This window comes from Ixodes scapularis, unplaced genomic scaffold, assembly GCF_016920785.2.
Source record: "Ixodes scapularis isolate PalLabHiFi unplaced genomic scaffold, ASM1692078v2 ptg002725l_1__unscaffolded, whole genome shotgun sequence".
NCBI classification, from domain to species: domain Eukaryota; kingdom Metazoa; phylum Arthropoda; class Arachnida; order Ixodida; family Ixodidae; genus Ixodes; species Ixodes scapularis.
In genome coordinates, this window is record NW_024610265.1 from 556,212 (window position 1) to 628,300 (window position 72,089).

The window sequence follows — 72,089 nt, forward strand, 5'->3', positions numbered from 1 at the left end:
GGCGTAAGAGAAATGAAAAGTAGTGTTGCGGAACATTTTTTTAAAATATCAAAATTGTTTCTGTTGTTTCCTGGATAAGTGTACGGAAAAGGTAACGTGAAAGTAATTTGTGACGTAACGAGTAAAGTAATCCGTTACTTTTCAGCGAACGTAATTTGTAACGGTAATTCATTACATTTGAGGCTCGGTAATTTTTAATTGTAATCCATTACATTTTTCAAGTTCCGAGCACAGTTCTGGTTGCAGCGCGCTACGTCATTTCCTTTCTCGGCGCTGCGCCCGCGCGGCAGGCCCTGGAGTGGATCGCGCTGTTGTGCGAAATGGCGTCAATGGCGGGCCCAATTTGCGTGCGTCGATGCTCCTGTTGTGTGAAACCGAGGCTTCAGAGAGCTCAAAATAGTTCAAGTTCGAGCTCAAGCAGCAGTTCAAGTTCTAGCTCGGGCAGCAGCTCCGCCGAATCGCGTTCGCGGCTACTTTACGAACGAAAGTTCACACAGCTCTTCGGACCTCGTAACAAGAGACCCAACGTCGAGGATTACATCGAGCGAACGGTTCACGTCTACTGGGACGAGGAGGTAAGCGATACGTCTCGTACTTTGTCTTATATGTGTTCGGTTTAGCATGCTTAAACAAAGAAAGCCTTTACTTTCAGTTCCGTCGGAACTTTCGCATGTCGAGGCGAACAGCCTACAAGCTGATCGACGGGTTTGCGGCGTCTCCGATGTACCCCGCTGCCGATCACGGATGATCGCCAGCGAAGAGCGCAGAGGAGCATCTGCTGTCATTTCTCTGGTGAGTGCTTTACTGTGCTTCTCCGTGTTCATTCCCATTGATTTTTGTTTTCATTCTATGTACACAACTCAGGTACGCGGCTAACAAAGCATGCATCAGAGACGTTGCCGGACGTTTAACCTGGGTGAGAGCACGCTTCACGGCATGATGGACCGAGTTCTGGGTTTCATCCTGAGCATCGGACCGCGCCTCATCAAGTTCCCCTAGGATCTAATAATAATAATAATTGGGTTGTGTGTGTGTTTATACAGCCTAGAACTTGGTCTGCCTCACAGGGGCGACGAGTCTCCCAGCTGTAGATGAGAAATTTAGCCAGTGCGGTACAGCCGCTAGCCTGGGGTCTTTAACGTGCATCACGCAGTAGTGATACACGACCGCACGCCGGTACGATGCTCATCCAGATCGAAACGGGCAGGGGTGGGGCTTGAACCCAAGATCCCTGGGTTCTGCAGCGCCCCTAGGATCTGGAGCGCCAGTCAAGAGACTTTGAAGAGGTTTGTAGCATAATTCAATTATTCTAACTGTATCTCCTAAAAAGACTGCAGTGTGCACTACCTCACAAATTTTGTGAGGAAGTCGATGGGATATATGATATATTTGTAGCCCTGATCTACAAATATATCATATATTCAATATATCAATATATCAAATATGAGTTAGGCAAGGTGGCGCAAGCTGCCGCCCGTTACAAAGGGTATAGCCATTACCACCATCCATCCATCCATCCATCCATGAGATGTCTTGAAAGGTCCAACTACATCTAACCACGCCGTGCAAATTGAAGAGCGACCTTCATCGGTTGCAGCAGTCGAAGTGGCGCTGAAGATGACATCTTTATACGTTGGCGAATATCGCAATGCACGACACAGTTCTTTGCGTTTCGGCCAAAAGTACTTTGTGCAAGTCTCGTGAAAAAGAGCGCAGTTAACCCTAGGCATAGTAATATACGGATAAAACAACACCCCATAAACAGAGGACAAACAGGTAGTGCTGGTGATCATCGCACCTCAACAATAGGGAGCTCACAGGAACTTTTTATTGGATATACTAGCCCTGAAAACGGGCACGTGTCTCTGCGGTCGCCGCTTACTAAATGGTCGCTGCACCATTTCCATGACGTCACAACAAGAATATATTTCGTCCTTGCGAGAATTTGATCACACAGATTAACACGTAGGTGTGGTCTGCTACTCCTCCCTCCGAGCGGCGTCGCCGTCACCTCACGAGGGTCACGTGACCTTAAGGGGGTCATGTGACGTCACCGGGGTCACGTGACGTCACGGGGGTCATAGGGGTCACGTGACCTCATGGGGGTCACGTGACCCCTATGAGGTCACGTGACTATGACGATGACGTCATCACTAGTGACGTCATCAGTGACGATGACGATGCGAATGCCGATGATGTCATCAGTGACGTCACTGATGACGTCATCAGTGACGATAACGGTGCAGATGCCGATGACGTCATCAGTGACGATGCCGATGACGCCACTGATGACGTCATCAGTGACGTCACGCGTCCCATAATGCACCGCGTGGTTACGCCGACGCTGACGGCGACGCCGACGCCGCTCAAGTCGGACACGGCGCCTAAGAGCTGCGCTCTAAAACTTCTTTCCGTGACTTCACTCCAACAGGCCGCCAGAAGGCCGCCTGTGAGACTTATTGCTGCTAATAGGACTCTTACAGCTGAGATATGAGCATAGTGAATTTTGGGAAGGCGAGAGAGCAGGTCGGCAAGGAAATCATTAAATCATTCAGCATGTGAGCAATTGACAATTATGTTTCCGCACCATCGCTGTTCCTATGTAATTATGGAACTCCAAAGCAGGCATAGCTGCATGGCCGCCAATCAGCTTCCAGCTGAGTAAATAGTTTTTTTTGTCACAATTCTTTCTTTCTGATATTTATTTTTCTAGTTTGCACTTTCCTCGTCCCTTTCACACTTTTTTTTTTGTTTTTTTGTTTTAATTTTGGCCGCTAAGTTTGATTACAAAGGATGCTTGGGAATTCTTTCATCCAGGTGCTAGTTGAAAGACGTGCCGAGTTTGTTTAATTCTTTTGTTGCCAGTAACTTACTAGACACCGAGAATATAACAGTGGAACAATTTAAACCGAATTTGACGCTAACCGTCATTACGTTTCGTCTGATAAAACATCTCAGAACACCGAGTGAAACTTTTGTTTACCTTTCTTGCCGCAGGTATCCGGTGTGCTTGGCACAATCGGTTGCTTTGATGGGTCGTACATCGCCATTGAGTGCCCGGCCAAAAAGATCCGGTCAAATTATGTCAAATGGCATGGCTACCCGTTGTTGACACTGCAAGTAATCTGTGACTGCCACTTGCGGTTCCTGGTTGTGACTACAAGACACCCAAGCAAGGTTCATGATGCCAGGGTGTATCGAACATCAAACATCGCAGACAAGCTTCTAGAAATCTGCCGCTGGAGCCGGTACCATATCCTCGGCGATACGGCGTATCCCTTGAGATTGTATATGCTAACTCCCTTCTGGGATTATGGTCGTCTGACGACAAAGCAGAAGAATTTCAACCTGAAATTTTCAGGCACTCGTGTGCTGATAGAGAACTCTTTCGATGACCTGAAAAAGCGTTTTAGGCCAGCTAAAGCTCCTCGAATTTATTACTGTGCACCACCCAGCAAGGTTCATTGTTGCTTGTTGCATCCTCCACAACGTCTACGTTGAGGCTGGAGAGCATAGCGTTGTATAGGACCCCGAAAACGGGGACGATAGATGCCCAGACACTGATTCTCTGGAGGAGTTTGAACCCGTGAGAGCCACAGATTCCCTCCTCCGCAGACGGAGAGAGGAGAAGAGGGACAGGCTCATTGCCCGAATGGAGCTGAAATGAGTCAACATCCGGAGACGTAAACTCACAAGCTTCTTTTCCCAACCTCGTTGGAGGCCTGTAGAATGTAGGTTTTGGGGACATAGGGCTTCTGCCCGAGTTCTTGCTTTTAGAGCGCAGCTCTTAGGCGCCCGTTTCCGGCTTGAGCGGCTAAGCGGCGTCGCCGTCGCCGTCACCGTCGGCGTAACGGCGCGGTGCATTATGAGACGCTTGACGTCACTGGTGACGTCATCATTGATGACATCACTGATGACGTCATTGACGACGTCATCGTTGACGATGAAGAGGCTGATGACGTCAGCAATGACGATGACGATGCCGATGACGTCATCAGTGACAATCACAATGACGTCACACGTGACGTCACTGGTGACGGCACTGATGACGTCATCATCATCGTCACGTGACCTCACAGAGGTTATGTGACCCCGGTGACGCCACGTGATCCCCGCGAGGTCACGTGACCCTCGTGAGGCGACGGCGATGCTGCTCGGAGGGAGGAGTAGCAGACAGGGTGAGGAGGAGGGAGGAGGGGTATACCTTCCCCTCAGTACCCTTGCCCCCTCCCCATCAAGAGCTGCGCTTTAATTCGGCGTTACAGGGATTTGCAAAAGGCTAATTTTTTCCCATCCCCATCAACGTGGCATGACATTCCTTCCAATTCATTTTTTTTTATAGATTTTTCCGTTGGCAGTGCCCCATTTCGTGGACAGGCAGTGGCCTCGATAACAGGTAGTGGAGTTTTGTCACCCCCAACAAGCTTTTTTTGAAGTAGAGTTGGGCAGAATTGCGATAGTACTTTAAGGACAGATTTTGCTGGTGGCGTGTACTTCACAAGCGTATACATTGCCCTCCCTGTCCCATGTACAGCCATCCTCAATACGAGGGTGAACATGTCGCACTATTCGGTCGCCACTACCACGTTTCAAAGCCGCACCAACAGGAATAATGATGAGAAAATGCGCATGCACAGAAAACACAAACGTGCGGTGGTCTTTATTTCTGTTGGCACCGCTTTGATGGGCTGGTAATGGCGTTCAAATAATGCTTATGTGTTCACCCCCATGTTGAAGACAAATGTACAGACTTCGTCAAAAGTCCAGAGCTCATGACTCAGTGCTTGCTCCCATACTGTGGTACTGCCATCGTTGAGGGAGAGTGAAGAGATTCGTAGCATGACCCTCCTCCCCCCCCCCCCCCCCAACGCTAGCAGAACTACAGTGCGAGAGCAACCCTGCGCCGACCATCGAGCCATGGGATCTGGGCTTTTGATAAAGACTGTGGATAGGCAGGGTAAAGTTTGCATATTCATGTCCAACCTTAAAGTAGAGCACCGATTCACTGTACCATGACAATGCGAACAGTGATTCACAATGTATTCTAATATAAACATTTCTGCTTCCAGTAAATTTATTCCTGTATTTGTGTTTGCAAATGCTCTTTTCGTTTTATTCTCAGAATTTTAAGCTGTCCTTGCCATGATCACAGAATTTGTATGCTCAAATACTTTTTAAGGTAAGTTTACCTAACCATCTTTTGAAGTACCCACTTCAGACTTGAAGGAATGCCCACTTGTATGTTATGAATTTATTGCACTCAGTCAAGAATACAGCTATTGTAAAAAAGTTATTTCAATCATGTTTCGTCTCAGGCTCGGTCACAAGAATGGTGAGAGGCCGCATTTTCTCTCTATGTATTTCTTGTCGTTCCAGCTGCATCTCTTCCATTAGCTTCCGTTTGGCTGCATGCTTTTCTTCCTTCAACTCGTCCTGTCGTGCTTTTCGTACCGCTCTTGCTTCCTCAAGCTTTGCCATCTCAGTGAAGAACTCCTTCATATCCTCCGTGCGTGCAGAGTTCACCCTTCCTTAACGATGAGGCGTGCCTGCACTGCTGCCTGGTTGGGACGACCCCTTTGAGCTTGTGGAAGACATGCTGGCTATGGTACTGTCGGCTAGTGTTGATATTGCTTCTGCTGCAGCCGCTGCTGCTGCGGCCGCCCTTGCTTGACTGCCTGGCATAGCCTTCTTGTGCGTTGCCCCATGCACGTTCCTGACGACCTCCGGCTCGATGCTGTCGTCCTTAATGCCGATACACCCAGTTCTTCCTCGTAAAAAACGTCAACAGGTCCTACACTAGAACGGCCGCTATAGCTGACCGCTTGTCACTTCCGCTTTTGTATCGTCTTCAGCCTCGTATTGCACTGGTCTGGTGTTTTTTGTGACTTGAGTATGGTCCGCAGGTCTTCAGAGATTCTGATAAATACACATTTCTTGTTTTTAGGTTTTTTGAGTGGTCCAGTTTGGGGAAAGCAGCGTTCGTAATAATCAAGCAGAAGCTTAGTTTCGCCTGGTGTCCACTCGGCATCTAAAAGAGGGACATCGAGTAACTTACTGCAATGCTTAGGGCTTGTCATTGATGTTAGCTTTCTACGAAGCGAAACACTTTTAAGCACTACTTGCACACTCAATGATCGGGCTTGAATATAGAACGCTTGGTGCCGTTTTCTTATCTGGATCTGTCAATATGTACACACGCCGTGGCAACAGGAGCCGACAGCCAAATGCCACAAGCTTAACGCAGCTCAAGGTATCAACATGGCATTTTTATTGCTCCTGACTGAATTCTTCTGTGCCCAGCTCTTATTGCCACCCCTTCACATTCCTCATTCATGCAACATGCAAGCCCTGAATAAAAAGTTCAAATGAGGACATAATAGTGAGATCTGGCTTTCTTAGGGAAAAGTAGATTTCTGAATTGGAATCTGGACATAGCTTTTTATGCAAACCTGTCCCCGAAGAATCAATCTGCCCAATGTTCTGCCCCCTTTCTCTAGTCAAGCGGGGAAAAAAAGAAGCAGAATGACATTACTTACAACCAGCATTCTTTGTTTTCTTTGGAGCTACCTGGCCTTCACGGGAGAAGGCATTTGGCCTGTAAGGTTATGCACAACTTTGTCAAATCACCATTTTGACACAGGTTCTCAAGAACAAATTTCCACTGAATATTTTGAGCAAGCACTGCTTGTCACGAGCAACACCAGCCTGGCTCAGAAGATCGCCAAGGTTTGTCATGGCATTTTCATTGAGTGCAGCAGGTGTGGCAGCATCTGAGTGAGGGAGATGCATCAACTTATAAATTTGATCAAAGATTTTACCACTGAGTAACCGGAGCAGGGACGATAATAGCGAGTACAAGAAAGGAACACCCAGAGCATTTCCCTGAATTATCGACTGGATGCTGATTGGAGATTGATCACGCCAAATTATGTTTTGATATTCGCAGACCGATAATGCTGAATGGTTTCTCTTCCGTTGACCGACTCACTCTGGACCACGAGTTACTGTAGCTGTGCATGTGGGAATGTATACATATATGCGACCGCCCTTAGGATGTTATTGTAGCAAAGGCTCATGCATGGTCTAATGGGAGGTGAAGTTTTTCAAGGTGTCTTGAAGTGATGCATTTACTATGTGCCAATTTCATGAATGTACATTATGAAAATAAAATGTAATAACGGGGGAAAAAGTGGTTTACATGGTTACTTCTAGAGGGCGTAACCCTTCCGATCACATGCTTAGCTAAGCTTTCAGGTCTTTCGTGTTTGTATTCCCAATTTTGGTATGCTATTTGAAATGTTTATTTTAAGTATAGAATAGTAAAATAGGGATAACTAAAAAGTGGTGTCCTTAAGAACACGAAGTGCAGGAATCGTTGCTGAAGACAATGTATTGTATGGTCTGCTTTTTGAGCCCAAAGACATACTCTAAACTTTTACTGCTTTCCGCTCATTTGGTTTATTTTACGCGGAACATTTTACGACAGGAACATCCGCGGTCACCCTGTATAGACCTTTTCCGCAAGGGCGCCGCCATCTTCCGGTCGCGGCGTCCGGGGCGCCGTCTATCGGCTTCGCGCCGCTGATTGCGGCGACAGAGCGGTTATCTGGGTAGGCAACCGTGTGGGTATGGGCGGAACTTGGCTAGACTTGGCTGGGCACTTGATGGGACCCAACCGAGCTGGTTTGCAGGCTATCACCGGAACATCCGGCGAGCGTTTCCCGTTTCCAAGGGGACGCCACGCAGGGCCAGCCAGGCGCTCGCACATGTCGCCGAGTGCTAGTTAAATTGTTTCGTCTTTTGCCATTTTCTTAGTTGAATTTACCACGAGAAACATTTACGTCTTGTTTCCGGTAGAGTAGACAATCGTCATGTCGCCCGGCGCGACATCGGCGATGCTGAGCTCTTCAACACGGACAATCGACATCGGAGGTGAGACATGCCAACTTGTTACTAATCGCTTATCATCTGTGTGAATTTTGATGAGCTGTATGATTGAATGAGTGGTTGCTGCGAACGGAATGTCGCCAGCGATCAAGCCTGTCTCGGGTGGTGCGGCAATTAAAAATCGCAAGCAGTGCAGTCTGTCCGTGCTCGTCAACTCATTCACTCATAAAGTTGATAGTCAAGCCTCGAACGTAGTGTCTAGAGTACCCTCCGACGGCACTCTTGCAGAGCGTTCAAGTGGTGTCCGAAAGTCTCATATAAAACGAGTTCTCAAAACGAGTTTTTTCGAATCTGCAGTGTAGCTTAGTGGCAGGATCTGTGCCTGATAAACGAGCGGTGCCGGGTTTGACCCCCAGTGGCGGCTTACTCTTTTTTTTCTCGAGCATTTTGTCTTGTCGACGCATTTGGCGATATTTCCATTTCTTTTTTACGATTAACACTGGAAAAAAAAGACGAATGTTTTCGACGAAACTTCGCTGAACAAAATGGTATGGGATTTTGTTTCCGGAGGTGCATGAGGGACAGCGGGGATGGTTTGCCGGCTGGACGCCGCGAAGCGGCGTGTACGATGGGGCCAAATGGGTCCATATTTTTGTAATCTGCAGCCGCATACTGTCGCCGCGAAGAGGCGTGAACGCAGGAGGGGGGGATGTTAACGAGCTCCCCAGTGATGCACGCACCGTCGACCATCTTCCGGACGGCACTTGTAGGCGCGAGTGGAGAGCCGTCGGACGGCACTGTAATGTTAGCCAACGTCGAATGTCATCCCTAAGATTACGTGTGCTAATAAGCACACTCCAGAAGCACACCACCCGAGGTACGAAGAGACAGGCACGTAGCCAGGGGGGAGGGGGAGCGCCCCCCCACCCTCAAAATCTTCCATTTTGCTGGGGCCTCCTTTCTCCCCTCTCCCTCATACAGCATCTTGTCATGGGCGCCCCCCCCCCCCCCTCTCTCTCCAAAACAAAATCCTGGCTACGTGCCTGCGAAGAGAATACATTTAATGACACTGGGTATGGGTGAGGAGCTGCAGACAATGAAAATGGAGCAGATGGTCTGCTTGCAACATTAATTAGTCAATCGTGTTGTTTTTAAATCGCTGATGCAGCGGCATTCCGGTACCGCTGACATGCTTCCGGCAGCGATACTGTGACATCGCCGTGAACGCTCATGGGTTCTCATTTGGGCATCTTTCTACATATTTTTGACTTTGCTTCAAGTTGAGTTCGGAGATAATGTTTTGATAAAGCGCCATGCGGAAAAACAAAGAAAAATATCTCTTCCAATGCATGTTTGTTTTACACGCACGTCTCGGGAATTTCCATCATGATAAACACGCGCCAGCTCGTCTGCACCACGACTATTTTTTGTTGTTGTGTGTTGTGTGTATCTTTCTCTGCTAACTCTTGTACCTTCTGTTTGCAGATAACTGCCAGTATCCTCACCCTGAGCGCATCACAACATGGGAAGACAATATGTAAAAGTGGCCAGAGATACGTTCGGGCAATATAGTTTGCTACTTACTGGACACAGAAGCATGCGATCTCAGACAAGCGAAGGCAAACAAAAGTTTAGATGCCTACAACTATGTGATCAGTGGCTGGGTAGGACAGCTCCTCATCCACGAAATCGACGGAGACCTGATACTGTTGAAAGCCTGCGTACAAGGTTCGCAGTCAAAAAAGAAGCTGAACAATGCTTGGGTTTGTGCCAAGAAGGATGGTGAAGTGGTCACAGCAGGCTGCACCTGCATGGCTGGAGAGGCTAGGGTGTGTAGCCATGTTGGCGCATTGCTCTTTAAAGTTGATTTGGCAGCGATTTAGGCTACACCGGGCATGCCTGCACCGATGAAGCTGCCAGATGGAATCGGGGGACAAAGAAGAATGTGGTGCCCGCTGCCCTCTCCAACATTGACTTTAAGATGGAGACAGGGGCATCCACAGTCAACAGGAAAGCTCCCGAGGCAAAAAAGTTTCATGCCTTTCGTGACGACGAGGAGCTACACGAATTCCTGGCGACAGCTCCGTCCCAGGGTCTGTTCAGGGTGCCAGGCAAGTACACGCTGTTATTGCGGTGACATGCCTATGTGTCTGCACCTGCTCAGTTTACTGCGGCTAACTCCACATTGCAGTTTCATTTTAATTTTAACCAATGAGAACTCAAGAAACAAAATGCAAGTTTGGACATGGTACATTGCATTAGATAGTTCACAGAAAGGAACATTTTTTTCTTGGAGAACAGAAAAGAAATGCTTTAGGTATTTGATACGCAATTGTTCTGAATACGAAATGCTTTTGGTGTTTGATATGTGATTGTTCTGATTTCAATAACAAGTATGTGATCTAAGTATTAAAATTCACTGCATAATGGGGTAAATTAGTAATGGAACTCCACAAGGAGCTGAACTTTTTTTTGCTGTGGTCTTTGAGGGACATGTACTTTTTTTTTACACGAATTACAGTATTTCAAATTTAAAAAAAAACTCTATACTCCCAAGAAAGGATGCAAATATGTTGTAAATATTCATAGAGCAACGACACCAGGTCCAATAAACTGGATGCAGTGCTTTGTTATGATATTTGAGATTCAAAGGTTTTAAACAGGCCTAGTCATGAAATATTCAGGCAAAAATTTATAAGTGGTCTTGGTATAAGAAATCGCTTCCACCTGTTAATACAGTGATTCTGAATGTGGCGTGTGCACTCAGTCCCACTTGTGGATAAGTATGTAATGCCAGACTTGACTGGCTATGTTAACGCCACACATTCGCTCCGTCATACTTGTTCAGTAACCTGCCCGGCACATGGAAAAACATGAACATGCAGTGGAGCATTCAGGCCCCTGTGCACTGCATCCAGAAGATTAACATGTGAATGCTCGCAGCTGTCTCAGGTGAAGCCTCCAATGTGTGTTTATTTCCCCATCATTGCAGGAACGCTGTTCTATGAAACTCTCACTGCTCCTGTCCAGGTGCCAGCCTGCCCCTCTGCACCCGACCCGCTGCCAAGCCACCAGGGCCACACCGATGTAGACGGCCTGCCAGAGAGCTGCCCACGCTGTAATGTTTTTTACACAGACTTTGTGGTATTGAGTAGTGCTGCGGTGGTACAGCTCGAAAGCCAAACAAGAGGCACGACAAATGCCTTGTGGCACGAGTCAAGGTGGTTACGTGTCACAGCATCTAACATTAGAACAGTGCCAAAAATGCCACATACTCCCCATGAGAGGGTAGTACTGTCGCTTACAAGCAGTACATTTCGGGGGAACGCTGCAACCAGGCGTGGCCAGCATTTCGAGCCAGTTGCACGTGCGCAGTTTGTGAGAGAGACCGGATAAAGTGTTTCTCTATGTGGAACAGTTGTCTGTGCAGAGCTGCCTTTTCTCTCTGCTACTCCCGACGGTATTATTGAGTCTTGTAATGCCATTTTAGAAATTAAGTGTCCCGACACAAACGATTGCAAAGCGCTGATAGCACGAGGAGGCTACGAAGTGAAAGGTCAAGGCGACAATTTTTTCTTGGACCCCGAGCACGACAAGGGGTTTTACAGTCAAGTGCAGTTCACGATGCTATGTGCTAAGAAGACACTCTGTTTTTTTTACGTATGGTCACCCTGCTCTGTAGCATCATTCACAGTGAATTTCAATGAGATGTTCATCATGCAGAACATGGCTCGCCTGACGAAGTTTTTCTTTTCTTCAATGTTGCCATACCTCGAAGAGAAGTACAGGAATGGTTCGCACCAACTGTCCTCAGACTACAGGTGGTTGACACAAATGTAATGTAACAGCATATATGCATCCCAATGTGTACTACCATATTTTCGGTACTATAGTCCGCATACTATGCATGTTTGCCCCAGTTTGTGGTGAATGAAAAAATTGACTTATGAACTCGAATAGCATCTTTCTCATTTGGCAACCAAATCTGCGAGAGCTGCTTCACGCAAAGTATTAAGTAGGTATGTGCAAGTTCTTTTTTTTGTTGGGTCCAATTAATTTCTCGCTGCCTAAAAGTTGACTTTACTTGTAACACTGTGTTTTTTGTTGAATGCCGTATTATTCCGAGAGATGCCCTACCCCTTGTCTAAAACGCCGAAAGAAAGCCCATGTCTAGAAATTGCACTGTTCAGTATGGTGACCTGCACAGGAATGGGGTAAGCTGTGGGGAGAGGTAGGGAGTAATGTTGACTGGAAACTAGTTATTGGTGGTTAAGTTGGTCTTTGCTGCAATAAGAGGTTTCACAACCCATTGAGTGAACATAGCATCATGAAAGTCAGAAATAGCTAGGTTCACCAACCTGACCACAAATAAAAACTTGTTTAGAAGTCTGTAACTGGCCTTGCTCCCACAATGTTTTTCTTTTTCCGGTCGCACATAGAAGGTTAGCCCACCCCTTATTTGCCCCCAATTTGCTCTTGAATTTCGGTTTGGCTAAGTTAAGTTCTATACTATTTGTTCATATATATTGTACACCTTGTGGTGCTGTCAGCATGTAAGCCTCTATGCCTTAAAAGTATGTACGCCTTTCGTTTCTGCAACCCACATCATCAAGTGATGGCTTGTGAAAATAAATCAATTGCTTTGTGTGACCTTGCTGTTGAGTAGTTGAGTAGCCAGCAATATGGAAAACCAGTTTTGAGCATGCTCTAGAAAGGAACTACTAGGGAGACAGTATGTTATCGGCAATTCCTAGGAAAGAAGTGTTCTTTATCCATACAGGACATTCATGTTTTTACAAGTAATACACAGGAGAGACAAAAACTTTCATATAAAAGTGTGGCTCGTACTTCTCTTGTCCATCTGCACCACATTCCTAATCAGTTGTGCATGGTCATGCTCAGTCTATTGCACGGTACCAGACCGTACACGAATCTCAGGGTGTCTGCAGTGGCAGCCATGCCAGACAGCTCAGTCAATAAAAGCCATGCACACAGACGGGGAACGAGTACCAAGCCTCATTAGGCGACTTCCAACAATGCCTTCAGCACAAGGTCTATAACTGCATCACGAAAAATGTTGGGGTGTCCGAGACTGTGCTTCCTCTTCCATTCATTCACAACTGACAGTTCTCCTAGTTATGTGACATATTTAAAGACAACAGTCCAAATAAATATTTATTTTCCCCAGAAACATAATTTATTTGCTCTAGAACAAGTGGATAAAAATAATGGTACAGGACTGAAAACAACATATGTACACCAATGAGATGCTATGGCGCACTTGGGAATTACATTGGTGCAAAGTTGGAAATAAGTAAATATCGGTTCCACTCCTAAAACTCAAAATATGTTTGCATCTCAAATGTGGTAAAAAAGGACAAAAACAATCCTTTTCAACAATAATTCATTTTGTGCCGTACCTCTCCCGTCCCGTCAGTAAACAAATTATGTTTTTCACAAGTTCAGTGTCCCTTTGAAGGGTACGCTGCAGTGATTTCACAGCAGATAAGCTTCCAGGACAGTCATTAAGCTTCAGGCTGGAACAACCTGGTGTGCTAGAGAAGCCCATGCAACATTTGGCCGCGTTATCTTTGACAGAGGGAGAGAGCAATCATTTATTACAAAGAATGAGTCCGAAAAACTCAAGTTGCAAATATTGGGACAGGAGAGACTGATTGTCAGATTGTTTAGTGGACACCAATCAGAATGAGTGCTTAACAGGGTACTGGTGCTCCTAACGGCCCAAAACTATGATATGTACACATCGCGACACTGTTAGCGCGGAAACAACATCGGCGCATTTTTGCATTTTACTTCTAAATAGTATTTGCGATCACGAAATTTTATCGCTTACATTATAGAACTAAATTAGCTCTTTTCGTAGCAACCATAACTTGGATGACATCTCTTGGTTTCAAAGAGAAAAACTGGAAAAACCGGCGAAAGCTTGTTCGCGCTAACAGCATCGCGCTCTGTACCACCTCAAAGTACTGGAAACGGACCTGATCTCCGATCAGAAGATCCCGATCCTTGCTTCAAGAAATTCCTTGGTAAAATGAAGCTAGCCGACATGACTCAGTGATATCTGGCACTGTGCACAGAAGGGCACAACCGCGGTGGTAAATAAAAAGACAACAAAGATTATGCCTGACTAAGCCAGTCAGTGCGGTCTATGTCTTCAATTTGGAACATTGTCCCTGACAATGATTCAGGCGATGTGCCTGGCATGGATTATCACAACTGGCAACGAGCGATACAGAATGGACGCGCACGTCTTATCTGTTTGTCCCGCATCAACTCCAGCAGCCATGCCTGCCATTGGGAAGGTGGAACCGTTCAACTCTGCTACGTCGGACTGGACCGAGTATCACAAACACGTGGAATTATACTTTGCCGCGAACGACATCGCCGCAACGATGAGGACTGCCATGTTTCCGACGTGCTGCGGGTCAGAAACTTACTCGCTGCTGCAGAGCCTGCACGCCCCTACGAAGCCTGCCGATACAACATTGGCTGTGATGTTCGAAGCTTTGAACAAGCACTACTCGCCGAAGGTATCGTAGGTGGTGGCGAGCTCCAAGTTATTTTTTCTCGATATCGGCGGGACGAAGAGCCGGCCAACGATTACATCGTATCGCTTAAGAAGCTTGCCGGCGACTGCAAATTCACATCGTTTCGGTGGCGGATGCTACCGAAACGATGTGAAATTATGTGCTCGGCTGGCTGAAGCGACGCCTGTGCAGGTCTGGGAGTGTGCAAATGTTGTAGAGACTAAGCCGACCAGACAGCAGGCAAGTGGTTCTTGCTTCCGCTGCGGGGGTAATCATCTAGCACACCAGTGTCGTCACGTGGGCAGCATCTCTTTCAAGTGTGAGCAGAGAGGGCATTTAGCACAACTGTGCAGATCAAATACATCTCAAACGGAAAAGCAAGACAGAGGAGTGGATCGAGACCTGTCCACAATGTGGATGACGAGCTGGCAGCGTACGACCTTTGGGTGCTTCAAGCGACCAGACCAGAGCCAATGCGTGTCGAAGTTGCCGTCAACGGAGTGACATTAAGCATGCGAGTTGGATACCGGTGTCAGCGTGTCAGCCATCAGCAAGAGGAAGTATCCAATTCCTTCCGACGCTGGCGCTGTACACAAAAGGGCGCCACCATAGTAAATAAAAAGACGACAAAGACGACGCCTGACTGGGCCAGCCTGTGCGGTCTACGTCCTCAATTTAGAATGTTGCCCCTGACCTTGACTCGGGCGATGAACTTAGCGTGGATTATCACGCTTGCAACAAGACACGAAGCAACGTTCAGCTTCTTATCGGCTTGGAGCATCACTGGGACCTTGTGACAGGAAAATTCAAACCATTCGAGGAAAAGCTCGGAGCAGACAAGAACACCTTGGAACGGATTATCCCAGACCTTGGGAGAGGCAATGCTTCATGACGCACATTGCATGCAGACGACAGCCCTGAGAACATTGGTGGTGGAATCTGAAACTATGAACTGCTTGGAACGGATCTGGAGACTGGAGTCAATCGGAGTGACCGACAAGGAGGAGGCAACTCTGCAAAAACAATGAACGCTTGGGTCATTCAAAGAAAGCAGCAAACAAGTTGGTTTCAGAAACAAAGTTGATGTTCCCAGAAAACCAAACGTCAGTCTTGATGATAAAAGGGAACCAGTGGAAAATGTCAGACCTATCTCACAAATTGTCTTCAAGGAAACACCACACCTGCTTCTTTAGTATGGCACTGCAACGAGACAGTAATGCTGCTTGGCAGAAGCGATAACGATGATAGTCGACAAGAAGCCGTCCTACTACATGCTACATGAGGTGGTGCTCAGGAAGTTCTGCATTTGACTTTGAACTTATTGAATCAGCCTCTCATGTTAGCTGGCACTGTGGTAGACCGCATCATTTTGGTGTGCGATAAGTGGTGCTTTCAAGTTACACAGACCAGCACACACAAAAACCATGTCGTTAATAGTTTTGCGAGATGCTATGGGCAAAGCAGACTTAAAAATACGATACGTTTTGATGCGGTTAATGGCCCTTTCCACGTGGATCCGCACAGACGCAATACGTCGAGTCTTTGTCACCTCAGTCTCTGACAGTTGGGGCTTTCCTGAAAGAAAAAAGTAAATATTGATAGTTACAAAGTCTGGTAGGAGTACGCCACTGCATCTCTTCCCACTCTTCTCATACAAGCGAGGTACACCAAATGAGAAAACCACCAACTGAGCAGAACCCACCACCAATTTCGTCTATCCAACGAGTACCACACAAAACTGGAAGGGGGATAAAAAAACCTGTGCCGACTTAAACATAACTAAATATGTTGGCATAGTTTTATGCCAATGAGCTTTCCTGTCATTCTTGCTGCCTGCATACAGGCAACACTTTAATCCCAACAGATATGTTCCTCGGATGCCCAAAGGCCATTTATAGGAGGTTTGAATGTCTTCCGATGTCTGCAGGAATAAGTGCTTTACCTGTGTAGCTACTCATTAAACCCAGCATCTGTTGATCATGCAAGGAAATTGTGGCATGCTTTCTACAAAGCGTTCTCATGCAATGCTTATGCACCATTTTCAATTACAGTCTTTGAAGTATCCACTCGTAGAACAGCCAGACTGCACATGGGAAAAAAATGGGGTTAATGGTGAAATCTTCGAGGATGCACTGTTTTCCAAAAATATCTTGGCTGCATAAAGGTTATTGTTGCTAATTCCTTACAAATATTATACCCCATTACGCATGGTTATAACAGCAAAATTTAATTTAAAAGTTTAACTGGTCCATGCTACACATTTGTATGATTTATCAGCTTATTTGTACTTGTCTATTTTAAATGCCCAATAACGTCTGGAGCCGACGTATTGGTGCACTTGTAAGCTACAACACAGAATACATATAAATACAAACAAGAAATGTTACATCAATTCACATATAAGCAGGAATTGAACAGTTATGAAGCATAAATGCTCTTTCAGTACATGATGCAAGCACTCCTGAAATTGAGGTAAGTTAGTGTTGAAATAGCACATCCAAATTTAGATGATTGAAATTAGTTGTCATGTAGTATCCCCAGCATTTCACAACATAAAAGTAGCTTTTTCGAAACAGCCAATTTACCATACCCCTCGTGAATGCAGGCACATTCAACTTGATCCCCCTGGCCTCCAAGTGAGCTTCGAGTGCAAAGCCTCGATCAGCCATGATTTCGTCTCCTCTCTGTAGGAAGTCCTCAACCCCGCAGGTCCGAACGATGTGCTTATCAGAGGCTCTCCCTCCGTAAACATCAGAAACATACATGAGATGCTTATTAGGTGCAATCACAGTAAGAAATTTTAAAGTGTTCGCAGCCTTATATGCACTGTACGTTTGCGCACGGGCCATTAACTTCCGTGGCCTCTGCAAGGTGAGCTCTGCGCAATCGAAGATACACGTTGTCCTGCCATAGCCATTCTCTACAAAAGATGCTGGCATGGTGCTCTGATTGCGTACACGTGGCAGCCAGACCACGATAAACGTCATAATCTTTTTTAAGATTCCAAGTATCTTATCGAAGATAGCACAAATGCGAGTAACAGATATGGAAAATCGCCTGGCGAGATCACCATAAAGGAGGCCCAGACGTAGCCGCATTAGAGAGAGGAGTAGTTGATCCTCAAGAGGGATTCGTGAGTTGGCTGTTGTCATTAGGGATACCATTTCGACTAGAGACAAAAATGCATCCCTTGAAATGCCCGTGTAAAACTGAATGTCAGCGTTTGACATCGTTAGCGAAACTGCAGCTTTAGATGGCTCCTTCGTGCAGTAGTCGTGGTCAGCTGCTTGCTCGGCGTCTGGGCTCTTCGTTGTTACCTGAATGGACACAGTGAGACCACACATACTACTTACAAAGAATAGTAACTCATGCTGTTGCTTCAGTGCTCAGTACATTAAAACCTAGTTGGGCAATACATTACCTGCTCAAAACTTGAAGGCCAAACTACAATGGTAAGCTACACAAATTCCACTTGTTTCTGCTCAAACCCGGTGAACAGGGTACATCTCTCACATGCATAAATTTGTAGAGAAGACAGGAACTTCTGATGTCAAATATTTTCATCAACGTCTCACTTGTTTTTGAGAAGGGGTATTCATGCAAATCGCAGTGATGTGATTGCGCGCCAATTACGCCAAAAGGCTAACCCTGCTAAATTTTGCCAAGCCTGCGCCAAAGGACCAATTTTGGTCGCCTTTGAAAAACAAAACTAAACTTGAGCACACATGAGCTAGGTGGTGCAAGCAGCTGCCCGACTCAAAGTACCATCCATCAATCGCTCATCCAGTTCCCTTGCATGGCTTTTCCCGCCACCTCTTGTCTTGCGTTTTTTTGTTTTGTTTTTAATTTTTTCAATGATAGACTTGGGCGTGTGTGGACTCTCCGACGCTAGCGTGCTGGGAACCAGCCATGCAGTCATGCTGTTAAACGAAACCATGTTTTTGCGCGGTTGAAGTTAAGTTTACGGGCTGAAGCACTCGCTTCTAAAAGCAACGGCCGTGGCCAAAGCATATGTGGTCCCTGCTTGCCAGTCACCGTCGTCGCGCAACGTCGGGTGTTGCCGTCCCCACGTCGCTGCAAATATGCCGCTTTCTAAACTGAAACGTAAGGACTGCCGCATGTTCATCAACATTCCTGTTCTTCTTTAATACGGTACTACGGAAATCTCTCTAGCTCAAAGACTGCTGTGTCAAAGTATTGATTACCTAGGTTTCTCTCGGTAGGCTTTCTTTCAAGACGGATCCCGGTACGCGAAAAATCTGCCGCGAAAGAAAGTTAGTGAAGTGAGCTAAAGCAAAGAAGGCAATGTCTGCACGCTGAACCAGCACAGCGCGCTTGTTTGTTCCGAGTTCAGTTCAGCGCCCCAAGGACGTTTTGACCCTGGCTCACGGTGTCTTGCATCGATGCGCTGAGGTTGTTTTTTCGTGTGTTTAGATTGTATACCTCGCCTGCCGGCCTTGCAAGCACGTGCCGCTGGACTGTTTTTTGTCGTATGCTGGTCAGTTACATTTTGCATACAATTTTGGGAACCATGTTGGCGACGGAGTGGAGTGGCATGGTTTAGATCGAACAGCCATCTCCGCTCGCATGAGAATTTTGCATTGTACGGACGGCAGTAGTTACGTGTTTTATCAGTCCGAGTCTGCTTCCATTTATTATATTACTAGTCAAGCTAATGCTGTTATATTTACTACTAAGCTGGTCATTTTCGGATTTTAATATCTGGAGTTTGTTTCTTATTTACCTGTAGCGGGTACATATATATTGCTACGATAAGAAAGTGAAAGAGAAAGACGATGACGGGAACTGAGAATGGGAAGGCTGGACTGAGTGACTGAGGAGCGACGTCGTTCAAGACGTTCAGACATGCGAACACTGCCAGTTCCGGGAGACATCTACTACTAAGTTTGAGCTAATTGGAATTGACTTTCTCAGACCTTTTCCGAAGTCTCGGAGCAGAAATCGTTATGTCATAGTCGCAGTTGCCTACTTAACCAAATGGGTAGAGGCCCTAGCGGTGCCAAATGCTACTGCAAATTTCCTAGAAGAGTTTATTGATGTCTACATTGTTCTCAGACATGGCCCGCCACGCGCAATAATTTCAGACCATGGTACACCGTTGATGTCTCACCATTTTAGAAACTGTCCGGCGAGACATGGCATACGACCTTCTCCGACATCCGTGTACCATTCTCAAACGAACAATCTAGTTGAGAGGAACAACCGTACACTTACAGATATCTTGTCTGAATATGTAAACTCCACGCATATTAATTGGGATAACTTTGTCCCACACGCCATGTTCGCACTTAACACATCACAGCAAGAAACCACGAAGGAAGTACCGTTCAGATTCTTATATGGTCATGACGTGACGCTGCCTATTGAGACAAGGCTGGGGGTGAACGGGACACAATATTGCAGGGACACTCAACATGCTTCTCTTGATGAAATTCATAGACAGGCACGGGACGCCATTCGGCGAAGTCAGGAAGAGACTGGCAATATGTCAGAGGCCGGTATCCATAATGTGCACGAGTTTCAAACTGGAGATAAAGTTCTGGCGAAACGGACCTTGCGGTCTGTCTCTTGGTAGACCGCAAGGTCTGCCGAGAGACAGACCTTGGGTTCGATAAGGCCGAGGGCCTTATAGAATCTTGGAACGGGTTGGGCGTGCCACCTACCTCGAGAACCTCACTGATGGACGACCTCCCAGCACACGCCGCTGTTTTCCTGAGCATGTATCACATCTCAAGCTATACATCCCACGAGCGCGCCAAGTTCCGTAAAGAATGAGAACATATTTTGCAGACGGACTATGATCAAGATCACATTAACTGTATTTTTAAAAGAGATTACCACTTTTGTTTCTTTTTTTAGTGAAGGGGGGAGAGTGCTACGATAAGAAAGTGAAGGAGAAAGAAGACGGGAACTGAGATTGGGGCGGGTCGACTGAGTGACTAAGGAGAATTGGGCCACTTTCGCTGCTCCAAAACATGGTTTTGGCTGCTCCAAAACGCCTTAGGCCAATCACATCACTGAAATCGCCATATGAAGGAAAATTCTACATAAATTGAATTCAGTTGTGCTAACTGATTCAAACAGCTGATGAGGCTGAAGTTAATTGTCTGTCGCAGAAGTCCGTGCCAGGGACCGCTGTTTTAAGGGGGATGTGAACAGTCGCTGACACTGGACAACACAAGGTGAATCGACAAGCAATCGCGACTGTCTGCTTACTGTGCTGGATAGCGTGGAGGTTCCTTCCCCCACCGTGACTGTTGGCGTCCGTGGCCCATTTGCAGCAGCAGTGCTTGCTGGGGACTGTTGTGTCAAGAAAGAAGCAAAGTCACTGATACCGCACTGTACAGAACAAGCTGAGAGGCAAGTGCAAAAGTCTGCTTACTACTTTGGGTAGCGGAGCGACTCCTGCAACAGGTGGTGTCTGTTGCCCGATACTTGTTGCAGAAGGGCCTGCTGGGGACTGCTGGGCAGGGAGAAAAGCAGACAGTTATCAACACCGAACAATGCAGAGGGAGTCAATAAGTCAGCGCAACTGTTTCCTTACTGTGCTGGGTAGCCTACAATTTCCCCCCATAATCGTAGATACGGTCGATTGGGGTCCAACCCCTGTGGCAGGAGTGCGTACCGGGAACTGATGTGCAGAAAGAAAAGTGAACATTTATCAACACTGGACGGCATATTGGGAGCCAACAAGTCAGCACAACTGTCTTCTTACCGTGCCGGGTACCCTACCAGTTCCTCCCACAATCGTGAATGTCGTCACTTGAGGCCCACCGTTTGGGGCAGGGGTGCATTCCGTAGGCTGCCGTGGCAAAAGAAAAGCAGAGCCATTAACACTGCACAGCGCAGCGCATGCCGGCAAGCAATTGCAACTGTCTGTTTACCGTGCTGGACACTCCCCCTCCAGTCGTAAATGTTGGTGAGTGAGGCTTGTCTGTGGCAGGAGTGCATGCCAAGGACTGCTGTTTTGAGGGAGATACGGACAGTCGCAGACACTGGGCAACACAGGGCGAGCTGAGAAGTAATTGCGACTGTCTGCTTACTGTGCTGGATAGCGTAGGGGTTCTTCCCCCCACCGTGACTGTTGGCGTCCGTCGCCCATTTGCAGCAGCAGTGCTTGCTGGGGACTGTTGTGTCAAGAAGCGAAGTCATTGATACCGCACTATACAGGACAAGCTGAGAGGCAAATGCAAAAGTCTGCTTACCACCCTGCGTAGCTGAGTGAGCGCAACTGTTGGCGTCTGTGTCCTAGCAGTTGTTGCGCAAGGGCTTCGTGCTGGGGACTGATGTGCATTGAGAAAAACAAACAGTCACCAACAGTGCACCACACAAAGGGAGCCGACAGACAAGTGCAACTGTTTCCTTACCATGCTGGGAAGCCTACCAGTTTTGCCCCCAATCGTGACTGTAGGCGACTGAGGCCCAATGTTTGGGGGGGCACTACGAGCCAGGGATTGCTGTGCCGAGAGAAAAGTGAACAGTCAATAACACTCCACAACCAATACAGAGCAAACTGAGAGGCAAGTGCAAATGTCGGCTTACCGTGCTGGATAGCCAGGTAGTTCTGAAAGCAGTTGATGACTGAGGCCCAACATTTGTGGCGATGCTTGCCAGGGGCTTCTAACACAGTGTAACAACAATTTTGAATGTAATTTAGCACTTTTGAACGTTTATACTCGGGACAGAAATAATTCGAACTGTTTAAATAAATTGTCCTAGAAGGATGCCAACCAAAGTAAGAACTTGACTACATTGTGTTTGTTCAGAATATGTCTATGCAACTTACCTTGCCTCCTTGAAAGCATGAGGACGAAAGCTGTGGGGCGTTTTGGTTGAGTTTCTACAATGAAAGAAGAGACTTTAATGAAGCCTGTATAGACCCTTTTGCTGTTTACAAACATGAGCTGCCTCCTGCGTCCCAAGCGACTTCCGGTCGTTCCGTGCTCGCGAGCCTGTCGAGCCTGCTTATGTCACCAGTGCTAGAAAGCACAAATGCTACACGTACATCAAACTTGGAGATTTAATGAGGGCCCTCGGCTGGACAATCTAAAGTCTTAAACAAGAAAATTTGGTTTACAAGAATATTCGAAACCGTTCAACACATCTCGCGCTTCTGCGTTCTCTTGGCGTTCACCTGGAGAATTGGTGGTTAAACGTTTCATCTACATTTCAAGCAGCGGTATTAAGGTGGGCTTTGTTCATTCTTTTTATGAACCGGAAGTTCTCTGGGACGTCAAAGAATGGAGCACCGCCTGGTGGTGTTTGCCGCTCTTCACAACTGGTACCTGCATCTAGAGCGGTGGAACATAGACTCTGTCAAGCCGCCTTCGTCCTACGAGAACCTGCAGAAAATTTCACCGGTGTGATTAAAGACGAATCAGAATATGTGACAAAAAATATAATTAGGAAGTTCGCATAGCTTCACAGAGACACGCTTTATCGTCGCATGTTAATTTCGTCAACGTTTTGACGTTTCAGTGAAACTCGTTGGACGAACCGCACGCAGTAGACACGTTTCGCCGACACTTTCTTTTTCGCTGGGTGATTTTGATTTGGTGGTTACTCATGTCGCTGGACTGTAGTACGGCTAGCAACATCTTCTAGAGTGCAAAGCTGGGTGGGACGGCGAAGCAATCGCCGCAGAGAATGGGAAGCCAGCCGTAAGCGGTGCTGCGCTCGTGGCCCGTGGATCATACCGACAAGCCACGCTCCCAAACAGATGGTCTGCCCTGGCTTTGCTTCTCGCGGAAGAAATTAAATAAAACCTCAGGCTCGAGCGTGAGGCAAGCCTCATCGGAAACACTAAGGGTTCGGTTTCTGCGCGCCAGGCTAGCAATCAGGGGAAGGCGAAAACTAATGCCAGCGGTCGCCTCGGCCGTCGCTCCCGCTTGTCCCCCTACGCTCGCCTCACCCGCCGGTGGTCACCTCAACCACAAATTAACAATGACCTCTCAATTTGCTGTTGAAATGAATGCCCCCCCACAAGCAGAGACGCTCAGAATACATTTAAAAGAATTGCACATGCTATAAAACGATGACATACCTTGCGGTGGTAACCCAACCGAAGCATGGGCACTGGGTTGCATTCGGTTCGCTTGCCGTCGATGAAGTGGTCCAAGCACACTCTAGATGACGAGTTTGCCACAAAGCCCTCGCGATTGATGCTCGCAGTCCACTTGCGTCGCAGATCGGGTTCAGTCGGGAACGCGTGAAGTACAAATACATTGCATCCGCACTCGCGCTGCAGCTTCTCGTGCTCGTCGCACCACTTTCCGCGATTCTGTTTTCGCTTCGTGAAATTGTTAGAACACCCGAAGACAACGCAGTGGTATCCGGACGACCGTAGATTCTCTGACATGTTGATTTGGCACAGAATAAACCTTCGGAATCAACTCACTCCCGACATTGCAACTTCTGAACGTACCGTGATACACAGGTAAACACACCCACTAGGCCTACTCGCCCATACCCTCCGCTGTTGCAAACACTGTGCGCCCGTGAAAATCTGAATGGTGTCTGGGTCGAGGGTGCGGGCGCGCTGGGTTGAGGGTACGCGGAAAAGGTCTATACGTGCGAGCTCCTTGCTCAAGCAGCAGAGCCACGCACAGCACCATCCTGCAGGCGAACAAGTTTCAAAATTAAGCATGCACTATTGTTGGCCACTCGTGCTAAAATCGCGAGCTCATGAAGCGTTCGTTCGTGCAGAGAGGGCGCCGCTCAAGGCTACCGCCTCGCGCTAGCGCGGCCTCTACGGTTAATCCGCGCTAAGGTGACACGAAGTAGAGCTTCTGCTACAGTACATCCTAAGGTGAACTCGGGCATAATAACGTGAGCATGAGCATGTCGTTTAGTGGTCGCAAAACGCGCGCTCGCGCGCAGAAAGCACTTCGTGTTTTGCCCGAAAGTCATTCGCCGAAATTCGGAGCATGGACCTCTGCCAACTCACCAGTGCTGCATCCAGATGCCTCACGTGCTCCGAGGAGGGACAGCAGCAGTTGGCGCACGGCCGGATCTGACAGCTGCGCGGGATCAGCCATGCTGTCGTTTGCGGAAGGGAGAAACGTAGGAGTCGTGCACGGTAGACGGGAGGGATACTGCTAGAGGCTCACGGGAAGAGCGTTCTTCCGTTTCCGTTCACGTCGGTTGGGCGTTGGGCCGCTCCAAATCCGCGCTGGCATCTTCAGCTGGTAGATCCAGAGCGAGGCGAAAGGAGCAGGTTTTCTCCTCCCTTGAAGATTTTAGAAATCAATCCAGATCTACTAGCTGAATTCATTATGAGATGTGACATGGCATGATGCCACCTTCCCGTAATACTTCGTGTGCATTAACGTGAATGTCGGCGCACCGGCTAACTTCACCAAATGGAATCGATGCATGCCCTCAAGTCGCATTTATGTAAATGTGGCTGGTGGCTTTTGTCGTGGCCCTGAAGTACATAGTCTCGTAGTCCTGAACAAACCTTGACAAGATAATAGAGAATTGAAGATAGCAGTACTAGGCAGGTGAGCTGATTCCTATACGCCGAGAAATTTGAGGAGGGGATGAAACGAGAGCGCGCGGGGACTTCAGAACGCCGAGCTCTGGTTGGAGTGATTAGTGGGTAGACCTAAAGCTAGCTGCCTTTGTCTTCACTACACTCGTCGAACGAGTAAGAATGCGGAACGCCGGCATCCGGCACTTTGCTATCGCATCAGAATGTGTTCGACATATGCAGCGGTGACAAAGACACCTGACTTTAGGTCTACCCAATAATCATTCCAACAAGATCTCAGTATTCTGACGCCCTTACGCGCTCTTCTCTCCTCCTCTCTCTCGGTTACTCCGCACACTCGACGTCCTGAAACCCGAGACAGGCGAAAGGGACAAACAAAACGTTAAGTTGTGTTTGTTTTGGGGTTTTGTTTCCGTCTCGGGTTTTAGTATATCGAATAAAAGAGAAAAAAAAAATCCCCCGGTTATCAATAATAAAAAGCAGTCTTTTTTTAGTACTATTAACCTTGTTCTTCGACGTTTTTGGTAATTTTTGAATCGTTATCATGACCTGAAAATATAGTTTTCATGAAAAACAATTAATAGGAGAGTGTTTTTCGGATATATCCGAAAACACGGAACCATGCCGCTCTGCAGCCAAACCGTACGATTTTTCTCCGTCACAAAAGTCAATACCAACGACTTCGTAAAACGCTACCAACATTTTTTTTTTTTAATTTTTACTTAGTTAAACACGATTTCTTTTGTGCGATAACTTAGCACTCCACTGTGTAGGCCGACAAATGCAATTCATATCTTTTTTTTTTTCCAACCACTTCGAGTTTTTTTGGGGCGCAGAACCGGAATTTTAAGCTTAAAGACAGAAGGCATTCACGGCGGTCACTTAAGCAATGCGTCATCCATACGTAGATAAGAAATACCTTTCCATGTATGATCTATCAGAAAGAAATAAAAAAAACTTCTATCTGCAAATTAGCCAATTTCCCCAAGCAGCAGCATATAGCCCCTTCCCTTGGCAAATAGCACGCGCTCGCGGAGCGGCTCCAACCAGTCTGTGGGAAAGTGCCGGAGTGCGTCAAGCAAGCCAAAAAGAGTTTCTCTGCGTTGTCTTTTTTCGGAGGAGTTTGATATGTAGTCACTCGCAACTTTTAAGTTTCGATATTCATGTTGGGGATGTTGTTGGCAGTCACCTTAGCGATTGCGCCAGTGGCACTTTACGATAGAAAGTTCTGAGAATATCAGAGCGAGACGGTGCTGTTACAAGCTGCTTTCCGATCAAGATGTATAAAACGTCGCCCATACTTGGGACTACGCACTAATCCTTATGAACATTTGCCGGTTCGCGCCTCCCCGCTTGGTCGCTGCGCGAGTGCAGCCACCGGTCGTCCATTTTGCGTGTACCGAAGTCGACCCTTTGGAGCGTTGCGGAGGATGTGCAGCAGCATTCTGAAGACACGGAAGGTTTCTGCTGGTTCGCCGTTATTCGCCGAAAAGTGTTTTTATTTTTATAGCCTCGCGTAAACGGATGTGGTTGCATTAGGAAACATGTGAAAACTGTTCACGAAAGGAAAAATTTACAACTCGTCGAACGCCAGTCTCACCGATCTCGAGGTTTGATCAAAGCTTCATTGGCACACCGAAGTGCTGCTTCTCTGTGCCTTCAAGTTCACACGCTTCGATACCGATCGAGAATCAACGCCGTGTGAATGTGCTTTGAGAGCGCAACACGCGTGCGCACCTATGCGCCCCTGGATCAGCGTTCTAACTTACCCTGACGAATGTATTTGAAACTTGCGGCACTCGCGGTTCAGAAACGAGCCTGAACCAGTGGCGACGGAAGGGGGGGGGGGGGGGGGGGGGGGGGGGGGGAGTACAGTGGCGGCTTCGCGTTTTTTTGTTTACCAGACGTTTATGGCAATCAGTTCTTTAGATTGAGAATTTGTTTCTGTGAATCCTCCTCCCCCCCCCCCCCCCCCCCCCCCCCTTCTACGAAACACTTCCAACGATCCTGGTTACTGTTAAAACGTGTCGATGTGATTTGAGCCATTAAGGGAAGAAAGCTGCTCTCGCGAACTTTCTTCCATTTGGGGGGGGTGATAGATTTGCTATACTCCGTCTCATCCTATAATTAACTAAAGCCCGATGCTACGGGCCGCCACGTCCAGTCACGAGCATGTTAGAAACCACGTTGTATATTTGCTTTATCGTAAGTATCAGTGCTCCAAGACGCGCCACGCAGACAAGTTTTTCGTCTCCTTATCGAGCACTCGCGGCGGCTCGGTTTGCTTGCTACGGCTGAAGACTACTGAACGGATTAAATACCGTCTGGAAGCGATGGCGCGAGAGAACTCGGAATAAGACTCAGTGGCTATTAATAATTAAAGATGAGTCGGATAGAGTGTTCGGACAGCGTGCAAAATGGAGGTGCGGGTCCGGGTACATTTAGCGGAGACAATGGTCAAGTTAAGTTTGATTGGATTGAATTGGATTGGATTGGATTCGGTTGGATTGTTATGGCTAAGGCCAAACGACGTTATGTCAGTGTTGCCTGCGCGCCGTTCAACTTCTCCAAAGAGATGACATTTTTACCAAATATGGTGACAACGTTTTTAAAACTAAATACGATGCACCTCTGTTTTACCAATATAAAATAGCGAGCTATCATAACAGAGAAGCATATGCGTTAAATTAGTGCTCGTCGCACTCTGCGTATCAGAATTTCACTCCCACACTGTGTCGCAGTGCGGATGCAACTTTTTCTGAGGCAGTGCTCCACCCGCCAGTTTTCGGGCCATAGTCCATCGTAGGGTGAGACATCGGAGTGTAAGTGTTAAAAGGAGGTTTTTTGGGGGGGATATACGAAATAAATATTAAAGGTTGCGCAAAAGCGACAGGTTATTTAAATGCAATATGTGATACTGGACGATTATCCGACTTCTTTCGTCGTTAGACGAATTACGGAATACCCCGCAACACCCCTAATCACTGGTCACTGGTCTGGCTCATTATCAACCTAGTTTATTGCACTTTCCACCACATTTGAGCCGTCCCATCTAATTGTGATTGGTCAACAGATAGTGCACGAGCATATGGGCCGCGTTTAAAAAAAAAATTAACATCGCCGTTTTACACTTTCCGTTCGCAAACCTACCTTGCTACACAACGTTGCTCTATTTTTGCTGCCAATGGACCCACTCGAGTAGATTCGTAACATAGCCATGGTTAATAGTGCATAATAGCAACTACCGATTTTTGTTTTCTTTTATTGATCGCAACTCGCCAGAACAGCTGGACGATCAAGAACTCGGTGGGTGATAAATGACGCAAAAACAACTGCATGCGACGCACCTTTAAAACTTTGCCACAGCGTCGATTCTTGATAGGTATCGAAGCATGCGAAGGCACAAAGACGCAACACGTCGGCTTACCAAGAAAGCTTTGATCACTCCACGAGACCGGCGAAACTTGCGTTCGACGAGTTGTGTATTTGTCCTGCGGTGCTGCGCTTTTGTAAAAATTGCCATGCGATTTCAAAGGCAACTATGACCGTTTACAAAGAAGTTTTAGAAAACGTCTTCGTCGAATAACGGCGAATGATAAAATACGTGTCTTCAGCACGCTGCCGCCCAGCCTCTGCAACGCTCTGAAAGGTCGACTTCGATACGTGCAAGACGCCCGTCCGGTGGCCGTAATTGCGAAGCGGGGAAGCCCGATCCAAGGTTATGTCGGTCGGTTGCCTTACACGCTAAGGCATTAAATACGAACCACGCTCGATGACCACGACGACCTTTGTGCTCGCTATTTGCCAGGGAAAGGGGCTATAGATACAAGCCTATCTTAGCAAGCCCACTTCAACATAGAAGACTCCGCAGTGAACAAAGAAAATACTTCTACTTACCGGCCGTCGACGTTTCCGTGGCCATCCGCTGGAAACGTACTGTCGTTGACTAAGGAACACGCATAAAGAAAGTTGTTTAGAGTAGAAATTAACGCGAACGTCGTATCGTCAACGGCCTCCGCGACCACCAGGAGCAACCCCCTATGGAAGGCCATCAAAGGAAGCAGAGCAGTTTATAGAGAGAGTTTGGTCGCTGGGAAGAGCGGGCAGAGTCAGGGTGTGCACCAGACGCAGAAAAAGGGCTTGACATGCTCTCATGGCCAACCAGAAGCCGAAAAGATTCCTCTAGCGCTGGTAGCGAAGACGAGTTTTAATCGTAGATACGTGGTTCTTATAAGCCCATAAGAGTGAATTGTAGCAACCCTTCAATGGTGGAAAATAGGCTGCACGTGATATTTCGATATTGATCCTGCAGAGAGATGTAAGGAGCGAATGTGCCGCTCTAACTCTGTTTTGCTCAAACAGGGTATGACCGATCGGACAGCAGATTCCCGGCCCTCGGCGCCTGGCGTACGGATTATAACGGTCGTTCCGCTAGTCGCGCTCTTCCAGCATGACTTCGGACGTACGTGATTGAAACATCACGCGCGCCATCTTTTCAGTCGCCGAGAGTTACTCCGACGCACTTATTAACTTCGTTTCTCACGACCACCGCCAGGGTATTGTTTGTGACTTCTGATTGGCCATGTTTAAATTTGTGAAGACGCCCTGAAACACGCCTAGCACGCTCTCGGCCAATGGCGTCTCCTCATTTGAATTCTGACTTTTATACTTCCCAGTGAATGGCTAAACTCACAATATATAGGGCTCCGAAAGGAAACAATCGGCGTGTAGATTTTGGGCGGTAGCTGGCGCGACCTGCCCTGTGCACCCTATTTCTGTTTCGGTTCATTTTTAAAACCAGAAGAGGTGAAATAATCGCCTTATCGGCTACGAATATTACTTAAAAAAACTAAAATCAGCGCCACTATATTTAAAAAAGTAGATTGGATAGAATACTATTTCTTTCGTTTTGGCACAAATTCAGTCTTAATATAATGTTTTTGTTTCGTGAGTTTTCCTTTTCTTTTTTGTTGCAAAATTTGTCATATTTTTGAGCATATTTATTTTTGCACTGTCAGAATGAAATTAAGATTATTTAATTTCGATGATTGAACATAAAGGCGGGTTACTCTTGTTCACAGTATGCCGGAAGTTGTTTGTGAGCCCTTAAAGGTATTTCTAATGCATAGCATTTAGGGATCCTTATAGCATGTGCGTGGCATGTAGCCTCGATGACGGCATAGTGTCACGTCGCGTGACCCTGACATAGGTTGTTCAAAGGTTGTTATAGGTTGTTTATGACGTCACATCACACCTTGATATCATGTGACACATGACGTAACGTGACATCATGACGTAATATGACAAAATTATGTCACGTCATACCACAATGTCAGTTGACACTTTGACAACAAGTGACAGCATGTCACCTTGTGACTCCATGACGTCGCGTGACACCGTACTGCCATGTGACACAGTGATGTCTGGTGACACCATGTCGTCACGTGACACTGCAACTTCAGGAGTCATCATGACCTGACATCGTGACGTCACGCCTCGTGACACATGACGTCATCATGATAATTCCTTACCGGTTTGTGCAGGTGAGTTATACGGCCAGGGGGCATAGTACAGGGTGCTTATCGTAACGATCAGAGGGCTAATTAAGTAAAATGTGTTAACTTTTTAGTAGTAAAAATAGACGTAAGAATTAGAAACTTTTTGAGCGTCACGGAGAACCACTAAATCAATATTTCGGAATACTTTGGGCGCGTGGGACGTGTAGTAGTGCACCAAAGATACCACTTTGCAGCGGGTACAAGGCTGGGGCTATGATAGAAAAGAGACGGAAAAACGCGCGGTCTCCTTATCGCACCTGTAGAATTACTTCTGCTACAGGAGTGATAACTTTAGCGCACTACCGCGCTCAGCTTTTCTGACAGCTCCTGATTTTGTTGTTTTTAATGACGCTCATCAAGCTTCTACCTGGAACCATGTGCCAATGTTTACTAATTTAATAGTGAATTAGTAGTTTAAAACCTACAGCTAAACAGACGGGACGCGAGAAACGAGACAAACAATCGCTGAACTTAAAACTGAAGTTTTAATCGTCAAGGCGCAGCCAATATTCACGACCAAACAAAAGAAGCACACACAGCCAATGACTCCGGAAACCCGCACTATCATCGGGCATGCTGTCGTCGTGAAACGAAATCTATTTGGTTGAAAAAAAAAAACCGAGACTGTGGGTAAACGAGACAACACTACAAAGTCTCTAGAGACTTTGTAGTGTTGTGTCGTTTACCCGCAGTCTCGGGGTTTTTTCAACCATGTGCAATGTACACCAGCTCGTTTGCGCCCTTACCATTTTGTTCAGAAAGCTATTTTGTTAGCCGAAAAAAGTACCGATGGGTCTCTGACACACTCTTCCCCCAAGCGCGATATCGTCTCTGCCTCCATAATCTCTCTGCCCAGGTCATTGGCCCTTCTTCCAATGACAGTGCCTTCTTTTTTTAATTCCGCATCACACCCACAGTGGCCACAATGGATGCCCAAGTGTCCTGATACTACCCTGTTTACATCGTTACAATGTTCTCTTAACCGATCAATGAGGCATCTGCCCGTCTGGCCTATATATTGTTTACCACAAGGAAGCGGAATGAGATAAACAACTTTTTCTGTACAATGAACAAACCAATTTTGATGCTTCTTTGTACACTCCAGAGGCCTCTTGGTAGACTGATATTTCTGTAAGGCTTAGACAACTTGCTCGGGGCAGGGAAGTCCACAGTGACGTCTGCCCGCTTTCCGATTTCCGTTAAGCCATGGAAAACACTATGTAAATACGGGATCACAGAAACTTTGTTTCTTTCTTCTTTTCGAGCGTTTTCCATATTTGGGGCAGCCTTCTAATTTAATTTTCTTCAACAAAGCGCCTGCGACGGACGCCAATAAGTGTTCCGAATAATCCGCTGACCAAAGGCGGGAAGCTTGAGCGTCAAAGCTCACCTGTCTTAATGGAAGCAGGAGCTTGGTGGTAGCAAAGCAGGCGCTTTGTTGAAGAAAATTAAATTAGAAGCCGGTCCAAATGTGGAAAACGCTCCGAAGGAAAAAGAAACAAAGTTGCTGTGGTCCCGTATTTACATAGGGCTTTCCATGGCCTATAGAAAATAGGGAGCCGGGTAGACGTCACTGGGGTCCTCTCTGCCCCGAACAAGTTGTCTAAACTCTGCGAAAGTGTCAATTACTCTACTGGGAGGCCTCTGGGAGTAAAAAAAGAAACATAAAAATTGGTTTCTTCGTTGTACAGAAAAAGTAGTTTATTCCATTCCGCTATTTTGTGGTAAACAATACGTAGGCCGGAAGGGCGGATGCCTCGATGGTTGGTTACGAAAACATTGTTACAATGTAAACAGGCTAGTATTAGGACATTTGGCCGTTCATTGTCGTGACCGTGGGTGTAATGAGGAATTAAAAAAAAATGCACTGTCATTGGAAGAAGTGTCAATGCCCTGACCAGAAAGATTATGGAGGCAGAAAACATAGCGCCCTTGGGGGAAGAGTGTCTCAGCGCCTCATCGTTTATTTTCTTTGCTAAGAATTAGATTTTATTTTACGACAACAGCATGAGCGATGATAGTGCGGATTTCATTGGGCAGTCATTGGCTGTATGTGCTTCTTTCATTTGGTCGTGTATAGCCAGCCGGCATCAGCCACGTGGCGTCAGCAGAGTGGGAGCCTACGGTTCTACCAGGGTGGCCAGATGCGGCCGAACGAACAAGCAAATAGTCGTCCCCAACCAAGCCCCAAAAAAGCGCTGTGACCTTCGTGAACAAGCCCAAAACAAGCGGAAGTTCAATAAATGTACAGATTCTTGAAAATAGTTTATTCATTATAAAATGAGAAATAGAACTCGCTCAAATACGGAGGCGAAGTAAAACACAACTAATTATGTTAATCATGTCAGTGTATGATGAACGCCTCAACTACACACAATCATCGTCGCACGTGTCCGACTCCTCTGGAAAATCCTCAGCCGCCCCTTCTACTGAACCGTACATGTTTTTCGAGTTGAAAAGCTGCAACATCTTTGCGGTCAGTTGAAAGTCCCGGCAGCAGACGCCTCGAAGCTTGAGGCCGTAACGTACGCTCAGGATGCCGCTCAACATGGGTTTCTTCATTATGTTACGGTCGCGCGACTTCACAACCTTCATGTGTGAGAACACGCGCTCGACGTCGGCATTGTTGAGGAGCATGGCCAGCAACGACAGAGCGAACTCTTCTATTTCTTTGAAACAGCTTTCACCGCTTGCATTCGTGAAATCTAACACTTCTACCCAGAACGAAACGCAGTCTTTGTCGTTCGCATTTTTCCAGGGAAGAAGGCACAGCGATCTTTACTGACTGTCCAGGAGACCTACATTTCCCTTGAACAATTTGAGGAGGGGAACATCCTGAAAAGGCGATTTTACCTGGCTGATTACGCTCTCCGGCGAGAATCATTTCATAAAGTTCCAAAGCTGAATGTTGGGTAGAAGCCTAAGCTGTACTTGCCTCGCAGCCTCCAAAACGTTTAGTTTGGACGCAGCCATCTCGGCAAACGCGCTGTCAGTGAGCACGACGAGCATTAAAATAACAATATTGGCAGGTAAAACGCGAATAAGCCCAAAAAACGCGACAAGCGGCTGGAAAAATCTACCAGCGACTCGGTGAAAAAAGAAGTCCAAATCCGCTTATAATAAGCGGAACTGGCCACCCTGGGTTATACCCTGTATCGTTGTTAATTCGCAAAGGGTGAACGATGAGCCCCACTTTGCGTGCAGACGGCTTCGATATGTGCTACGTATACGAGAACAAGGCACACATATTGGAGCATGACGCGAAAACCTTGATACTTGCTCGCAGTAAAATCGCACTCCGTTGATACTTGTTCACGTTCCGATTGGCCCGCCAGAGCCGCAGCGTCCGTCGTACTGTCTTCTTATGCGATCACGGCTTCCTGGTACACGCATTAATTCGTGCTTTAGACGCTAGGCTAAGCGGCGCCACCAGAGTAATAGCTCACGTTTCAACAGTGCAGCCGCTATTTCCCAGGCATAGCCAACACTTTTTGCTTCAGTTGCCAGATAACGCAAACAATACAGCATTACAGGTTGCCTATAAACGCATTGACGATTAAAACTTCAGTTGAAAGTTCGGCGATCGTTTGTACCCTTTATTCCGTTCCATTGTTTAGCTCTACGTTTTAAATAATGACTCCTTACCAACACGCCCAAGCCTCCATACTGATGAATTAACAAATTTTAGGTGAATAGTCTACTGATCGTTGCGATTCGCCCCCTATGCTATGTGCCCCTGGCAGTATAACTCACCTGCACACACCGCATAAGTGTAGTTTCATGGCTTGTATTAAACAAACCTGTTAAGCTTAAGAAAAACACACTCTGTAATTATCACAAATTCCCGGCAATGTACTCTTCAGTGGAGCACGATAGTGTGGCCGCCAAAGAAAAGGCTCAAAGAGGCCATAGAACAGTTATGCATTTAAAAGGCTTTGGAAAACGCCCTAATAAGAGCCGATTTTGTATTGCTATCACTGTTTCTGTTACGATTTGAGGAAATACCAAACTCCGTCTGATGAACGGTGTGGACAGACCCGTAGCTCTTCCAAAAATAACAACCATGCTTGATTCATTCGTAATAATGATGATAATAATAAAACAATATGAAGAAAAATTATTATTAATTAATATTATCATCGTCATTTTAACCTTATTATTATTGGTATTATTATTATTGTTGTTGTTGCAGTTGTTGACCATACCAGGCTGGAGTGTTTGCTAAACTGCTTGGTATGTCTGACACACGGTCTGATGGTCACATCAAGCTGTCTGGTCTGCCTTCAAGTCCACAAGTAAGTAGATCATGCTGACCTAGTGATTTCACCAGGCATCTAATGTAGCCATCAGACTATGGGCTCCTACCATGCTGCTGTGCTGCTTATATCAACCTTTCTCGTGGACACACCAGATTGCTTGTTGCTACACCGAGATTTCTTGGTGTTACACCGAAACTTTCTGATGTATTTTTTATTAGGGAGCTGCTCCACTTATTCAGCCTAACAGTGCTTAAACTTTTAATTCAGACGGAATATAAGTGATTTATGTGGCAACAGTAAGTCAGCTGTGTTTCATGCCTCTTTTCCTATCCCTGTTATGTTTCGGTTCTCACCGCAGTTTCGGATAATTTCTACAATGACAACCTATTGTCGCAACCGAATGCCGACACAAAAGGTGCTGAACAGTTTTGAGTGCCAAAGAGCGCTCCCAACGCATTCCAGTATGCACTTGGGCCACGGAAATGACGGAGGTGGTAGTCGCACCTTAGTTCTGTGAAATGACGGAGTTCTTTAAAATGTCAGAGGAGGTGACCTCGTAATGCCCATTTTGGCTGACTCACTTTCCACTGTTAAAACATACACGCAACGCATTTACAGGGGTACCGACACACGATCTCCAGTGTGATGCTTCGATTACGCAATGACGAATGCATAATATGGCATATTTTTACTTGAACGTGACATTCATTTGTCATTAAATGGAATGTGCAAGATACCGACGTTTACCTTAGTTTTGTGTCGCAATGTATGTACGTACAGCTTATGGCAGAAAAAAAAATAAAGAGCCTTTGTTTTTCCCTGGGATAGACTGGTATGCGAAATAAAAAGCTCTATGTGAAAACGAGTTGTGGAATCTCTAAGCCCCGCTGTCTACCTGAGCGGCGCCGTTGCACAGGCCATCGGCTAGTCTCACCAGCGATCGCATGAACTGCAGCTCCTGCTGTCGTCTCCCGGGTTCAGCCTAGTTGACTCGTTTGTCGGGTCCGCAAACACGGGCGTCAGGCAGGTGAGGGACAGATAGTGTGCACCCCCGAGAACACCTAGCGCCATCAGAGTACCTAAAAGTCAAACAGGTGCGCGGATGAGGTGGTCGCGCTTCAGCCAAGGTGATCTCGTGGAGGCCCATTTTGGCTGAGTCACTCTCCACTGTCAAAACATACACGCCACGCACTTACAAGGGTACACTCTAAACCCGGTAGCGGATGTATCCGCTATTTATCCACCACTTTTTTTGCAAATTCGTGGTGGATATATTTGTGACGAATATATCTGGGTCCGCTTGAAAATGTTTTATCTGGGTCACCTTGGAGAACTTTTATCTGGGTCACCTCGAAAATGTTGTACCTGGGTCACCTTGAAAATCTTTTATATGGGTCACCCCGGATATTTTTTTATCTGGGTCACCTCGAAAACTTTTTATTTGGGTCACATTAGATATATTTTTTATCTGGGTTGATTACAGAGTAGTTCACCGCTATGAACCTTATTCGATACAAGTTGAACCCTTCTTTTAGGGCTACCAACGTCATTCACTAAACCTTGAACATATGTTTTCATTATAGTGATGCAGTCGGCAGCATGGATAGCATGTATTTAAGTGTTGAGGACGGCGCTAGTGACGCTAAAAATGAATGAAGCTGACGTATATCTACAGCCAGAAACTTTTCTCGCGCCTAAGCACGGGGTTATCTAAGAGCTTCAAGAATACGTGAGAAGAAAAAAATAAATAGTATGGTTTTTCACATAAGATCCGATATTTTTGCATCTAACATTATGAGAGAAGGAGATGCCTCGTTGCTACATTAAGTCACTTAACAGGCGGCTGTTGGCAGAGAGCGCATCGGATCGTTCTATGTCACCTAAGACAATATGTTGCTGTATGTAAACTCCGGGACGCTCTGAGGACGGCTACATCAGCAATTTTTCGTACCAGGGCTGTTTTTTTTTTTCGACTTCCGACAAATTATGGGAAGAAAAAAGGAGCGATTAAAATATTTGTATATGCAGCTTGCAGATACATGCTCTAGCCACTTTACCACATAATCATGGCATAGATTTAGGCAGCCATTATGACATTGCACAAGCTTTCGTATGCACCCCCTTTACCACTAAAAGGGGAGGGCCTACGAAAGGAAGCATACAAAAGCTCGTGCCACGTCATAATGACTTCTATGTGTTTATTATTTGTAAGAGTATCTGGAGTATGTATCTAACTTCTGTGTGTAAAAAAATATTTTTAAGCACTATTGTCTTGTTTACTCAGTTCTTTGGAAGGGCTTAGAACCCTTGCGGAAGCCTCCTTTGGGGAGAGCATCCAAAAGTTTGCACCACGTCATAACTGCCTTAAACATTACGGTGATTATGTTAAAAGGTAGCCAGAGTACATAGCCACCATAAGCGTATATTAAAATATTTTAATCACTATTGTTTTTTTACACATTTAATCGGAAGTAAAAAAAAAAGTAATACTTTATATGGAAGTTTGTGGGTATAAAATATGAACGCTTAGGTTAGTGCGCCCCGAAAACCATTTTCTACCAAACTACTAGTTTTGAAGACAGCCCTTAGGCTTTAAAAAGGACAAAAAAAAAAAAAAAAACACAGCATTCGCGTGTTTGCGCAGTGTACTTAATCAGCTTTCTCCAGGCACTATACTAGGATGTCGACCGATATGACACTATCAAATTTGCAACTTTTTCAGGTTTCCCCTACTCTATCGTAATTCCCTGCTTGGTTCCAAGGGGGCAGGACGTATCTGGACACTTAAGCACGGCCCAAAGCCTTGGCCAACCACTATGTCATACTACCTTGTCAGTCTATTCTATGATATTCCATCCTGAATAAATCTTTTAGGCCGAGCACAAGGAGAGCACCTCTTCTTAGTACGAGCACAAGGATAGAAGCTCATTTTAGTGCGAGCGTTTCAAGAGAATGCGATTGGAGTTCCATAGATTTTCGTCGGCACGCCAGCCGAGTTACATGCAATTATGCCACACCACACGCGTTTGATTTTCGGTCGCTCAGCGAAAGAAAAGCTCAATTTCCCTGACTGCGAGGGGTATATACCCCGACTTTTCGAACTCGCCGAATTCGCTGACAATTACAGGTCTTCTGTTTGCCAGGTTGGTAGACAGCCTGTATACAAGGTAGATCATAGGGATCTTCAGTGTTTGTGTAGCTGTTGACCGTCTGCTTGCATTCAAGAGGTACGGAAAAGTCAGGGACTAAACTACATCAGCCAAAAGGACGTAACAATAAGATACGTGAAGCAAAGGTTAAACAATGTGAAACGTATTTATTTGATCTTAAAATATTGGCACAGTGAATCCTGGTGAGCTTCCAGAAATTTTATACGCGTATAAGGAAACGTGACTAGTTTCAAAAACTGTATAGTAACGTCTATCCAGCTTCTTCACTCTTTCAGGCTGTCAAAGATTTTAAGAGGGCCTTCACAGGTGCTGTAAAGGTGATCACCTTTATTTATTACTTTTTTTTCGACCGACAGGACGGCATATCCAGCTCTGTTTTGTTTAGCCGCCTGACGGCGCTTCGGTCGGAAATGGGGAGGCGCTTTGGGAGTCGGGTGTCGCGTTTCAGAGGGTCCCGTGCCGTTTCAAGTTGGAATTCTGCTTGTTTATGAGCTTTTGCCGGTATCGAGGAAATGGCCGCGGGCATGTCACCCACTTCCTTGCATTTCATGCGGAACCCCGGTTTTCGAACGCACGTGAAGACACTTAACTGTCCGACGAGAGGCTGCTTTCTCAACGCCGCGTGCGTCTACCCCTTGACCTTGAGACGCGGGGCCAGACGCAAAGGTTTGCCGAGGAACCCACGGCCGAGACATTAACACGTCACCGGTCGCCAGGCCGTTTGCTGGGAGACAAAGTGCCTCAGAGCTCTCGGAGTCGTGTGTCGGAACTCTTCCGTGACGTCCGGGGACCGGGCGCTTCCTATATAATCTGCATATGCCTGGCGTATCTATTTTTTTTTACTTTGTTGCCAACGGCCTTTAGCGGTGGCATTGACGTGCCCCAGCCGACATGTCTCGATGGTTCTTGCCGTTCGTGAATATGTATCTTCTGTGGCCAGATAGGAAAGCCATAAGTCTTATTTTATCCTCGGCTTCCGAGAACTTTTGGTTCACACTCGGGGCAATGAACTCTCACCCGATTGGTCGAAAGTGTGTTGTGTGTAGGCGTTGTAGTTTGGTCCCTCTAGCCAATAGGACCGAGGTCGAACCCTGATTGGCCTACGCAGGTTTGAGCACGCTGTTTTAGACCCTGGCCGGACAGGGAAATCCTGGAGCTTTGGAACGGGCTCGTGAGCGACCCCACTGACGTTCAGCTCCCGCAGTGCGCCGCGTTACCTGTCGTGCGCGACACCGTCTTCATCTTCGCGGCTACAAGGTAGCCGCCGTCCTTACCGTGCGCGGTAGGACCATCCGACGCCGAGGCGTCTGTGCAATCTGTAAGCCGTGCGCGGAAGTTTATTACAGTTCGCACTTGTATTTTATGTAATTGCTTGATTCTTTTTTTTTTTTTTTATCGAAGTAAAGTTTCGTTCATCTCGTTCACACTCCGAGTTGTCGGTCGCCTCTGCATCACCACCAACACATCCAGCCCTCCAGCAACTACCTTCATCCACGATCCCCCAGTCCTCGACGGCACCTTCAAGGTGGTCCATCGAGGTCGGGGAAAACTACCTACCTTAACATCTACTGGTGCCCTTCTCCAACTTCGGCGAAAGTTGGCGTCGCCCGCCACCACTATTTCGATCAGTGCCAGGAGCTGAGAAAACGCCACTGGGTAGGTTATGTTTCTTACATAATACACTCCCAGGCAGAGCACCAGTGCTCGCTCCATCGATGTTGTCTTGAGGACGATCTTTTGGTCGCTTGAACACCAGATGACTTATCAGACAGTGCCGAAAAATAGTTTCGGCCCAGGTTCCACGACGTTGTCCTCCGGACATTCTAGCTGCAATATTAAATGAACATTCACAGTTACTTTAACCGTATGCAAAATGATCTTGTCAAGGATGAGTCGATTCATAATTTACAATATTTTTTAAGCTAAATAGCAGCAAACAATGTGGTTTACCAGACTGATGAGCTCAAAACAGACTTGTACACGTTACTGAAAAAAAGTAACTGATTACAATTACAATTACTACAGTCAAAAAAGTAACCGATTACCGTTACTGATTACTGCCTCCCAGAAGTAATTGAACAATTACTGCAAAGTAATTGGTTACTTTTCAAGTTACTTTCACGTTACTTCTTATTGCGATGACAGAAATACACAAATACACAGTAAAATATTGCGTACACAATTTTGTTTGGTTATTGTTCCCTTTTTTGTTTTCAGACCCGGACCTTGTCGTGTAGCTGACGCGTCGACCTAAGGAACAAAGCCCACTAAAAAGTCAATAGCGAGTTCCCGCTTCCCGTCGACTTTATCAGCAATCGGCAACGAGATCCGGAACTCCCCAGCCAAGGCTGGTGGCGCGCTTGTAGAAGAGCGTGGTGTAAAAAAAAAAAGGATTTGCCGACTAATCCTAGTTTTATTTTTTTTAGATGTCAAAAAAATGTCAATCATTTTTGCTCCATGGCTAAGTGACTATGCTGATTTTTGTGAGAAAAAAAAAATTGTGGGATGAAAAATGTAATTGGTAATTGTGTAATTGATTTTGTAATTGATTACAGAAAAAAAGTAATTGAATTACTCCGAGCGCTACAGCTTGACAAATGTAATTGAAGCGTTACAAAATTACACTTAACTGTAATTGATTACAAGTAATCAATTACTTGTAACGCGTTACGTACAAGTCTGGCTCAAAACGGGTGTTCTGAGGCCTCAGATGCTTGTCGATGCTGACAAACGAGCTGGATTCATTTCCTTGGTCTCGTCGAAACACCGCGAGCACATTCACCATTTCTCTCTCCATTTCAGCCATTTTCTTTTCGAATCGCAGTTCCAGCTCAATGGCAAGTTAGGGAGACACAAGTAGAGAAAAAGACTTTATGAAAAACCTAAAACATGCACTACTATAACATCCCGTAATATTCTGAAAAGATCGTTTATCAGAGTTTAAGAAAATAAATATCTATGTCTAGAATGCCTTTATCATGTGATTTCGGCCCCCTAGTATCTCGATTCTTCGAAAAGAAAAGAGAGGAGCTTCCGATCTCTTTCGTTGACTGTTATTATCATAAATTGCTCACAACAACTGGAACATTGCAAACGGTGCCCGGGAAGCTTCAGATGTGCAGCCGACGTTTTATTAGGGAACTCAATGTCGAAGGTAACAACGCTGAAATGAACCCAAGACTCGGGCAGTTGGTGGTGGAAAACATTTTACAGAGGTCTAGCTCAGGTAATAGTTTCATTTAATAACGCTCCCTCTTTGGTTGTGATGTGGGTTCTGTGCGTGTTCTTGAAAACTGGGTGTTCTGCAGTTCGGTGGCGTTGTGGATATGTTTATACAGTTTTTTTTTTATTTCAGCTTTGCTGATTTGTTTAAAAGAAGACGTGAAATTTACGCTTATGCGGTTTGTGCAGGTGAGCTATACGGTCAGGGGGACATTATGTGGGTAGCTTACTTTGCGTTAAGTCAGCTAATTAATTAAAATTAATTACTTAACTTTTAATAATGAAAATAGACATATGGTTTCAATTAGAAACTTACGGAGCGTCATCAAAAACCTTGTAATTTAACTCTTTTTAGAATGCCTTGTATCTCCTGGAAAACTCGGGGGCGCACCAAAGTTGCCACTGACACAGCAGGCGCAAAGCTAGCAGTGGCAAAACGCGGATGGTTAGATTATCCTCGCGTTCCGCCGCTACCAGCTTTGCGCTTACAGCACGTGTAGTAACTTTTCTGCGCCCCCGAATTTTCCACGAGATACAAGGCGTTCTAAAAAGAGTTAAATTACAAGGTTTTTGATAACGCTCAGTAAGTTTCTAATTGAAACCACATGTCTGTTTTCACTAATCAAAAGTTAAGTAACGAATTTTAATTATTTAGCCTGGTTATCGCAAAAATTAGCCATCCACATAGTGTCCTCCTGGCCGTATAACTCACCTGCACAAACCGTATAAGTGTAACTTTCACGACTTTTATAGATCAAATCTCTAAAACTTAAAAAAAGAATACCGGTAGCAAACCTTGGAGAGTGATTAAACAAAAACCACTTGCTGAGCTAAACACGTTGTCTATCCTTGTTTCTTTTCGCTACCAGAGTAAAAATAATTGTATGCTGCCCCAGTCTTCGGTTAACTTCATCATGGTAAACTTCCATCAGCTGGCCTGTGCACCGACTGTATATATTTTCTTCGAAAGCTAAGCTTTCCAGCAAAACGTCGGCTGCAACCCTGAGATTTCCAAGTGATAAGTTTTTCTGTTCGGCATCCAGATTTCATAATTTTTCGTGTTTTGCTCTGAATTTAACATGCCACATAATTTTACTTACAACGTCTTCGTCCAGAAAATAAAGTGGAAGAGATTCAGGTGAATTCAGCTGCCTGTTCGGAAGTGTGATCTCCAAGAGCAAGGACATCCTGCTGAAGTCGTAATCAACGTTGATCCCCGTCACCTCCAGAGCCTGCATGGAAGAACATAGTATTACACCATGGGAAATTGGCTTAGCAAGCGCGAGACATACTTTCAGTTCTGCTACAGCGTCCAAGTAAGAGACGGTCTGTTTTGGAATCTGTTGCTTGCTAGTTTTTGTTTCAAGTTTGGCTACCTGCTCAGCCTTCTCATTTTCCGTGTGTTGGCCAGTCTTCAAATAAACAGCCCCTGCGATTGAGCAGAAACCAATCAAGCAATGCCAAGGTTCACTTTCGAAGCTTGATGTCGTACACAACTGTAGATAAAGAAAAACGAGATAAAAAAGGGGACACTGTTACCACTCCGTCCGCAGCTTGCCCTAGCAGCTTTTTTCTGCTGTATGTGGGTAGGCAAATCGCAATGCCACTCCCAGAGAATGGTATCTCCTTCTCCTATTTGCAGTCGTCCCTTCGGCAACTATGTTCTTCGAGCTGAAGAGGGAAGTGTTAAAATGTCACTGAATGTATTAAAATAAATGCTGGTAATCTTAAATAAGGTTAAAGAACAAAAAATACATTGGCTTACTCTAAAAAACGTATCAAGTCGTCCCTCAGAATGCCAGACAGCTTTTTCTTTTCTTTCTCGTTCATTGGTTCTCCCATCAAAAGCGGGTTTAAGACAGGCGACATATTTCGTAGGCCATGTTTCCAACCACCCACGCAGTCCTGCGGCTGTAAGGAATTAGAACAGCAAGTAAAACATTTATCTTGCAAGTATAGGTATCATATTTGGGCATCAGTTACCAGAAGTAGTGGGAGGTCAATATGCCTGCTGTGACATTGCAATTCACGCTGAAAATTGAATTTTCAAATTTAATTGTTACCAGCAGGTGCTCATTTTCTCCATTTCACAGGTTCATCACTTATGGTAGAACTACTCACAATGGAACATTTTTTTATTGAACTCGTTGACAAATTACAGAGACTACAACAGGCAGGAGGATATTTCTTGTGAGCCATCGTTTCAGTGTTAGTGTATACACAACGGAAACATGCACTTATAACACACATCACGAAATTGTAATTAAACGCAACTAAGAGCAAATATGAACCTTTTTTGTTTAGTTCGTAGCTCTAGCATGAAAGAATCTCGCAACACCAAAGCACTTGTCGTGGAGCTTGTAAAGATACAATGGCCAAGGGAACATGAACTGCTTTTTGTTTACAACTGTCATATGAGCAGCGTCTTTTAGTACAAAACTTTTGTAGTCAATTCTAAATTCTTCTTGAAACATAAGACTGCAAACAAAAAAAATTCTGCCTTCAAAATTCACAATGCTCTGAATCTTTACAAAGCTAAAATCACCGCCTGGCGTTCCAGCAGTCGCTACCGTTCCTTGTCTAAGAGTTGTGGCGTCCATTGATGCACTAGAAACACAAGCGGCGTCCTTTCCTATGTCTTCATGGGTCAAACCAGCATTGAGGAACAAATTAGTTATTTGTGTTCCCGACAAAGTTATCCCATTGCATGTGATGCTCTCTGCTGGACTTCGAGGTTCGTTTATAGTCTTCCATAGAGCGTTTGAAGTCCGCAATTGAAAGAAATTCCGCGACCGATTTAAGAATGTTTCTGAAATTTAAAAAAAAAAAACGCTTCGTTTTCGCCACTGCATTTTTTGCTTCAAACCGCATCGCGCAATGGTGCCTCCCAGGACCATGCTGCTTGATTTGGTTGACCAGATGAACCAACATGTGCAGCTTCGGAAAGTATGCTGATTCCCCATAGCACGAGCAAAACAGTTCGTTGTGGTCAGCAATTAAAAACTCAAGCTCACAAAGAGTGCCAACTGGCAGAAAGGGAGACAAAATAATTTGAGTCAACTGCGCAAATGATAGCAGGCATTGAACGCTGGGATCGCCAGATGGTAAATAACCTTTCAGTATCAAAGGCAGATGCAGAATCAGTATCCATGCAGCGCTAGCGGACGTAACAGTCCGAAGGTTTTGTTCGAACTGCCTGGGATAATCGCTTCTGCTGATTGATTTGTCAAAGAGGAACTGAGAAATGCGTTCATTTAGTTTATTTCTGGAAAACCACTTATGCGTATGAATAGCATCTTTAAAAAAACAGTGTTACTTCTGTTTGTATAATTCCTTCAAGAATTATATGCATAGGGTCAAAAAGAAGGTCCGCATTTACGGAAAAATTAAGTATATCTGTGAAAATGCATTCGCTGTTTATTCCTGTCTCCGTTGAGAGCGATGTGCGCTCTGCAGGGGTGGCGGCAGAATTCAACAAACTAACTTGGTGAGGTAGTTGAGCATCATTTCGCAAGCTGCAATGTTCATGAAAAAATATTCTTGGAAACGTTTCCGAACTTTCCAAGCACGTTCCACACGGTCTCTTGACGAGTGGACTATATGACTCCTTGAAGCCTCCAACAGAGTGACACGCGAGAGCATCGCCTACAAATGCAACAAGGCACCCATAAAACTTTTCCGGGCCAGATGCTGTGTCAAGCACAATACTAGAGGTGGCTAATACTTTTATTGTTAAAACCGCCTCCGGTGGTAACTGTCTTTTTGCTTCTGGAGTTTTGGGCGATGAGCTGTGACCCACGGCTAAAAGAAATATTTGGTTCAACTTTGATCGTTGATGTGGGTTGAAGTTTAAGAACGAAATATAGAACACAGTCAACTTTCCTTTCAACTCCCTCTTCATTCCCATCGCATTAGTGAGTTCGATGTCGTCACAGTAGATGAGCATACGAAAAAGGTTACGGGCATGGGCCTTCTGGACAGGATGGCACTGAGCGCGAATTCCGTCCTGAAAATTGCACAAAACGCCTTCCACTGATTCTGGCAGGGGATCACTGAAAGCAGTGTTGTAAAGTGGGTGACGCAACAAATGAGCTACCAGTGCTTTCAGGGGAATGTAGTAAGCAGTGTCCTTTTCGGATAACGATATAGAAGATGGCGGAAGAAAGATTCCGGAATCCTGGTAGCGTTTGAGCCGCAACTTGTTTGTTTTGAAATTAGTTGAGTCAATAGCAACATCATTAGCATCAAGCATAGCATCTCTAGACCCCACGACAAAGTCAACAGCCTTTTTGAGAACTCTCAGCGATGTTCGCGGAAAAATACAATATGGCGATGTTGCAAATAAGCCTTCTTTTGGTTTGAACCCGCGGCACTACGAGGGTTCCTTTAAATTGAAAGGTCGCCGACCTCGTGGGCGCGTAGTTGATCGCGTGTCGCCGGGATTTTCCTTTTCTCGCCCTTTGTGTTCGTATCAGTTCGGGTTCAGGAAAGGAGGTGATTGTCTCATCGTATTTTGTGTTCGTAGTGGTTACGGGCCGAGTGTAAATGGCAGTACAGCTTCAGAAAGCGCTTCGTCCGCTTCCATTTTTTTTTGTAAAAGGATTATTAGGCTTCCCTTAAATCGGTAGCTTGCACCGTCTCAATTGACTGTTTTTTTTTTTTTAATAAAACCTACAACGCATAAAAGGAAACGAATACGCGAAGAGAAAAGAGATACGTGAAATGAGATGGACGGCGCTGATTTTCGTTGTACCCCCTATGATAGTGCCTTTAAAGCGCAATAAACATTCTATAAAAAAATGTTTTTTTGCATCATTTTTGTATCTTTCGAGACCAAACGTAACACGCGCAGCAAGCCTGGATTGCGAGTTAAAATATCGTATGAATCAACGTCGGGGAGGCCGACGCAAAGTGGCCACGAAGTTTCGCCCCAGTGTTCGAATCTGCCGGCGTGCCGACTTCGACGCCCGCGACGCTCTGCTTTAATCTGTTCCCTTTTTTTATTTTTGGGCACAAGTTCGCCCCATTGAACGTTTCGTTTCTTTAGTTATTATCGCCTCATCACTTGTCATTCGTGACATGGGTTTTTCCTTTTCCCTCCTCTTTCTTTTTTGTCCCGTATTTTTTCTTTTTTTTTTTTTTGATAGGCAGCCCCATTCCCTCCTTTGAATAACCGATCACATTGCGAGTCAAGAGGTCCAACACGTCAAGAGATCCAATATTGGATCTTGTGACGCGTTGGGTCTCTTGATTCAGCAGACACGAGTCAAAAGATCCAATATCGGCCAACGGGTCTAACGCGTCAAGAGATCCAACGTGTAAAGATATTCATGGCGAGTCAAGAGGTCCAACGAGTCAAGAGATCCAACGATTCAAAAGATCCAATATTGGATCGCTTGACTGGTTGGATCTCTTGACTCGTTGGACCTCTTGACTCGCCATGAACATCTTCACGCGTTGGATCTTGACGCGTTAGACCTGTTGACCCATATTGGATTTCTTGACTCGTGTCTGCCGGGTAAAGAGATCCAAAATTGGATATCTTGACGCGTTGGACCTATTGACTTGCGGTGCGATCGGTTATTCGAAAGAGGGGATTCCGAGTCAAGAGGTCCAACGAGTCAAGGGATCCAATGGGTCAAGTGGTCGAATATTGGATCTCTTGAATCGTTGGAGCTCTTGACTCGGAACCCATAGGAGAGGAGGTTAATATAGCAGTAAGCCCGCTACCCACGCTTTCATGATACTCCACGTTGAGTCAAAACTACGAACCAGACAGCTTTGTTACGAAATCATGGCCATGTAGATTTAGAATACATATATCGAACATATTCGATATTAACTCATGTATATGCGTACGCGTCTCTACGACTTTGAAATCATCTTCCAAAGTGCTTCTTCTATCAATAAAAACTACTGTAAGAGCAAAACTAACATAACATTCTCAATGGCGGCAGAACTTGCAGCGATAAGGGTAGCCATGGAATATATTAGTCGTTGAACTCCAAACCTTTGGGTGATCTTCGTTGACTCAAAATATGCTCTCCCAGCTTTATCGTCAGTAAATAAACGCAGTCAGCATATTTAATTTATTCCCACAGCCCTGCAAATTCCCCAAACCGAATCAGTTCAAGGAAATTAAAAGGTCTGACAATGGGTACCGGAACATTGTGGAATTACAGGGAATGTGATTGCAGACAACACAGCCAGAGATTCTCACAGGAAAATGTAATTGCCCTCAGTACAATTTTGAAAACTGATTCGAACGGTATTGTCTGAAAAATCGGTAATAAAATGACATCGTTATTATGGACAAGTTCCCACTTTTGCTACAAATAGCTAAAATATTTAGATCCAAAATTAGATGCTTATATACCATAAGGATATTAAGGCGCTAAAAAACAATAATAGAGTGCGTCTCATCACTCCAAGGCAGCAACCACGTGTTGTGCAACTGCATTACATACGGCTCTTAAAGGAAAGCGGTGAAGATACAAAACTTCCTAAGAACAAGCGAAGAGATGGAACTGCACCACCGTCTTGAGAATTGGCCAGCTCCTCAGGATGCGCATAAGGCAACAGAAGCACTGATAAATTATCTCGCTAGTACACACTATTTTACTATCTCTTCATTTTAATTTTTCATTTTCTTTATTATTTTAATCCTTAAGGGCCCAGTTAGGGCATTACATAAAGGGGGGGGGGGGGGGGCAATGTGTCAAAATATACAATAGTAACACAGAAACAATAACACAATATAAAAAAATAAAGAGCATAATCTATTAATGCACTCAATTTAAATGGGCTAATAGAAAATTTTAAAACTCCGCGGCATCAGTGATGCTAACGATAGAGGATGACAGCTGGTTCCATTCAGTGATGAAATGAGGAAGGAGCGATTCGTTAAACGCATTAGTTCTAACCGAAGGTTTGTTTAATTAGACAAGTGTCATTCACGCGGGATGATATTTTATCCGGGGGTGGAAGGAGGGTTCTTTTTACCTCACGGCAGTGGTAGTCAGGTTATTGGAGAAGGCAAAGTTGAGAACGCTTCCTCCGGGTTTGACAAAGTGCAAGTCCAAGTTGACGTTTTAAAAAAGGAATACAATGGGCTATAGTCGTAGGATGATAAGATGGGTCGGGTGGCTCGGTTTGGGTTGACTCTAGATGGTTGATTAAGATTTTAGGACTGCTCCAGATGGCGGAAGCATATTCCAATTCAGGTCTTGCGCAGGTTTTGCAAGCCACCTTTTGTACCTGAGATGGCGCGTCTCGTAGATTACGTTTCCTGAATCCGTGTGTCTGGGAGCCTTCTGCATCAACAAGCGTCGATGTGAGATGTCCATGAGTGGTTAGGCGTTTGTCTTATGACAAATATTAATCCATTGGTACCGTTTCAATCACATCCTTGTCAATAGTATAATGAAAGGTTAAAGAAACATTGTACGAGAGAATCGGGTTAGTTTTCACTTCTAATTTTAAGTTACATCATCTATTTTCCTTTTTGCACCAGTCATTAATTTTTGTGAAATCGCTTCGAAGCTCGATATTATCAATTTTCGATTAGAGGGTGTTATAAGTGACGCAATCATTTGCGTTTAGACATATTTTACTGGAAATTTCTCTTGGAAGGTCGTTAATGAAGATAAAAAAACAACCGACCAAGAACAGATATTTAGGTACTTCTGAGGTGACGCTTGTTACGTTTGATTCATGGTCGTTAATGACTGCGTAGTGTGTTAATTCATAAAAATATCAGGTCATCTAATTGAAGGGATGATAGCTTGGAAAGAAAACCTTGATGGCTAATAGGGTCGAATGCCTTTGAGAAGTCACGAAATATGGTGTCAGTCTGTACATGGCATCCAAGGTTAGTCTGTAGCTCTTGAACAAATTTTCAGATTAAAAGTTGGCCTTGGCCGAGTTGGTTCATACTGATTTAAAAGCTTCAAAACGCATACAAAACGCGGACAATAAAGGCACAAACACGGCTAAACGAGCACCATGCGCACGTCCCAGCTTTGTGCTTTTATTGTCCTTGTTTTTTTTGCGCTTTTTAACCTTTTAAATTCTCAGAGTTGGGTCTCGCAAGACAAGCCCCTATGGAAACTATGTATTGACTAAACAAAACATTGTTTGAGAATAGGTGAGTCATGATTTGATAGTCGAAGATGGCGTTCGAGAAGTTTAGAAGATACAGGCAGTATTGTTTAGAAGCTTAGCGTTAATTTTATCTGTTCCTTCCTAGGAGGCGAGTTTAAGGTTCTGAGTTAGCTTAATGATACGGGGAAAGTTAATTGTAATGGACAACATGGGCTCTTAGAATTTTGACGAACGGTGGGAATATTATCTGGCCATTCATTTTTAAATATGGACGAAAGGTATTAATTTAGTATTTTAGGGCACTCACTATGTGAAACAGTTTCATCGGCAATATCCTCCAGGCTGGTGATGGCGCGGCCACTTTTAGGTGAAAAGAGCTTCCAGAATTTAATCGGGTTTTTGCGTAAGGGAATGTCTTGTGAGAAGTATTTAATTTTAGATAATTTAAAACTACGTGCATAGCCTCTGAGTGCAATGTAGCAGGACTCTCAGAGGCTAGACAAGTTGGTTATTTTCACCTTTGCGAAAATATTTTATTTCTTTATTGCCTAATGCATTTTACGGCGTAAAATTTTAATCCATTTTCCCCATCAACAAAATAGACCTATGAAATGTGTTTTACACTTCTGACTTAGTGTGAAAACCTCCGTTGATACGTATGCAGCTCAGATTAGACAGTAATTTCAACCCTGACCTCGACCTTTTTATTACCCCTGACAATTTCAAGAAAAGTGTAATTCTCATGCTCACTTTGTAATATGTAAATATTTTTGCCCTGTTTTTCACTTTTTGTTTCAACCCTCTTAAGTACAAACCACGTGTATGTGTCACCATAAAATAGTTATAAATTTATTAAATAAATAATAATTTAGTTAAATAATAATTGTATAATTGATTATATGATTGATTGATTGATTGATCGGGTGTTTTGTTATACCAAAGATTATATTATCATCTTGATACGTAGAGTAGGGACTTATGCTTGAACCAGGCTATTTACTTTATTCTTATAGAGCGTCCAGTTTTCTTCTGCAGATTGTATTGAGAACTTCGCTAAGTAATATGAAAATTTAATAGTCCGTTTTTTATTGTTTCAGGATCGGCTTTATTATATTCGAGAATATTTTTTTTTTGCAATTGGGAGCCACAAATTAACGTGAAGAATCCTATGATCAGCTCAACCCATCACAAAGCTGAATTAACTTTACGAGATCTGGTGACGTGGCCAAGGATGTTAGCAGAGCGTGTAGGTTTGTTAATCATTTGAGTTAGATTGAAAGTTAAACATATGTCAATGAATTCTCCTGTACTAACACTGCGAGTTGAGCTAGTTGGTACTTTTGCATGGTTGTAAATACGCAAAAACAAAAACAAACAAAAAACACAGGGACAGAGAAAGACGTTCTCAGGACGAGGCATGACTTATTGCAACTGAACTTTACTGATGGAAATCCATAAAAAGAATAAAACCGCATATGCGCAAAGATGATGGACTTTTTCATTAACCACCTGGAAAGCCTGCTATCACTGTTGAGTGACCAATAAATGCCTGATCCTTATCGAATAAGGCAACAGAAGGAGCACTGGTACACGTTCGTGCCGTGGGCCCTTATCATGAATGCCTCATGTATCTCGCGTACCAATCTTGTTTTAAAGTTCTTCACAATCTTGGTGCTACTAAACTCGACCGGGCACTCACAATGTACAGCCAAGTACACTGTGATAATTTTCCTGATAGTGTGATCTAATTAATATTGCTATAATTCTCCTGATAGTGAGATCTAATTAATATCTCGATAATACTCCTGATGTACCTGACCCCTCGGATACCAAAACTGGCCCAATCGATTAGCGGGAAATTCAAATAACCAACAAGCACCACATAAACATCTGGAAACCGGCATTTTATCTTGACTAACGCCGAAGAACGATTGATAGTGAACATTAAATCACAGTCTGGAGGACTGTAACTCCGGTTACTATAAGCTCACCAGATGACATGCAAACACATACAATGGAAAATGCAACGGTTATATCTACAAGCCCTATATCAAAGCACGAAAAATTCATATTTATTGAATGAGCACGCCTCCCCCTCTTCGAGAGCCTCTGTCTAACCGAAAAATGTTCCACTCGTCATTGTGGAAAATATTATTTTCTTATCATCAACACTGGGACTAAGCCACGTTTCTCTTAATATAAAAATATCGGATCTAGTACCTTCTAAGCAGCACCAAAATTATCGCGCATTAGTGTGACGCTGCGGATGTTAGTAAAAAGGGAAAAAAAGGAAGTTGTTTTTTATCGCAAAGATCAATACGAGGAGTGCTAATTGTATTTTTCTTCACATTTTGTTTTCTTTCCTACGCACTTTGCTCATCAACAGACTGGGATTATTGGTCTAAGAAATAGCGCTTAGTGACAAACGTGCAATTTCTTGAAGCGCAATTTAAATGAAACCTTTAGGCTTTTTCTGTACGCGAACAGCCTGGTTCTAGCCTGCCGTACTACAGCATAAAAAGCTTCACGGACAACAAAAACACTTCCCTTCAATTTAAACGCGGAGGCCAAGATACTATCCTTATCCTTAAAACAAGCAAATTTGACAATTATTGCCCTTTTCTTGCCTATTTTGAACTGTCCTACGACGTTGTGACCTTTCAAGATTGGCGTTTTTCGAAAAGTTTGGAATCCAGTTGGGCCCTCCAACTGGATTCCAAACTTTTCGAAAAAAACGCGAGCACTTTTTATTCTGATTGGCTCCAACTTCCAGACACATTGTAGGGGCAGCCAATAAATAACAAATTACATCGTAGTAGTCTGTGTTGATGGTCGTCACATTGCTTTTGAACATTAGCCAGATTATCAGACGTGCTGTTTTGCGTAGAAGAGCTGAACACGGTTTTGCTTCTGATAGTTCTGCCTCGATTGCATTTACTCTTTGCAGCAGTTGACTCACTGAAGCATTCCTGCTTTTTTGTTCGCTTTCAAAAGCCATGACCTTCGTCAGCACGTCATTGTGAGCAGCCTTAATTCGCTGAAGAGTAGCTAGAATGCTAGCGATAACCTCGCTATCACTAAACGACAGGGGTTGGATTCAGTGTCGCCCATCATTGATTGATTTTGGGTTTTAACGGCGCAGCAGCTGCTAAGGCCATAGTGCTAACGCGCCCAACATTACTAAGAGCATTAGCAAGAGCGAAGCAACATAACTCAGCTCGGTACAATACTGAGTCCAATAATAGCACAGCGATTTCAGGCAGGAGCAAACATCATCGTTGAGGCACGACACCATGCATAAAGAGGAATCGTTACTGTGGAAACGTAGCCGATCGTAGAGGTAACTAACCTGAAGCGAGAAACGGGTCCGTGTCATGGCTTGTTTGGCAGTGACGTTCCCCCACAGGCGCGTCGACGGAGGCTCTTTTTAGGGATCCTCATGGGAAAACGTGCCCGGTTGCCAGCTGAAGTGTGTTGCGCTGTCCTTTTCTGGCGGGGTAGACGGTAGTGGCACAGATGTCGGCTCATACTTCGGGAAACAAACCCCACACTCGATGTCGTTACTTTCGGACAGGTCGGCCACATATGCCTTCGGGAGAGCCAGTGCCTCCAGCATCTGAAGAAGCAAACGGATCTGTGTCATGGCTTGTTTGGCGGTAACGTGCCCCATCTCGCTTGACGATGGAGGGCCCCTTTTTAGATCCCCATCGGAAGCGTGCCCGGCTGCCGGCAAACCGTGCCCGGCTGCCGGCTGAAGTGCACTGCGTTGTCCAGTCCTGGCGTAGTAGGTGGTGGCGGCATAGATGTCGGCTGATACTTCGGCACAGATGTCCACCCATACTTCCTTTTTTGTCACTTCCAGTTTCCCACGCAAACCTCCTCTTTCTTTTTTTTGCGAAGCTGCGAATCAGCCTTGAGAGCATGTTGACCTCTTCCTGTGTAAATAAACTTATCTCTTTTTAAGAAAAACGTCCTGAAATGGCACATTTCGTTAAACAACAACTGAGAAATGAGCAGATACTAGAAGTTTTTTTTTTATTTTCTTTTTCTGCTTTTACAAAACAAATGCACCGACGGCCCCAGGCGTTCTACACTTTGTGGGAGCCGGGGGTGAAAGACGAGGCAGAGGGCACGTGACAGGCGGTCGGCGGAGAACTCACCAGCTGGCGCGAGACAGTGCGAGCTGAGCGGGGCTGGTAGCTGGACAAGGAACGCCGAAGCCAAGCTACCTGGCGCGGCCCATGGCGAACCCCGGAGCGGTCCACCAGCGAGGTCTGGAGTAAGACCGGTGGAAACGGCGAGCCCTGGCCATATGACCTGGGCTACGACTAGGGTGACCACCTTCCCGCTAGCGCAATGCGGGACACGCTGACCGGGGGGGAGGGGGGGGGGAGAGGGGTGTTTGTAAGAGAAGAAAGGTATTATATTTCGACTGTGGCAACTGCAAAAAAGAACTTAGTGCGCAGTCGGACTGGTGGGAGTTTACCATTCTGCGTTTTAACCCGAGACTGGGGCAGGAGGAGGGAAATTGTTTTTCCGCCTTGTGCCCCAATCTCTGGTTAAAAAACATAATGAAAAAAATAACTATTCGAGGAAATTTATCAACACACGCCACGAAATGTGGCTCTGCGAACACATTTGATATCATGTCTTGTCCGAAAGCATATCAAACATACAGCTGCAAACTTCACTGCGGCAATTAAGCTCGAATAATTTTCACTCCAAGTGATATTGTCTGAGTTCAAAACATAAAACCGACTGTAACAGAACTCAATGCATCAAAATGATAGAAGAAGCAGTAAATCTTTTACGGCTTCTTGTTTGCTTGCGACTCGTATTTTACCAACATGCTCCTACACAAATTTCGAATCTTACGTTGTTGTCTTTAACCGTGGGGAGTTGCAGTCTTCTTGCCTTGTGTAATCGGCTTTACAAAAAAAAAAATATTTTTACAAGCAGTTTTTTTGCATTGGCGCAGAATGATTTGAAAATAATTAAAATTATTTATTTTCAACTTTTGGTAACCAATTTTCTCTTGCAATATTTTGTCACCAAGGGAAGAGAGGCTCAACGGCGCATGACCTCAGATCTCCTGCAAGAACGACGGTAACTTCCCACAATGCTTGAATAAAAAATGGTGTACCATCGCGATTCACACGTTCACCAGCGATCTCCGCGCTTTTCCGTGCTCCCTTGTTTGCCCGCGCCATAAGCTGCGTAGTGAGTTTTACGACAGTGTGAAATGCGGGACATTTTTAATATTTTGATACTTCTTGCGGGACGCGGGACACGAGCAGCCCTCAATGCGGGACAGTCCCGCGAGTCACGGGACGGGTGGTCACCCTAGCTACGACAATCCCGGGGTGGTTCCGCAGCAAGACTCGGGCATTGACAGCCCGGGACAACCAGCCTACGCAGCGCTGGCGTGGGAAAAGCGATTCGCAGGCCTGGACACGGACCCCGTCTGTGAGCTCTGATCGAAGGGCGACAGCAAAGGTTGGCGAGCCCGGACGGCTGGTTCTCGACGACGGGCAACCGAGAGGTACAGTAAACCCATACGCTGTCTTCTCATTGTGTTATGTCACTCCCTGGGTGACGGGCGGAACGCATACCAATCGGGCGGCGATTATTAGTAGAGGGACTTCCGTAAACAAACCCACATTAAAATGGCGCCCAATGTGGGGCCCGTTCGGTATGCCTCTGCTTCTAGTCGTCCCCAGGGAGTCCCATGGATTCGTTAAGCGGGTTGTTCACTAAAGCTAACGATGCCCGTTGAGACAAGGTATGTTGGAATTTCGGTGACTTGTCTCACAGCAGAGCTCAGCAGGTGTCTCCTCGAATCGAGTACTTAAAGGTCTCGAAGTACGAGGTTGCGGACGCGCTTTCTCGGGTACCCCAGAATAGTGGTTGGCAGCAGGTGACGCAACCGGGGGGAACACGAGAAGCGCGGTTGAGATGTAAGAAAGTCGTCTTCGGAGGCAGAGGAGAGGCACTGCATGTTCGCTGGAAGGCAGGATAACGGCTGGCAGGAGGGAAACAGCCAGAAATCATTGCGCATTTAGGATTTAGGCTTGGAGTGATACGGTAAGCAAGTAAGCGCTTGTCGAGGAGCGCGGTGCAGATGGGTTTTTGTCAGTGGGCGTCGGAAAGACTGCGGGAAAAGCAGTTGACACCGGGAACACTGGCGGACGAGATTGTCAGCGGGTGTCGGGTAAACTGCTTGAAATTGCGGTTGACACCGGGAAGGTTGGCAGGAGAGTTAATGAGCACTCTGATTTGTAACTGCTAGGCCAAGACGGCTAGTTGCTTTGCGTCACCCCAACAATCCATGAAGGGCAGAGGGGACTTATAGGATAATTTCTTGACTTCACTCTGGCCGGTCGTGGCAGTGACAGCAAGCATAAGTTATGTCGCGTCACGACCTGGCCGGGGGTGAGGCGGTAGACATTTAGGTGGCTTGTAGTTGTCCAGCTTGCCTTGAGGCGTGAACGGTGAAAGCGGGCTTGCTCGCTGAGCTAGCGCCCCCTCCGAGGACCGAGCAGTCCCTAGAGCTCGTACGCACGTGGACGGAACGGGACGCTGACGCTTACGTCGACTAGCACATGGTATATGTAGCCGTTGCAGAACGCGGGTATTGTATATGGCCATCCCGCCAGAGGCTTTGGATCGCTTTGCTTGCGCAAAAGATGGACAAGGTTTACACCATCGTTACCTGTTTGAAGGAAACTCACGCGTTGAGCGACGTAGCTAGTGGTTTTGCCACATCGCTTGCTCCGAGATGAGAAGGGCACCCGAGGTATAAAGACGCGAGCGTCGTGTCTTACTTGTAGGCTTACTCGGCGAGATACAAACGAGGAGGCTTGCCCGGTTCACATCGCTGACTTGAAAGAATACTACCGTTGCCGCGATGGGGAGACGTATAACATGAGGTTGCGGTAGGACACAAGAAATCGCCTGCTCTTGGCGACCCAAGAGCGAGCTCTAAAGTGCAGGTTTGCTGAGTTTGCCGCATGGTACATGAACCCGTCGGCAGGCTATTTTGCGGTGGTGGCTATGGCCACTGCCACAGTCTGCGGCAGAGTACTTGTTCGTTGTGTATTGTTTTAACACTTTGTTCTGCGCAGAGGAGCTTCTTGGAAAGACGGCCGTAGACGGCGTAACGCAGGAAGCCCACCGGGAGGGAATACGGGCCCATTCGTTTTCCCAAGTGCTCAGGGTGGCTGACAGTTGCTCGGTCTGACTAACGGTTCAGGCGGGCAGTTCGAAGCCCGCTGTGACCTCTAAGCGGAATGGGGCAAGTCCGTCTGTGTCGGCCGGACCAGCTTAGAACAAGCCCCCTGCTGCATCGCGGTGAGTGGGGCAGCAAGCGACAGACAGATCGGCATTGTCTGCCGGCTTCACTAGCCACCACCACCTACGCCGCTTTCGGACGCTGCAACGTGGCCACTCCGGCATCAGCAACAGCGGCCGCCCATGAAGCCCAGCGGCTCCCTGAGGCCCATGAAGTCCCCCGAAGTCCGGGCCTTGAGGGGGGGAGAGTGTGGGAGCCGGGGGTGAAAGACGAGGCAGGGGCACGTGACAGGCGGTCGGCGGAGAACTCACGAGCTGGCGCGAGACAGTGTGAGCTGAGCGAGGCTGGTAGCTGGGCAAGGAACGTCGAAGCCAAGCTGCCTGGCTCGGCCCATGGCGAACTCCGGAGCGGTCCACCAGCGAGGTCTGGAGCAAGACCGGTGGAAACGGCGAGCCCTGGCCATATGACCTGGGCTACGACGATCCCGGGTGCTTTCGCAGCGAGGCTCGGGCATTGACAGCCCGAGACAGCCAGCCTACGCAGCGCTGGCGTGGGCAAAGCGATCCGCAGGCCTGGACACGGACCCCGACTGTGAGCTCTGATCGACTGGCGACAACAAAGGTCGGCGGGCCCGGACTGCCGGTTCTCGACGACAGGCAACCGGGAGGTAGAGTAAACCCATTCGCTGTGTTCTCGTTGTGTTATGTTACTCCCTGGGTGACGGGCGGAATGCATACCGATCGGGCTGCGATTATTAGTAGAGTGACTTCCGTAAAGAAACCCACAACTTTGAAGTCAATTTAGTAAAACAAATACGGAAATTATTTTTTTTAGTTAATAGCCTTATTTTGAAGCAAGGTGTTTCATACCTTTACTTGACAAATCGTTAGTTGTTATTCTTAACAATAGCGCAGACTTTTTTTCACAACTGGGCGTTTCTTTAACTATATAGTAAAATCAACTCCAGTACATACAATCGTTGAAAGGCAGAATTGCGAGGATACGTAATATGGTTTGCAACACTAAAATCAGCGGTACAAAAAAAAAAATACAGTCTGTCGTTTTTCTTCTTCAGCCAGTCAAAGCGGAGACCGACAGAAATTAGGTGAAGAAAATTGCCCGAATAGCGTCAGTATTAATGCGGTATTTCTACTGCTAACATACATAAGGCTATGAAGAAAAATTTGAAGAAACATATTTACGTAGTTAATGGACTTTCATAGTCCAGTTTTTTCTTTATTAATGAAAACAATTTCGGCTTTTATATAGATACTAGAAACAGAAAATCAACTTATGCATTCTTAACGTTCCTCCTCAACTCACAAATCGCGCAGTGTTACCACACAGTTGAAGAGGAGGGAAAGCAGAAACTCCCCTCTTGATCGGACCCGTCTTTATATATCCGATTGTCGCCATTCTTCCCCTAGAAGATTAGCCTGTCGCTCAAAATTCGGACGAACGTTGCTTTCCCCTAAACTGACAGAGCTGTGGAAGCTACGTGCTCCTTGGGCCAGCGGCACTTTTATCTTTTGCCATGGAAGCACGATCTATATGGGCAGCCCCACGCGCAGAGAATGGGGTCAGGTGATGAGGAGGCGGCTGATTGGCCCGGCAAGCGCGTATCTCCCACCGCACATCACCTTAAGGGTGAACGGAATGTCGTGAGGCCGGGTGTCGTGTAACGTGTTTCGGGGTCGGGTGACCTGCTTTGGGTACGGCGGCGGTGTCACAGTGAAAAGGCAGAGAGCTTTCAAAGGAAAGGAGGTACGATATTGTCCGCAATGTTTTCATATTTTCGTACCAAAAAGCAGGCTTTTGAGTTTCTACCGTTTTTCTTCTAACCCAATAAACGGCATGCTATGAGGAGGTTTTAGAATAGCGCCCGCAAAAGATTTGAGCAGGGAAAGAATAGCGTCGTCGCCACTGCGCATGCGCCGAACGTTCACGACGTTTTCCACTTTGCGTGCATCATTTTAGCGTACGCCATCTCTCCGAAAATTGCGTGCGTAAGCAAAAGAGTCTTTGCGCTCCTCCAAGGAGGACTCGCGATTGCAAGTTGGCTGAAGCCAAGACGAGCAAAGTTAAATAATGGCGGCTCAAATGACCGCGGCCGCGGCCGCCTTGGCCGCCGGCGTGAGCGCGACGTCGGCGGCATCTTCGCGACTGCGATTTTCAATACGGGACGACATTGCACTGGGTTCGGAAGACGTAGTGAGGTGGGAAACGATCTCCGGCAACTTGATGCTTGCGACGCACGAACATTTATCGTCGAAAGTGAGGTGTGCGGAGTTCAGTACACGAGAACTCTCTTGCCGAATCGACGCAAGCGTACACGACCGGTCGGCCACTCGCCTCCCATTCCCATGTTTAAACAAATATAAAATGTTACTCTGGAAAAAGAAAAAAAACTTGTTTATTTTTTTTTCAAAATACAGCATTCTGTTTGTGAAAAAAAAAAGAAAATTGTGACTGTATCTTGGTGGCGTTGCAAGCGCAAAATGCATGGGCTTTTGCGTCGCGGCGGAGAAACGCTATTCTAAAACTCTCTTGCGTAGCGTGCGCTAACCGAAGCGCTAAATTTAGTGCTAGCGTACGCTAAAATTGCGTAAATTATTCTAAAACTGCCTATTAGTAAAATCCCATTCTAAACTCACTTATCTCAGCCAAAATTTATTTCATGGCATCTTCAGTATAATTGTCTAATTAAAAAAAAGCGTTAGAAGCGTACGTAAAGTAGCGCACGTTTAATACATAAAACAATAACCCGTACGAAGCGGCCTAAATTATTTGCGAATAATTTTATATTATTTTTTGTTCCATCTGAAACATATTTCACATTATCGTGACATTCCAAAAACCTTCAGTGTCCCGACTTATGTTTTTTCATGAAGTATGAATTAAAAACCCGTCCTTCTACTCGCCCTCGTGCTTATGCTTTCAGAAATTATTATGGTTATATATCGGTATTATCTTTTTATATTTTTCTGCAAAACTTGATATTTCCCTCATCACGTCTACCTTTTGTCAAAGCACGCAGAAAATATTTGACAATATTATCTACGTGGGCAAAAAATTTTTTTTTTTTTTATTGAACTTTGCTTTTGTGTCTTTTTTTAGTGTTTCCGCCTTTTCACAGCGCGTTATGTTGATGTTCATAGTTTTGTTACTACTCATTAGACGTTATAGATATCGTTGCACTCTTTTGTGTGTTTGCCGGCGCGTGGTTTTGGGCACTTGTTTTTATTCGTATATTAGGCAATATTGGGAGTTCATGTTGGACTGCGAAAATATTCTGCCGATATTTACAGGCCCCCGACGCAAATGTCTTCGTTAAGCAAAAAATGCAAAAAAAAAAACTATTTGGCACGACGGTCGACACCCATATTTTATTTATTGCGATTCCCGTCTGTGCCACCTTCAAAGAATGTATATTTTTATCGCAGCTTTTTGTAAGAGAAGCGCGTACCTTTAAGAGTATACTCTTCAACTCTCCTCAGTAAGCATGGTTGCACTCTTCTTTGTTAGGTTTTTGTGAAAAGGAAAGTGCTCCCGATTTAGTTTTAAAGAGAAAAAAAAAAGAACTACAGTCTTCAGTGCTACTAAAACAAGAAGTAACACCGTGGGTTCCTGTAGCACCTATATCAAAAAAAAATTGTCAGCAAGATAGAAAACAATATTTTCTTTCTGCTGACTAGTGTTTTACACTGAGATAAATTCCACAAGCGTTCACAATATCAGATTTTTATAATTGTTTTGATGATATTAGGCTTCGGTAGACGTCGACTAAAACAAAATTCGTGTTTTTCAATCTTTTCTTTTAGAGAGGTAAAGTTACGTTTTCAAGCTTTCGCGTCTATCTGTCCCAGCCGCTAACGTCACATTCTCACTGACTTCAAGCTTTCTGCGATGCATAGTTTATTTACCCTCGCTGAAGATCACGGACTTCTTTTTTCGGAAACTTACTTATTTCGCTCTCTAGTGGCACTGTTCTAACCTTGGGAGCTACAACGCAACCCTGATCTCACATGGCTGAACGCGAATATTTTAGACGTGATAAAGGAAAAGAATGCACTATGGGCTCGTTGCCGACGTTCCCCAATGATTCACACTTACGAATACACTTGAAATCCTGCTGTAAACTTGATGATTCGATCGCCAAAGTAAACGCGATGATTCGATTGGCAAAGCGCAGTTCTTGTAATATAAAATTCTCCCAATTTTATTCGGATGCACGTAAAACTTGGTCTTTGATAAATGAACTCCGTGGATACCAAAGAGATTTCGTTGATAACGCATTAAAACGACATTTGGTGATAATTTCGACTCAATTGCAGATGATTTTAACTTTTGTTTCTAACTTTTTCTGGTTAGGCGAGAGATAGCCTCGATGCAGTTGATGACATCGTCTCTTCCACAGCGTTCCTTCTACCTTTTCAGGAAACCAATCTATATTCCATTTTGTCTAGATTCGAGAACAACAAGTCCCCTGGAATTAACGGAATTCGTCTATCTGACCTCAGTAGAAATGTAGGCAGACTGAAGGATGTACTTCTATTTATGTTAAATGGTTTTAGATGTGTCTCAAGCTTTCGACATAATAAGCAGCACGATATCGTTGAGGAAACTGTAAAGCCTAGGTTTTCGCGGTTAATTTCATCCCCTCTTAAAAGCTATCTTTATCATCGTTCTCAACTGGTATGCGCATCTGGATTGCAGAGTTCTCGAACTGAACTAGAAGCCGCAGCACTACATGGGTCCATCCTATCCCCTCTTTTGTTTAATATTTTTGTCAACTGCATCGCCACCATTGTACCGGGGTGTAAGTTATATCAATACAGAAGACACTGTAATTATGGCCCAACAAATCGACTATGCAAATTCCATCAGCCAGTTGCAATCTTAAGATTTTTCAATTATAGACTGGTTGAAAAAAAGCTTCTTGATATACTTGTTAAAACGACAAAACTAGTCTGCTTCTTCAGCCCACTCGACACAGACACTCTCAACAACCCATTAATTCTGCACTCTTCTTTATGCCGTCAATTAAACTGCATTCCGGTAGGGCAGACAGATAGTGTGAAGTATCTAGGCATATATTTTGATGGCGATCTGAAATGGAATGTTCATTTTGCATATAACTGCAAAAAATTGAGAAGAATTAGTTGCCTATAATATAATACAAAATATATCTTTCCCGTACCTGCTCGAAAAATGATTGCAAATTCGCTTGCATAAAGAGTCCTTCGCTACTCCATTACTGGTTTCGGCAATTTTTCTGACTTTTGGAAAACCAAAGTGGACTGCATCCTCAGAGCTCTCCTGAAAAATGTTTCTTATAAACTTTAAAGACAAGAAAACTCCAATCTTTTCGATTATTTGCCACTGCCTAACTTCCAAACACTGTACGTTCATTCGGTGGAATTGCGACACTTTTTGAATTCTGATTTTAAAATATCAAGCCCACCCTCACGTGATCTTCAACATACGCACCCTTTTCGCATACCTCTTTCTCGCACTCGTTATGGCGAAATAACCTGTGCCTTTTATGTCGCATATATTTTTTTTCTCACTTACCGTCTCAGTTTCTAAGCCAAACGTCGATGGGCAAAGTTAAAAGGATGCTTAGGGATATTTCGTTTTAATAAGAAGCTATTGATTTCAATCTGTATCGTTTTATTTATGCTTTAGATGCATTTTGCTTAGTAATGTGTGTCACTCTTCAACGCCTGCCTTTCTGGAACAATGATTGGTATTCTCCTCTTTGTAGGACACGTTATTTTTAACAAAAGACTCAGTTCGTGAAAATTGTTTTCTAATAGCATAATCTTCAGTTTTGTGGTATTTCATTTTGCTTTGACATTATTCTTGATTTCTGTTTTAGTGTGTGCATAGTATTTTGCCGTAAAAAATATGCACGTGATAACTAGAGTGACCACCTTCATAAAATTGTGTTTACATTTTTTATATATTTTGAGTATTGTCTGTAGCTACACAGGTACATATCGTTTTTTAATTGGAGGATGGCACCCCACAAGCCTCCTGTTGGCTTTGATGCGTCCGCAACTCTAAAATTCCTCTTTGCTGGTAGCAATAAACTATTATTTTTATGACTATTATTATTATCGTCAATAGTATTACAATCACGTGCCGTGTGGCCGAAATCCTGCCTCTTCAAAGCTTTCATTATTATTATAATGACCCTGCGGTGTGGTCGAAATCCTGTCTCTTCAAAGCTTTCAGAGGCACCTGTCGATAAGCCCTTCTCCATGTCTCAGAGCGCCCTCCCCAGAACGACGAAAGATGATGAGTCACGTTGATTTATTTTATCAAAACGTCGGCAGTTTACGCACAAAAGCCGAATGTTTTTTGTTGTTGTTTTTGTTGTCCGTTACCCTATCCAACTATTTTGTATTTTCCTTAACGGAAACTTGGTTATGCTGTGACATTGGCTCGTCTGATTACTTTCCACCTTCTTTTGTGGTGCACCGGCGTCATAGCGACTTGGCCACGCGTGGTACAGCTGGAGGCGGCGTGTTAGTAGCCGTTGACAGGCGTTTCCGCTCGAAAAGTTGCGAAGGTTTAGTATAATTCCCCGAGAGTTTGACGATAAAAATCGACTGTGCAGAGAAAGTACGCCTTTTTATTGGCCTTTTTTACCTGCCTCCGCCAACGACGCCCGACGACTTTCGCACGTGTCTCGCTGGCGTGGAGAAGACAGTTAATGAGTTACACGGGTATTATATCTTAATATTAGGTGCTTTTAATGCTCCAGGCATCAACTGGAGCTTTTATAGTTCCAGTTGAGCCAGTTTATAGTTTCTACTGACAACTTTTATTGCAAGCAAAAACCGTTCATTTCTCTTCTACTTTGAAACTTTCCTCTTTTCCTGCCTCAGTCGCGGGCTAAGAACAAAATGGTTAACATCCACCAGCTCGCCTGTGCAATCACTACATTATCTTAAACATTGTTTCTTTTTTAGATCTTGCACAACACAACGGTATTCTTAACCACCAAGGTAATGCTTTAGATTTATGCCCCTCAAATATGGGTTGCGTGCGTGTAGCCTGAGGTGAAGTCCCTATGGTTCCTCTGGATAAGTATCATTCTTTCTTGACTTAGTTATTTGTTTTGATGATTCCTCAGTTCGCGCTCCTAGTGAGGCTTCTCCTCCACACATCTTATAAAAGTTTTCTCCAGAAGACTACATCAGAATATTCCAGCATTTCTCGAGTGTTGATTGGTCTTCGGTCTTAAAATCCTCTGATGCCTATGAGCAGGTAGTTCTCTTTATGAGATTAATTCGAGAGGCCCCATGGGCAGATTCATCCCTTTAAGCTCCTTAAAGAAACCTCGCTTTCCTTATTGGAAGTCGGGAAAGAAAGATGATGTTCTCAACTATAGACTGATTTCCGTTCTCTTCATTTTCCAAACTCTTTGAAAGAGTCATTCGTCAATTCTTGTTTTTCAAAATTTGAACCTTAACCCTCGCTAATCAGTATGGGTTTATGACCGGCAGATCGACGAATACAAATCTTGAAAGTTTTGTGTCTACCGCATCCCAGGTAGTCTGCAACAAAGGTCAGCTAGACGTGATTTACTTTGACCTAAGCAAGGCATTTGACCTTATAAATCATACGATCCTTTTATCAAAGCTTTCCGCCTACGGGATTCGTGGTACAGTATATGACTGGCTTTAAGGCTATTTATCAAACAGAGAAGCCTACGTTCGAGTCGTCAATGTGAGCTATTCATTGTACCGGGCAAGTTCTGGCGTTCCTCAGGAATCCGTCCTAACACAGCTCCTGTTCACGTTGTTTGTAAATGACGTCTCTGATGCTATTTCCAATACCCGGGACACACGGGGAACTCGAATGCCATTTACAACAAATGATATTTGAGCGGACGGCTAATCAGCTTGCAATCTGTCACGCGTGGAATGCGCTACGCCCGGAGTGTCGCGCGCTGATTGGCCGTCCACTCAAACGTCATTCGTTGGAAATGGCATTCGAGTCGTCCGTGTAGCACGGGAATAATTCTTCGTTCGTGCTATACGCTTATGAGATTATAATTTACAAAGAAATAGTTGCTTTAGATGATTGCGCTGGGCTTTAGAAAGATGCATGCTCTTTCTTTAGGAGGTGCTCAGCCAATAATCTTCTCTTAAACCGTGCTAAAACCAAGGTTAAGACGTCCACTCGAAACGCACAGAATACATTTTTCGCATATAGCATTCATGGTGGACCCCTGTTCCGGGTATGTGCAATAAAAGATCTGGGAGTTTTGTTCGATCCTAGCCTGCGATTCTCAAGTAACTCGGTAACTCATCTCCGCGCAAGCTGGGTACTGCCTCTTGCTTAACGAAGGACTTCAAACATCCTTCCGCGTTTCTCACGTTACCACTCGTTATGCATGCCCCAGTTAGATTATGCCTCAGTTGGGTGGAACGGAATCCTTAAAATTAACTCATTAAAAATCGAACGAGTTCAGAAAAGGTTTATTTCCATCTTTAAACATCGCTACCTTATGACGGATGTTCATTTTTCAAATAATGACGCAACGTTAGAGCCTGTTGACTTGCTAAGCCTGTGCCGGCGTTGGCGGAGGCCGGACTTAATGTTTTTTGTTTATTTTAAACGTTCCATGGTTCAATTAGTTCACCAAGCCTCTTGTCTGAAATGTGCCCTAGGGTTCCACGTGTCTACTCAGAATCTATATTTCAAAAACTTTTAGTCTTTCAAGCCCAATTAATAGACTGACTGCGTGTTATACCAGTACTATAAGAAACTCGATATTTTTAACTCGTGCCACAGGGCTTTTGTTATTTATATTGAAAACCTATCCGGCGGGTGAATAATGATTGTTGTTCGCTTTAAGATGGATTTCGGTGGAGCACGGACACTGTTGAGTCTGTGCTTGTGCTACTGCTTCATATATTATTCGTTTCTAGTGCTTCTCAAACTTGTTTTTACATTACTGCAATTTCTCGTCATTCTACACAGGACCTAGAAATTGTAATTTGTTATCATTTAGCTCAGTGTATGTCGTGTATTACTATATGCTGTTACTGCATAGTGCCTTGCTCTTGTGTATTTGTGTGTTTTATATATTCGTTTCCATCCAGTGTGCCAGTACCAAGACCGCAAGGTTGTCCATGGGCAATATAATAAACATTTATTATTATTATTATTATTATTACGCGTCATAAAATCTATTTGGATTGTGTGACAAGAGTTCTAGTGCCGACTCCTACGTTTCTACAATGTCCCCTTCACTCCAGTGCGCGCAATGCAAGGAGAAGATTATGAACGACGGTCGGCACATGTCCTGCGCCGACTGTGGAGCATTATACCATCTGGGGAAGCTTTGCTCCGGTATTGCAGACAGTACATTCAAGACCATGGGCGCTGGAAAACGAAAGGCCTGGCGTTGCCGCGTATGCAGACAACAGCAAAGCGGAGATGGGTCTCGTAGTGAGGCAGATTTGTCGCAATGCGCATCTCCTGCCACTACGGAACATTTTCAATTTCTTGAGGCTAGGCTGGAGTGCCTTGCTTTACTCAAGGCCAACGTTGACACCCTCCTCGAGTTGCCAACCCAAATGAACCAACTGCTAACGCTGAAGCCGGTAGTCGAGAGCCTGAAATCTGCAGTAAAGGAGGTTAAGAGTCCATCGCCTTTCTCTCGGCTAAGTACGACTCTGTGCTGTCGACAGCCACGAACAACGCAGCAGCTATAAACGAACTGCGCAGCGAAACCACATCACTGAAAACAGTGGTAACGGAGCAATCTCTGATAATCGAGCACCTGCAAGAAGAGCTCAATGACAGTGAACAGTACAGTCGTCTCTCAAACATCGAGATACATGGACTTCCTCAATCCCCAACTGAAAATGTAGTCTCCGTTGTCAGTGAGTTGGCGTGTAAGCTAGGCCTTAGTGACTTTCGGCCAAATGACATAGTGGCAGTGCATCGTCTGCCTTCTCGACGCGATGGCCCTCCAGTTGTCCTGGTTAGATTGGCATCCGTGTCACTAAGAGAGCAGTGGCTTGCCACACGAGGTAAGCTGCGTACCTTGGCGGCAGACAGTTCGTTGCCAAAACTCTACCTGAACGAGAATCTAACGCGAAGGAACAGGGAACTCTTTTGGATGGTGCGTGAGAGGGCAAGGGTCAAGCAATATAAGTTCACTTGGGTGAAAACTGGGAAGCTATTTGCGAAGAAGTCAGAAAGCTCGCCTGTAGTGCGCATCTATCGGGTGGTCGACTTGGAAACGATTGTCTAATTTTTTTCGTTTCTTAATGGCTTGAAAATAAGGCGAGATAACTACCACTTCGAAAAATGGAAGTACAGTTTCATCGATGTTCAGATTTTTCTTCTTTTCAACGTCTCTTGAGCCCAGTCAACGATACTGCTCTTGGCTTATTACATGTGAATATTAGGAGTATTCGTAAATATTGGGACCAGTTTGTAATAACTATCAACAGTGTGATGTCAATAATTGATGTTTTTGTGCTAACAGAGATCAATGTTAAAGAAGACTTTTGTAGTGCCTTTCAGAAACCGGGATATAAATCATTTTTTCTTACACGACCAATTGGTCGAGGAGGAGGAATCGCGATATTCGTTAAAGATTCATGGTGTACTGAAAACTTTGATGTAGATTTTTTTCATTGCGAGTCTTTGTCCTTAAGGTTATGGAATTCTGAGTGGTCGTTGTTGTTATTGGCACTGTACAGACCTCCGTCATCTAATGCTTTAAACTTTTTGGAAGAACTCAGAGATACACTTGGTAAATTTCAGTCCGTCGACATCTGTATGATAGGTGATTTTAATATTGACACCCTTCAACCCATTAACTTCCTTGTTTGTGACTATCTGAATTTATTAGCGGAGTTTCGTCTAGAGGAACTGATTCTAGCTCCGACTCGAGAGGAACTTCTGGGTGATCATCTCGTTGCTTCATGTCTTGACCATATTAGCGTACGCGACGCAAATGTCGTTGCGCAGTCAGCTGTAATAGAACAAAAACTAGCGGACCATTACTTTGTTGCGTGTCAACTTACATCAAAACTTAGCGTTAAAACAAAAACAGAAACAACAAAAAGAGTTGAAATAATTGATAAAGTAAGGTTTGATAAGTTAGTTAAGGCCTATAATTGGGATAGTTTGTTGTCCATTCAAGACTTCGTTGAAATTTACAGTACGTTTAGAAATCAATTCGGCTCTTTCAGGGAGCAATCCAAAAAGATTATTACTGTCAGGCGGCGTCAAAATGCACAGGTGTGGTTAATAGGGGATATCTTGTCATGCATTAAGTATAAAGATGCTTTATGGGCTAAATGCCGACGTTCTCCTAAAAATGTTCAGTTAAAAATAGAATTCCGCGCTACGCGAAATCGTGTAAATGCGCTTATCCGGTGCGCTAAAAGAAAATACTTCCGAGAGAGATTTTTTAAGGTAAGGTCAAATATTCGTGAAACTTGGCGTTTACTAAATCAGTTGCGTGGCTCTGGTGTTAGGAGATCCATTGATGATTCACTTGAGAAAGTATTTGATCTTAATACGACAGTGGCTGAGGATTTCAACAAGTTTTTTGCTAAATTTTCTGGAGTAGCGCCTAACGATGCTACGTTCTCCACAGAATATCTAGAGTCTAATGTTTCCTCGGCTTTCCTTCCTCAAATGACCGAGCTTGATCTACGAACTTAGCTTTTCAGTTTTAAAACAAACAAAGCGCCTGGCATAGATGGCATCAGTGCAGAAGACCTGCAACGCAATTATAATTCTATAAAACACGTGCTTCTTTATATGTTGAATGGTTTTATTTCTTCCGGGATTATCCCAGATGATTTAAAAACTGCACTTGTAAAGCCTTTATTTAAAGGAGGAGAGCGCAAGAAGCTTGACAATTACCGCCCAATTTCTATTTTACCCTGTATAGTCCAGATCTTAGAAAAACATATCCTTCATTCTATGACGGGGTTTCTTGATCGCTTTAACATTCTATCGCCAACTCAATATGGGTTTGTCAGTGGACGTGGGACCCAGCCACTTCTCGAATATTTTGCTGATGAATTGAATCATACCTTTGAGAAGCATCAGGTTGCGTGTGCACTTTTTATTGATGTGGCAAAGGCATTCGATACCGTGAGTCATAATATTTTACTAACTAAATTGCAAAACATTGGATTCCGCGACCCGTTCCTTTCACTACTTCAGAACTTTTTGTCGGGAAGGACACAACTAGTTTCCATAGCGAATATCCGAGGCTCCAAAGTTAGCTTAAAAGCTGGGGTTCCTCAGGGATCCGTTTTGTCACCTCTCCTTTTTAACATCTTTGTAAACGATATGTCCAGGGCAGTTTCCTCATGTAAATTATTTCAATACGCTGATGACACGGTATTGCTATCGCAACACCTTGATTATGTTGCAGGAATCACTTTACTCCAAGACGACACTTGTCACCTACATGACTGGTTTAGAGCTAATTGTCTCACGATCAATATACATAAAACTAAGCTTGTTTGCTTTAAAAACCCACTTAAACTTATAACTACCGATTATCCACTTTATATGCATACATCTCGGTGTACACCTTGCGATTGTCGTCCTGTGTCTTATGTTGATCAAGTTAACTATCTAGGAATACAATTTGAGAGTGACTTGTCGTGGAAAGCCCATTTATCACAACTTTGTAGAAAACTGCGAAATGTATCCTGTTTTCTGTATAATGCCAAATCTCTAATACCCATTTCAACCAAAAAGACAATAACTCACGCTCTAGCATACAGTGTATTACGCTACGGAATAACTATTTTTGGTCACAGCCCAGGACTATGGGGAAAAAAATTGACTCAGTTTTAAAAGGAATATTTAAAAGCATAATGTATGGTGCGACGTCACAAACTGAAGAAAAAATGCTAACATGCTTGGGTTTGCCTTTTTTTTATCCTTTACTTGTACACACGGTTGTTCTAAAATACTTCTGGAGCGATACTTTTAAGGTACCTCGTGTCTTATGTAGACCTCTTCGGCGTGTTGAGCGGTTTGAAGTGCCTTTCGTAGAAACAAAGTACGGAAAAAGAGTGCGAAATTTTTACGTTCCATTTATTTTCAACAATTTACCAGATGATATCTATGCTGTGGACTCTTTAAAAAAATTGAAAGAATCACTTCAAGGTATTAGGGAGAAGTTGTGACTGCATGTTTCTTTTTGCATATGTTGGAATGACCATCATCACCTACATTGTTCTGCATCTGTAGTTGAATTTGAGCTGTGAACTTCTTGTTTGTGGGGACTCTTTCAAGCATAAATTGTAGGGTGCTGTCCCACAAGCCGCTTCTGGCTTTGACAGGCCCGTGTATCTGCCTTGTTAAAAGCGTGTTCCAATAAAAAAATTATTATTATTATTATTATTATTATTTTGATTGTGTAACAAGAGTTCTAGTGCAGTAGTGTCGGAAGTAAAAACATAGCGAGCGGTCCAACGTACATCCTCTGAACAGTCGAAAACACGTCAGTTTTCACCTTTGCCGCTTCAAGGATCAATACCTTCAAAACAAAAACAAAATCTGCCAAGGTTTTTGTTTCTGCGGTCGTTCATTCAACACATTTTCTTAAAATATGTTTTTTAATTAAAATTGGGTTTCAATCCCGTGCGTGTATTCCGATAAAAAATATTCGACTAAATTTGCCTCATGACGATAGAAAGCTAATATATATTTTACCCTTTTGTTGGCGATCAGGTCAGCTGAACACGAAAAAACAAGAACACAGATGAAAAGACTGACGGACACACCGCTGTTCTATCGTCTTATACAAAATAGTCGGGCGATTAGGGCAATCAAATTATTATCGATGCGCAGAGGAGTCTAGCTCGGTATTTCGCACTTTTACGACTGCCCCTTCCTCACGTACGATAAACCTAATGGCTCGTTTAAGACGTCTTATTTTTGTTTCACCCTTTTGTAAACGAAAGCTTTCATACATCCTAGGAAAGTAGTTCTCTCTTAATTTAACACCGACACGAGATGGTTTCTTTTTGGTACGTTTTGCGCTATTTCTGGGCCTACTTGTCGAAATGGGGGGTGACGTCTCGACTCCCCGAACGCAACCCAGCCTATCGAGTTATCTACCTTACGTCATGGAATCAACGCCAACATTTTTCTAAACAATGTCGGCGTGTAAATAGCGCAGGTTTAGGAAAATTTTGCGCTAAATCTTCGCAAAATTGAAGTAAGTTTTATGCAGCACTGCATGAGAGAGCCGGTTTTTCTACGCCGCAATGTACCTCTCGTGGTTATGCTTCTATAGTATTTACACGATGGAGATTTCTTGCACGGAGAGAAGCACACCTCGTTGCGCTTCGAGGTCACGTGCGCTACATCACGGATGCTTGCTCATCCCCGTACCTGCCTGACAGCCGAGTATCGCATTATCGCTCTGGGGGTAAAGAAGACGGTGTCGAACGACAAGCTAGATGGCGTGTGCTGAAAGCAGGTGGGAAGTTTCAAGTCGTCGCGTTCTTGCACTACCAGCGTCAAAGTTAAAAGTTTTATACTATACGTGTGGTGCTCTCACACGACGTAGATTTTCAACAGATAGAGGAGAATACATCCCCGTGTTTTGAGGTTTTGCGGGTTTCGTCACCGACGTTTACTAATTCCCGTAATCTGCGAGGAGTTGAGGACAAACTTCCTTTCCTACAGATTGTCTTATCGCTCCGGCGAGAAGGAAAAATGGCGTCGAACCATGAGTTTGATTAGTTTGTTCATGTTTATTTTTTTATTTATTTATTTTACAATACTGCGGGCCAGTTCTCTGGCCCAAGCAGGAGGGACGAAAATACAACATATGGGTGCACATGAAAAAATTACAAAAATAATAATACAAAAGAAGACAAGACCACAGCTGCGGATTGCACTATCGAATTAAGTGCCGTTATAATGCCTGAATTAAATTCTTCGACGTCTCTCGCCACCTGCACAAAGCTACAGGCACGTGACAACCGCTTTGAGACCTTGCGCTCGTTGCGCTCACGCTAGAAAGGTTAGTTTCAAATGGGAGCTTTCGTAGGCCGGTCTTTTACCTCCGAATCTCCTAGCATAGGTAGACGCTGCTATTGAGCATGCGCACCGCTAGCTTTGTCTGGAAAATTCCGGTATCATTTCCGGAGGCCGTAAGCTAGCAGGATGGCCGGTGTGGTTGCAGATTTCGGTGTCTTGTCGGCTTACAGTTGAACGGAGTGCACCTACACTCTTTCTCTTAAATACAATATTTTCTTTTTACAAGGACTACCATAATGGGGGTGTATGAGACGTGAAAAGGAGTGTTACAGAACATGCTTGAAAACATCAAAATTGGTTCTAATGTTTTCTTGATAAGTGTACGGAAGAAGTAACGTGAAAGTAATTTGTAAAGTAACGAGTAAAGTAATCCATTACTTTTCAGCAAAAGTAATTGGTAACGGTAATCCATTACACTTGAGGCTCGGTAATTTGTAATTCTAATTCATTCCATTTGTTGAGTAGCGGG

At 44.9% G+C, this 72,089-nt stretch overlaps 1 protein-coding gene and 2 pseudogenes across 1 annotated transcript; 1 reads left to right on the top strand and 2 right to left on the bottom strand.

Moving 5' to 3' along the window:
• Positions 1-5,295: 5,295 nt before the first annotated feature.
• LOC115330857 lies at positions 5,296-7,873 on the bottom strand (annotated as a pseudogene).
• On the top strand, positions 7,872-11,727 carry LOC115330858 (annotated as a pseudogene).
• A 4,817-nt stretch (positions 11,728-16,544) lies between these two features.
• LOC8033825 lies at positions 16,545-17,668 on the bottom strand. The gene is made up of 2 exons (XM_042288394.1): positions 17,029-17,668; positions 16,545-16,570 (listed from the first exon to the last, which is right to left on the bottom strand). Exons 1-2 carry the CDS (start codon positions 17,666-17,668, stop codon positions 16,545-16,547), a joined length of 666 nt encoding a protein of 221 aa, XP_042144328.1.
• Positions 17,669-72,089: the final 54,421 nt, after the last annotated feature.

What these genes read in the sequence shown, in the direction of transcription:
- LOC8033825 (XM_042288394.1), bottom strand. Translation starts at nt 17,668, where the DNA reads ATGTCAAACGCTGACATTCAGTTTTACACGGGCATTTCAAGGGATGCA. An exon ending in TGTGCCTGCATTCACGAGGG is followed by an intron (nt 16,571 to 17,028) that starts GTATGGTAAATT and finishes TTTGGAAAACAG; the next exon opens with TGCATCCTCGAAGATTTCAC.